The 72,089-nt window shown below is 35.0% G+C and overlaps 4 protein-coding genes and 1 long non-coding RNA gene across 5 annotated transcripts; 2 read left to right on the forward strand and 3 right to left on the reverse strand.

The window, feature by feature from the left end:
* Positions 1–14,611: 14,611 nt before the first annotated feature.
* Positions 14,612–18,209, forward strand: LOC114311437 (lysine histidine transporter 1). Its single transcript, XM_082867889.1, has 7 exons — positions 14,612–15,098; positions 15,872–16,255; positions 16,577–16,970; positions 17,081–17,186; positions 17,490–17,581; positions 17,694–17,762; positions 17,848–18,209. Exons 1-7 carry the CDS (start codon positions 14,935–14,937, stop codon positions 17,944–17,946), a joined length of 1,308 nt encoding a protein of 435 aa, XP_082724015.1. The 5' UTR covers positions 14,612–14,934; the 3' UTR covers positions 17,947–18,209.
* Positions 18,210–18,798: 589 nt separating this feature from the next.
* Positions 18,799–24,311, reverse strand: LOC114311440 (3-oxoacyl-[acyl-carrier-protein] reductase 4). The gene is made up of 11 exons (XM_028257576.2): positions 23,813–24,311; positions 22,722–22,864; positions 22,052–22,105; positions 21,134–21,214; positions 21,004–21,049; positions 20,832–20,926; positions 20,722–20,754; positions 20,176–20,310; positions 19,972–20,065; positions 19,326–19,408; positions 18,799–19,091 (listed from the first exon to the last, which is right to left on the reverse strand). Exons 1-11 carry the CDS (start codon positions 24,000–24,002, stop codon positions 19,059–19,061), a joined length of 987 nt encoding a protein of 328 aa, XP_028113377.1. The 5' UTR covers positions 24,003–24,311; the 3' UTR covers positions 18,799–19,058.
* Positions 24,312–25,407: 1,096 nt separating this feature from the next.
* LOC114311441 (Lojap-related protein) lies at positions 25,408–29,927 on the reverse strand. The gene is made up of 4 exons (XM_028257577.2): positions 29,498–29,927; positions 28,921–29,008; positions 25,840–25,937; positions 25,408–25,646 (listed from the first exon to the last, which is right to left on the reverse strand). The coding sequence occupies exons 1-4, from the start codon at positions 29,810–29,812 to the stop codon at positions 25,575–25,577; spliced, it is 573 nt and encodes a 190-aa protein (XP_028113378.1). The 5' UTR covers positions 29,813–29,927; the 3' UTR covers positions 25,408–25,574.
* Positions 29,928–31,541: 1,614 nt separating this feature from the next.
* Positions 31,542–46,185, forward strand: LOC145790024 (uncharacterized). The gene is made up of 2 exons (XR_014328606.1): positions 31,542–32,238; positions 44,076–46,185. It is a non-coding gene; the product is annotated as an uncharacterized LOC145790024 (long non-coding RNA).
* A 22,273-nt stretch (positions 46,186–68,458) lies between these two features.
* LOC114285052 (uncharacterized) lies at positions 68,459–70,818 on the reverse strand. The gene is made up of 5 exons (XM_082872570.1): positions 70,570–70,818; positions 70,291–70,422; positions 69,757–70,147; positions 68,754–69,419; positions 68,459–68,649 (listed from the first exon to the last, which is right to left on the reverse strand). The coding sequence occupies exons 1-5, from the start codon at positions 70,816–70,818 to the stop codon at positions 68,459–68,461; spliced, it is 1,629 nt and encodes a 542-aa protein (XP_082728696.1).
* Positions 70,819–72,089: the final 1,271 nt, after the last annotated feature.

The following is a 72,089-nucleotide window of genomic DNA, read 5'->3' on the forward strand; positions in this document are numbered from 1 at the left end:
TTGTGTTGATTTTTGATCAAGGGGAGCCTGAGAGCTACCAAGAAGCAATTGAGCATGCAAAGAAAGATGATTGGAAAAAGGCAATGAAAGAGGAGATGAATTCCTTGCTTGAAAACCAGACTTATGATTTAGTGAAGTTGCCTAAAGGGAAGGAAATTCTGAAAAATAAGTGGGTTTTCAAATTGAAGAATGATAGGAAGAATTTGAGGTACAAAGCACGTCTTGTTGTGAAAGGCTTTGGGCAAAAGAAAGGCATTGACTTTGATGAGATTTTCTCGCCGGTTGTGAAGATGTCTTCTATTCGAGTTGTACTTGGCATGGCTGCAAGTATGAACCTTGAAGTTGAGCAACTTGATGTGAAGACCACATTTCTTCACGGTGATCTTGAAAAAAAAATTTACATGGAGCAACCAGAAGGTTTTGTGGAGAAAGGGAAAGAGAATTTGTTTGCGAATTGAAGAAAAGTTTGTATGGCCTCAAGTAAGCCCCGCAGCAATGGTACAAAAAATTTGACTCTTTCATGATGAATAATGGTTTTTCTAAAACCACTTCGGACCATTGTGTATTTGTGAAAAATTTTCCGGATGGTAAATTTATTGTTCTTTTGCTTTATGTTGATGACATGTTAATTGTGGGTCAAGATTCTACCATGATTAACAAGTTGAAGTTAGAGTTGAGTAAATCTTTTGCTATGAAAGATTTGGGACCGACAAAGCAAATACTTGGTATGAAAATTGTTCGTGATCGCGAAGAGGGGTTGATTTGGTTGTCTCAAGAAAGCTATATTGAAAAAGTTCTTGAGAGGTTCAACATGGATAAAGCAAAGTCGGTTGGTTGTCCACTTGCGGGTCACTTCAGGCTTAGTTCGAATCAATGTCCTACAAGTGAGAAAGACAAGGAAGAGATGCAGAAAATTTCTTATGCTTCAGCAGTTGGTTCTTTGATATACGCCATGGTTTGTACAAGACCGGATATTGCTCACGCCGTTGGTATGGTGAGTCGGTTTCTCTCTAATCCGGGTAAAGAACATTAGGCAGCGGTAAAATGGATTCTAAGATGTCTTCGAGGGACTTTGAAGGTGGGTTTGTGTTTTGGGGATGGTAAGCCGATACTTGATGGGTTCACAGATTCTGACATGGCTGGTGATGTTGATTATAGGAAATCTACTTCGGGGTATTTGATGACTTTTGCAAGAAGAGCTGTGGCATGGCACTCTAAATTACAAAAATGTGTTGCTCTCTCAACTACCGAAGCTGAATTTATTGCCATTACAGAAGTTTGCAAAGAAGAGTTATGGTTAAAGAAATTTTTGCACGAGTTGGGTTTGAAGCAAGAAAAGTATGTTCTTTATTGTGATAATCAAAGTGCTATTCACTTGAGTAAAAATTCTACTTTTCATTTGATATCAAAACACAATGATGTGAGATACCACTGGATTTGTGATGTGTTAGATTCGAAGTTGTTGCAACTCGAAAAGGTTCACATAGATGATAATATTTCAGATATGTTGACAAAAACTTTGTCGAGGGACAAACATTTGAAGTGTCGAACTTTGGCAGGTATGGTTGATATCTCCACCTAAGTCGATAGGGGGAGAATTGTTGGGTATACTTCCTTATTGGAGTCTGGGACCCAATTTGTTTATTAAAAGAGTTTAATTTGGTTTAGTATTAGTTATAATATATTTTTTATATATTATATCTAATTTTGTGGAGACCCGATCAATTTGGAAAACAACTAAGGTTTTGATAAAAAGAAAACCCTAGATTTAAATATATTATTGATATTGTTTCTCCCAAGAAAAATAGGAGCACCCGTTTTTTTGCTTGGGAAGCAGCAGCACTTTTTGATCAATTGATTGGTGAGATAGTGCTTAGGTGAAATTTTGGTGGAATCAGTTTCTGATTTTCGACTATTGTTCGTGTGAATATTCGGCTGCTTTGTGTGGGTTGATTTGGAGTATTATTTTTGGTCTTCTACAACTCTGTTTTTTGAAGACTTTGGTTCATCTATTTGGTGAGGTCTTTCCTCTTTGTTTATTTGTGATTATTTGGAATTTACCTAAGGGTAGTTTTGTGAGACCATTCCTGTCTCGTTTGTAATCGTTTGGAAACTTATTTGGTTGATAGTGGAATCGGATTTCGATCACGTGGACGTACCTCACATTGAGGGAACCACGTAAAATTCTTGTGTTGCTTTTGATTTAATTTTTCCGCATTAGTTTTTATTCCCATTGATGATTTACTTGTGGGGATTCATCGATTTTCCCTAACATTAAGTCCCATTGCTATGACAATGTCATTGCAAAAAATTGTGAAACATGCAATTATCACTCGTAAACATGGATTTGTTGAGTTTTTTTGGTATTGTTCAAATTGAAATCATAAAATTATCTGATTCAATAATATTATATTAAGTTATTCATGCATTTGTTATTGTTCTTCAAATTATTTTTATTACTGCAATGAGTTTATTTTGTTGTCAAATTAGAGTTGCTTTTAAAGAATCATTTTGTTAATTTCTCATATGTATTTTGATGCTATTTCTCATAACTATTGGTTTTTTAAACCAAATTTAAGCGAGTGATTTTGTTGCAGGTGGCTGATCTGTATTAGAAACGTTGGGTTATGTTGATTCTGTTTATGTGTGTAGTTGGTTGGCTCTCATTCTAAACTGAATGATTAATTATTATTTTTTTTAGTTAGATAGGATGATTATTCTTTTGTACCAAAATATTCATTCACCTTTTCTTGAAGGTATTGAAATTTGTTAAAGTGAAAAGGTTACCAGTTATGATACTAATTCAGTAACATCCTTTTATTGAAGGTTTGCTATACATGTGTCATTTTGACGTGGATTGAATTCTAAAATTTGCTGTTTGGACTTAAATTTTAACAAATATTTTTAGATTTCATTCTTTGCTTATGCTACACTGTAATATAAAATTCATTATTTGGACTTTAATTTTGAAGTTTGTTATTTGAAATTTATGAATGTTTTTGCCAATTTACTGTGTAGAAACAATTTCAACTTCTTATTTGTGAAGTATTAAACTGGAGTGATATATCATTTTAAATTGATTTATTACAATTGAATTATGTAGCACGTGTAATACTAAAAACATTATTGACCGTACCTTTAGGCACGGGTTATCCCTAGTAATAGAATATAAATGGGATAATGAACCCCCACATCAGAGTTCTTCAGTGACTTGAGTTGGCTATTTTAATAAAAAGTTTGGAAATTTGTAAAAAATACAATACAATACAATACAATTGTTTGTTCGAAACTGCTACGTAGCTCGAATTGTCGAGCTCGAAATTGGCTCGAATCCAATTTCAGAAGCAGAGAAGGAGAAGAGAAGGAAGGAGGAGGAGGAGGAGGACTGGAAGGGGCATAATCACAGGGGGAGAAGAGAAGGAAGGAGGAGGAGGAGGAGGAAGGAGGAAGAGGAGGGGCTCAGCCAACGGCAGTGGTGCTGCGACGAATGGGAGGGGCTCGGCGGGGCCGGAGGCGACGGCGGTGGTGCTGCGACGATCGCTAGTGCTGCGACGAAGCGAAGGGGCCCTCTCTTTTCTCCATTCCCTCTTCCCCTCCTCTTTCTCTTCTCCTCTCTTCTGTCACGACCCAAACCCGGCCCCATGGGTTTAGCACCGTAACCGGCCAGTAATCCGAGATTACCGAAGGCCTGCAGAACAGTAATACAGTAAAACAGAGTACAGGGCCTGGCGGAAGCCAATACAGTAATTAAACAATGTCCAATGAGCTGTGACAGTCTGTATGCAAAAGATTTTCCATGCATTCATACATAAACAGTACAGAACAGTATGCACAATATTCACATCCATTCAACTAGGGACTCAACCCTACAGAACAGTACAGGAAACGTTCCGTCTGTACAAAACAGTACGGTCTAAACAAAACAGTAAAACAGTACAGAAGGGGGAAAAAACAGACAAAACACCCCCAAGCCATAGCATGGCAACTCGGAACCTCGCAGTGAGGCACAAAGGCTAGCTTGACAAAACTGGAGTAACCCTGGCGCCTCTAGCTGCGGTCTGGTGCCTGTACACCTACATATATATATGAGCAGTGAGCTAAAGCCCAGTGAATAACATAAAGCGTAAAGAGGTTTAGAATGAATGTCCTTACAGTAATGAAAACAGTTCAATTCAATCAGTATTTCAGTCGTTCAGTACAGTAAACAGTCATATGTGGTACATCCATTAGCATAACAGTAACAGTAGGTCTTGAAAGACCGAACAGTAATGATGGCCATCAGTCAGTAAACAGTAGTGGCTCCACGAGGGAACCGACAGAGAATTCTGTCGCAGTAACAGTAACAGTAAACAGTAGGTACTAAGGATGCCACAGTACAGTTCAGAAATAAAGGACATACATTCATTCAGTAAATAATACCAGTTCAGTAAACAGTTCAGTTCAGTATTCAAAAGATAGTCAGTTGAACATATCTTTACACAATTGTTACTCACAGAGTTCTGGGCTACAGTATGCTAGAGCGTGTCTCCCCAGTTGCCAACCCTACACAGTTCATAGGTTGAACACACACTAAGCTATACAGTTGGGAAATATTATAACTTAATCCCTAATTCCTCGGTGTGTTCTATAACGATATCCTCATCAAGATGTCTTAAACTAGGCCTAAGAATGCCTAGGATGGGATGAGGATGCAAAAATGCACATTTAAAAGCGTTTTCAGAAAAACAGAGTCCCGCTCGAGCGCATGTTTCCCCGCTCGAGCGGACATGCAACAAAGGTACACGCTCGAGCGTAAACTTTTCCGCTCGAGCGTACTGTAAAAGTACTGGATGGGTGAAATCTCCGCTCGACGCCCGCTCGAGCTTGAGACATGACTCCGCTCGAGCGCCCTATCCTCCGCTCGAGCGGACTGTAAAACAGTGCAGAGAGATGCTGGTTGCTCGGATTCCACGCTCGAGCGTAACTTTCCCCGCTCGAGCGGAAGTGCGAAATCTGGAAAACCCAGATTGCACCTCCAAGCTCAAACTCAAGTTTAAATGCATCAAAACCGATCCTCTTGGGCTCATTTTCTGGAAAACTCTTATAAACACATGGAATAACATGATTCAAAGCTCAATTTGAGAAATCAAGCCCAAGGGTGTTTAATTCAAACCCAATTTCAAATCATTTTCCAAGAACAATCTTCAAACATGACATGCATGAGTTTTAAACCAAATTAAAGCTCCAAAGCTTGATCAAATGAGCTCATTTCTTTTCAAACCAGTTGGAAACATGGTCTATAACAACAATATGAGCATGCATGCACTAATGTCCATGTAATCAACCTCAAAATGCAACAATACCAACATGCATGCAAGAAATGATCTTCAATCCATCATTAATGAACCACATCATGACTTAGCTCTTCAAATTAACATGAATCATGCAAGAACTAGCTCAAACACCTCAATAAAGGTTGAGTTCTCTTACCTAGAGCCTCAATTACAAGTGTAGGACCACAAAGCAACAATCAACCTTCAATTCTCTAAGTTGCTTAAACCAAATCTCAAGAACTACACCAACTCTCACTCTCTCTCTCTAAATTCGGCTACAACAAGAAGAAATGGCTGAGCAAATGTGTTTTGATTCAAGTATAAGGCTCAAGTGTGTGTTTTTGAGATAGTGGCCCACTCAAGGGCATAACGGTAAATAAGTCCAACTCTTTAATTAGCTTATTTAATCTAATTTAATCATACCTAATCAATTTTCAGATAATTGTACAATAAAATCACATAAATTACGAGGGTCACAGAACACTAATCGGTTTCAGATTCGGCCGCCGATAAGGCCTTCAATTAGCAGTTTAAACACTAAAATACGAACAGATCAAATAAACAATCAACAGATAGAATGCAGTTCAAACAGATGTATTCATTCAATTCAGTTTCAATTTCGGTCAGTCAGTTCAGTACTTTAGTCAGTTCAATTATCAGTCATTATCAGTTCCATTTCGCAGTAATCAATGATTAACGGTAATCATTCGGTCATTAATCAGTAAACAGTATGAGGGTTGTTACAATCTCCCCTCCTTATAAAGAGTTTAGTCCTCTAAACTCGAGTTACCTTCATTCTGGAAGAAAACAGGATTCAGTGGAAACAGTTCAGGATATCGTTTGGCCATGTCCTCTTCCCTTTCCCAAGTGGCATACACGCCACCGTGGTTTTGCCAGTCAACTTTCACTAACGGGATCTCTTTGTTCCTCAGTTTCTTGATCCGTCTGTTAACAATCTGTATAGGCCGTTCCTCGTAAGTGTAGTCATCGCTCAGCATTACACGAGTAGGCTCTATTACATGGAAAGGATCCCGAAAGTAGTCTCTCAACATAGAGATGTGGAAGACGTTATGCATATGCTCCATTTCAGGAGGGAGCGCAACTTGATATGCCACCGGATTGATTTTCTCAATGATCTCATATGGTCCGACGTATCTCGGTGCTAACTTGCCTTTGACTCCAAAACGAGTCTGGCCTTTCATTGGTGTCACTTTCACAAAAACGTGATCACCCACTTCATACTCTCTGTCCCGTCTTCTGACATCTGCATAACTTTTCTGTCTACTCTGTGCAGTTTTCAGTCTTTGCTGTATCAGTTTCACTTTTTCAGTTGTTTCATACACAATCTCGGACCCAAGCAACGGCCCATCTCCAACTTCTGCCCAGCAAATCAGAGATCTACATTTTCTGCCATACAATGCCTCGAAAGGCGCCATACCAATACTCGAATGGTAGCTATTGTTGTAGGCGAATTCAACTAATGGCAGATGACTTTCCCAGTCTCCCTGAAAATCAAGGACACACATTCTCAGTAAATCCTCCAGAGTCTGGATAGTCCTTTCTGACTGTCCATCTGTCTGAGGATGATAGGCACTACTCAGTCTCAGTTCAGTACCCAGTGCCGTCTGTAGGCTTTGCCAAAACCTTGATGTAAACTTCGAATCCCTGTCAGAAACAATAGACACAGGCACTCCATGCAGTCTAACAATTTCATCAATATAGATGACAGCCAACTTGTCCGCATTATAAATCGTCTTGACAGGTAAGAAGTGAGCAGATTTGGTTAGTCTATCAACAATAACCCAAATGGAATCCATACCTTTTCTGGAGCGAGGTAATCCAACAATAAAATCCATCGTGATATGCTCCCATTTCCACTCTGGTATGGGTAGAGGTTGCAATAGTCCGGCAGGTCGTTGATGTTCAGCTTTGACCTGTTGGCAATGAAGACATTTGGATACAAAATCAGCAATTTCTTTCTTCATTCCCGGCCACCAGAAATTCTGTTTCAGATCTTGGTACATTTTCGTATTCCCCGGATGGATAGACAATTTCGAATTGTGGCCTTCTTGCAGAACTCTTCTTTTCAGTTCAGTATCATTTGGTACACACAGTCTTTCTTGAAATTTCAGTACATTATTCTCAAATTTGAATCCTGGTCTCGGTTTGGATTCTCTTTCCTCGATGATCTTCTTCAAGAAATCATCCAGTTGCTGTTTCTCTTTAATCTCTTCAATCAGTGTCGATTGAGCAGAAATAGCAGCTAAGGTTCCACCTTGTTCTCGTAAAACAATTTCAATTTCAGATTTTTCAAGGTCACAAAGCAACTCTTTCTGTCCGGTGAACAAACATGCTAGATTTCCAATCGATTTCCGGCTCAATGCATCGGCAACGGTATTGGCTTTTCCCGGATGGTACAGTATATGTAGGTCATAATCTTTAATCAGTTCGAGCCATCTCCGTTGTCTCATGTTCAGTTCTTTCTGTGTGAAGAAATACTTTAAGCTCTTGTGGTCGGTGTATACTTCACATGTCACCCCGTAGAGATAGTGACGCCAGATTTTCAGTGCAAATACTACTGCAGCAAGTTCCAGATCATGGGTCGGGTAGTTCTTTTCATGTGGTCTCAGTTGTCGGGAAGCATAAGCAATAACCTTCCCATTCTGCATTAAAACACATCCCAAACCCTTATGAGAAGCATCACTAAATACAGTATAACCATCCGTACCTGATGGTAAAGTTAAAACTGGTGCAGTCACAAGTCGAGTTTTCAACTCCTGGAACGCAGATTCTCTTTGGTCAGTCCAGTCAAATGATGTCCCCTTCTGAGTTAACTGAGTCAATGGTAGAGCAATTTTGGAGAAATCTTTGACAAATCTTCTGTAATATCCAGCCAATCCCAAAAAGCTTCGGACTTCAGTCACATTTGTTGGTCTAGGCCAGTTCACCACAGCTTCAATTTTCTGCGGATCAACAGAAATCCCGTCTTTGCTAACAACATGCCCCAAAAACATAACATGGTCAAGCCAGAATTCACATTTAGACAGTTTAGCATACAGTTTCTGTTCTCTTAAGGTTTGCAGGGCAAGTCTCAGATGATGTTCATGTTGTTCTACACTTTCGGAGTAAATCAATATGTCATCGATAAATACAACAATAAAGTCATCAAGGTATGGTTTAAAAATTCTGTTCATGAGGTCCATAAAAGCAGCTGGTGCATTCATGACTCCAAAAGGCATAACTAAAAATTCATAATGTCCATACCTCGTTCTAAAAGCAGTTTTATCAATGTCTTCCGGTTTAACCTTCAGTTGATGATACCCCGATCTGAGATCAATCTTAGAAAACACTTGTGCACCCTGTAACTGATCAAATAAGTCATCAATACGCGGTAATGGGTATTTATTCTTTACAGTTACCTTATTCAGTTCACGATAGTCAATGCACAGTCTCAGTGAGCCATCTTTCTTTTTGACAAACAAAACAGGAGCACCCCATGGCGAAGTGCTGGGTCTGATGAACTTTTTGTCTAACAGTTCTTGCAGTTGCACTTTCAACTCCTTCAGTTCAGTTGGAGCCATTCGGTAAGGAGCTTTCGAAACTGGCTGTGTTCCGGGAATCACATCCACGGTGAATTCAATCTCCCTGTCAATCAAATCCCCTGGCAAATTCTCTGGAAAAACGTCTGGGAATTCTCTGACTATAGGAATACAGCTTATATTAACATTAACATCAGTAGATACGGTTAATACAGAACACAGATATCCTTTACATCCCTTTCTAATCAGTTTAACAGCTTTCACAGACGAAATCAGATACGGAGGAGGTACTACTCCACTCCCATTAAACACAAATTCAGGCAAACCGGGTGGACAAAAAACAACTTGTTTGGTCACACAGTCAATAGTGGCATGATATTTTTGTAACCAATCCATCCCCAATATTACGTCAAAATGATCAATGTTCAATGGCAGTAAATCAATAAACAGATGCATATCCCCAACAATGATTTCACATGCAGGGTACATATAAGCACATGTCATGGATCCCCCTACGGGTGATGATACAGCTAGCAGATAGTTCATAGGTTCTAAGGGTCTATTCAATTTCCGTGAAAAAGCATGCGACACGTATGAATGCGTAGACCCCGAATCCATCAGTACATATGCATTTTGAGTACAGATAGAGAGAATACCTGACACAACGGTCTCGGTATTCTGCACATCTCCCGGTACTAGTGCGAACACTCGGCCTTGCCTCACAGGCTCTTTCCCGGTAGCTTTAGGGTTAGGCTTTGGTGGAGCATTTGATACTGCTGCGCTTGGTGCAGCTTTACCACTGGCTTGTGGAGCAGAGGGGCAGTCTTTAACCATGTGGCCCACCTTGCCACACCGGTAACAAGCTCCAGATATTCTGTAGCAGACCCCCTTGTGCTTCTTGCCACACTCAGGACAGGGTGGTATAAATCCACTCCCCTGACTGGGGCTAGTTGTCAACCCCGTATTCTGTTTCTTGTTGGCTGGGTTGTGCTTGCCTTTCTTGAATTTGAAACCCTGCCTTTTACCATGCCATTCAGTTGTTGGTGTTTCAGATTGCTTCACCGCTGCAATGTTCGACTCGGCCATCAATGCTCGGTCGAGAACACCCACAAAAGTCGGTAATTTCAAAACATTTATCCGGTCAAGTATTGCCACATTAAGGCCACCTTCAAATTTTCTGGCCTTCTTATACTCAGTATCCACCATATGCGGTGCATATCGGGCAAGTTCAGTAAATTTGGTTTCATATTCTGCAACGGACATTGTGCCCTGCTTCAACTGTTCAAATTCAGTCACTTTCCTATCCCTAACACACTGAGGGAAATACTTTTCAAAGAAGGACTCCTTGAACTGAGCCCAAGTCATAACAGTATTTGTATCACGGATCAACATCCACCACCTTCTAGCTTCTTCTTGAAGAGTGAAGGTAGCTAACAATACCTTGTTCGCTTCCGAGCACGGAAACACTTCAAATAATTTCTCTGTTTCCAGAACCCAAGCTTCAGCTTTTAGCGGTTCAAGGCCTCCCTGAAAGGATGGCGGTTTCATTTTGCTGAACTTCTGGGTAAGAGCAATTATATCCCCATCATTCACATTCACATTAGGTTCCGGCTGAACCGGAGGAGGAGGAGGTGGGGGCGGTTGGTTCTGTTGTTGTTCAAGTCTAGCAGTTATCAGTTCGATCATTCTTTCCATTCTTTCCATTCTTGCCTCAGTAGATGAGGACTCAGGTTCATTTGCATTGTCCATTTCACTATAAGCAGTTATAACAGTTTTAAACATAAGCAGTCATTTGTTTAACAGTTTAACACATTAGCAGATATTCAGTCATAACATAACCACACACTTTTCAAGTTCATGAGATGCCCTAATAACTTTTCTAGGACACCCTATAGCTCATTTGGACACGTGTGTGCGGTATAACTCGTGGTAAGTATCGCTCTGATACCACTCTGTCACGACCCAAACCCGGCCCCATGGGTTTAGCACCGTAACCGGCCAGTAATCCGAGATTACCGAAGGCCTGCAGAACAGTAATACAGTAAAACAGAGTACAGGGCCTGGCGGAAGCCAATACAGTAATTAAACAATGTCCAATGAGCTGTGACAGTCTGTATGCAAAAGATTTTCCATGCATTCATACATAAACAGTACAGAACAGTATGCACAATATTCACATCCATTCAACTAGGGACTCAACCCTACAGAACAGTACAGGAAACGTTCCGTCTGTACAAAACAGTACGGTCTAAACAAAACAGTAAAACAGTACAGAAGGGGGAAAAAACAGACAAAACACCCCCAAGCCATAGCATGGCAACTCGGAACCTCGCAGTGAGGCACAAAGGCTGGCTTGACAAAACTGGAGTAACCCTGGCGCCTCTAGCTGCGGTCTGGTGCCTGTACACCTACATATATATATGAGCAGTGAGCTAAAGCCCAGTGAATAACATAAAGCGTAAAGAGGTTTAGAATGAATGTCCTTACAGTAATGAAAACAGTTCAATTCAATCAGTATTTCAGTCGTTCAGTACAGTAAACAGTCATATGTGGTACATCCATTAGCATAACAGTAACAGTAGGTCTTGAAAGACCGAACAGTAATGATGGCCATCAGTCAGTAAACAGTAGTGGCTCCACGAGGGAACCGACAGAGAATTCTGTCGCAGTAACAGTAACAGTAAACAGTAGGTACTAAGGATGCCACAGTACAGTTCAGAAATAAAGGACATACATTCATTCAGTAAATAATACCAGTTCAGTAAACAGTTCAGTTCAGTATTCAAAAGATAGTCAGTTGAACATATCTTTACACAATTGTTACTCACAGAGTTCTGGGCTACAGTATGCTAGAGCGTGTCTCCCCAGTTGCCAACCCTACACAGTTCACAGGTTGAACACACACTAAGCTATACAGTTGGGAAATATTATAACTTAATCCCTAATTCCTCGGTGTGTTCTATAACGATATCCTCATCAAGATGTCTTAAACTAGGCCTAAGAATGCCTAGGATGGGATGAGGATGCAAAAATGCACATTTAAAAACGTTTTCAGAAAAACAGAGTCCCGCTCGAGCGCATGTTTCCCCGCTCGAGCGGACATGCAACAAAGGTACACGCTCGAGCGTAAACTTTTCCGCTCGAGCGTACTGTAAAAGTACTGGATGGGTGAAATCTCCACTCGACGCCCGCTCGAGCTTGAGACATGACTCCGCTCGAGTGCCCTATCCTCCGCTCGAGCGGACTGTAAAACAGTGCAGAGAGATGCTGGTTGCTCGGATTCCACGCTCGAGCGTAACTTTCCCCGCTCGAGCGGAAGTGCGAAATCTGGAAAACCCAGATTGCACCTCCAAGCTCAAACTCAAGTTTAAATGCATCAAAACCGATCCTCTTGGGCTCATTTTCTGGAAAACTCTTATAAACACATGGAATAACATGATTCAAAGCTCAATTTGAGAAATCAAGCCCAAGGGTGTTTAATTCAAACCCAATTTCAAATCATTTTCCAAGAACAATCTTCAAACATGACATGCATGAGTTTTAAACCAAATTAAAGCTCCAAAGCTTGATCAAATGAGCTCATTTCTTTTCAAACCAGTTGGAAACATGGTCTATAACAACAATATGAGCATGCATGCACTAATGTCCATGTAATCAACCTCAAAATGCAACAATACCAACATGCATGCAAGAAATGATCTTCAATCCATCATTAATGAACCACATCATGACTTAGCTCTTCAAATTAACATGAATCATGCAAGAACTAGCTCAAACACCTCAATAAAGGTTGAGTTCTCTTACCTAGAGCCTCAATTACAAGTGTAGGACCACAAAGCAACAATCAACCTTCAATTCTCTAAGTTGCTTAAACCAAATCTCAAGAACTACACCAACTCTCACTCTCTCTCTCTCTAAATTCGGCTAGAACAAGAAGAAATGGCTGAGCAAATGTGTTTTGATTCAAGTATAAGGCTCAAGTGTGTGTTTTTGAGATAGTGGCCCACTCAAGGGCATAACGGTAAATAAGTCCAACTCTTTAATTAGCTTATTTAATCTAATTTAATCATACCTAATCAATTTTTAGATAATTGTACAATAAAATCACATAAATTACGAGGGTCACAGAACACTAATCGGTTTCAGATTCGGCCGCCGATAAGGCCTTCAATTAGCAGTTTAAACACTAAAATACGAACAGATCAAATAAACAATCAACAGATAGAATGCAGTTCAAACAGATGTATTCATTCAATTCAGTTTCAATTTCGGTCAGTCAGTTCAGTACTTTAGTCAGTTCAATTATCAGTCATTATCAGTTCCATTTCGCAGTAATCAATGATTAACGGTAATCATTCGGTCATTAATCAGTAAACAGTATGAGGGTTGTTACATCTTCTTACTCTCTTCTCTCCCTCTTTCCTCTCTGTTTCAAACCACCCAAAATGCCCAAAACGACATTCGAGCCAATTTCGAGCCAAGGTTTTCGAGCTACGGCTCATTTTCCTTGTTTGTTGATGCTACTTAAACAAAAATTTTGAATCTCCGTAAATGCCTGTTTAACAAAATTATTAGAAAATAAAATTATGTAACGCATTCAAACTTAATATGATAGATCATACCTCAAATGAATATGGTTCACATACTTACAGTGGGATTTGACAAATTTTTTTTAAAAAAAAAATTTAGAATATGATTACTAAAATTGTTATTTTTTTGATCTTCCGAAACTTGCTTTCTTTACTTTTCTTTTTTTATAAAAATTACAATACTATTACAGAATTATGGAGCCCTTATAAGGTGACGGTTGAATTTTTGAAAGTATTAAGGCCCCGTTTATTTTGGGTTATAGCAAGGGGATTAGGATTACTAGTACCTTGGGATTAGTATATGGGGTGTTTGTTTTGAGAGATAGCCTTGGGACTATTAATACCTTGGGACTAACTAATACCTTGGTATTACTAATACCTTGTTTGTTTTGAGAGATAGGGAGGGTATTACTAATACCTTGGTATTACTAATACCCTTGGGGAGGGGATTCATAGTGAGGAGGTAGAGATGGTATTAGAAAAATAGTGAGGGGATTAGAAATTTTTTTATTTTTTTTATTTTTTATATATTGGAAATTTTTTTTAAAATATAATTTTTAATTTTTTATATTTTTTTATTTGTTTTATTATTTTATATAAAAATAATTTAACAATTCCTCACTACTAATCCACTCACTATCAATCCCCTCACTACTAATCCCCTCACTATCAATCCCCTCACTAACAATCCCCTCATTATTAATCCCCTCACTATCAATCCCCTCCATTCTATCTCTGAAAACAAACGACCCTCACTAACAATCCCCTCACTATTAATCCCCTCACTATCAATCCCCTCCATTCCATCTCTGGAAACAAACGGGGCCTAAGAGTAAAATCATCTAACAACAAATTTGCTTTAAAAAGCTAATTATTTTGATTTAGCCTTTTCCAAACAAACTTTTGACACTCAAAAATAAACTACTTATTTAGGAGATTCGAAGAAAATACTTTCTATAGAAATTTCTATGCAACTCTTGAAGTCTAAAAGGAATAATAGTTGTGAGATGTTATCAACTTTATTATACCAAAATAAACTTCCTTGTGCGTGAATCTTCTTGTAATAGATTCAAATAACCTAGTTGAAAATTACCAAAGAAACACCCTTTTGAGACTTTGACCAACAATGCAATTGGCACAAGATGGGCATTTTCGTAACTTCAACATTAAGTTTTTTTTTTTTTTGCTAGGAACATTAAGTGATTTAAATGTTAAAAACGGATGAAGTATTTAAATTGTATTGGGATATACATTGAGAATACTTGAGCAGTTAGAATTCTACCCAAGATAGATTTCCATTGTAAATCTTATTATTGGATCCTTAATATATAGCTTGCAAATCCAAATCCAACCCAAAATGAAATTTTGTTTTTCAAAAATTCACATAAACCCAAAACTAACAACCTATATATATAACACACTAACCCAACAACAAGAACAGAATTTTGTTTTCAAAAGCAATATTTTGTTTTCAAAGAAGAAGAAGTAGAAGAGATGGCGGATGGGAATAATGAAGAGGCGAAGAAGAAGATAGAAGAATGGTTACCGATAACGTCGTCGAGGAATGCAAAGTGGTGGTACTCTGCTTTTCACAATGTCACTGCCATGGTTGGTGCTGGTGTTCTTAGCCTCCCTTATGCCATGTCTGAGTTTGGATGGTACATTACTTCCTCTATTCTTTTTACCTTTTTTTAAAAAAAATTCAAATTATTGCCCAAATTAAAATATTTTGATTCAGAGTTACAGTTGATGTTTAAGAATGATTCTGTTTGTGGGAGATATATTATAAATCTATGAGAATTATATACAACCCTACTTAGAATCTTTTCTAGGGTTTAAAAAAAAAAACCTACAAAAAAAAAAAAAAAAATTGGCACATTTATTCTAAAATTTTAATTACATAAAAAAGTTTAACAGGATACAACAAATACTAGAAAAATTCCGGGAAAAAAATAATCTATACATATATGAAAATATTCGAATAATAGATTTGCCTTGTTGTTTGTACGTTCACCTAGATATTATTTCAAATTTTTGTCTATGACTATGATTTAAAACAATATTTGAGATGCTTTGTTTTTTTTTGTGTGTGTACTATTTTTTCTTCAATTTTTTTCTTTTTTTTTTTTTTTTTGGGAGGGGTGTTTATTTTAATGTGGTTGTTTTTAAAATTGTTTCATTGATATATAGAGTTGTCAAGTGAGTTTGTACAAGTAATTTATTTGGAATTAGTTTTTTTGAGGAAATATAAACTATATTTATAAACAAACTAATCAAAGAGTTAAAACATAGGAGTTAACAAACAAAATTAGAAGAGCATAGGATAAAAAATAAAATGAAATAAGCACACTGATGACACCAGCTACCTAAAACTAAAAAATTAATATATGTTCTTAAATTTTCAAACTGTTTTTGCTTTTGATCTGCACAGGGGTCCTGGAGTCACAGTACTAGTCCTGTCATGGGTCATCACTCTCTACACACTCTGGCAAATGGTTCAAATGCACGAAATGGTTCCTGGAAAGCGGTTCGACCGGTACCATGAGCTCGGCCAACACGCCTTCGGTGAAAAGCTCGGGCTCTACATTGTTGTCCCTCAGCAACTTATTGTCGAAATCAGCACTTGCATCGTTTACATGGTCACCGGAGGAAAATCACTCAAGAAAGTCCACGAATCACTTTGTATTGATTGCAAATCGATCAAGACTACCTATTGGATCATGGTTTTTGCATCGGTTCACTTCTTTCTCTCTCATCTGCCGAATTTCAACTCCATCTCCAGCATCTCCCTGATCGCTGCCATCATGTCCTTGACGTAAGTGCTCGTTGTTTTCTTCATCTGTTTGAACCTACTGGCCGAAAAATGCACAAAATGCAGTGCTTACTCATTCTGTATACTTTTCTATAAGAACAAGCAATTTGAGCTCAACCCATAAAATTTTTAAGGCTTATACGATCTAAACACAAGATTAGACTAGTTTGAGTTGGGTTGGGCTAAATGCCTTGGACCCAAAAGATAGGTCTAGACATGTCTTAAGCTCTATTTGCCCGACTTGCACCCCTATTTAAGCTCTATATACTGCTTAAATTCCGCGGCATCAAACCGCTAAGTCAATTATTTTTCTTTCATGTGCAGTTACTCCACCATTGCTTGGGTGGCATCCCTCAAGAAGGGAATCCACCACCAAGTGGACTACAGTCCGAGAGGGAAAACCACCACAGGCAACGTCTTCAACTTCTTCAGCGCTCTCGGAGACGTAGCATTTGCTTACGCCGGACACAACGTAGTGTTGGAAATTCAGGCAACGATCCCTTCGACTCCTGAGAAACCTTCCAAAGGACCCATGTGGAAAGGAGTGTTGGTTGCTTATGCTGTCGTTGCCCTTTGCTATTTCCCAGTAGCTCTTGTTGGGTTCTACGTGTTTGGTAACAGTATTGATGATAACATTCTCATTTCATTAGATAAACCCAACTGGCTTATTGCTGCTGCAAACCTGTTTGTTGTCATCCATGTCATTGGAGGCTACCAGGTTCATCTATTTTTTGAAATTCTAGCTCAAATTTTTTATTTTTTATTTTTTATTTTTCTATTTTATTGATCAATTGTTTTTCCCAATTTGTTGAAAAAAACAAAGTGCAGATATATGCAATGCCGGTATTTGACATGATGGAAACTTATCTGGTGAAGAAGAGGAAGTTCTCGCCTTCTTCTATGCTTCGCTTCACTGTTCGCACATTATACGTTGGTAAGTGGTTCTCACCTATCTCTTAAAAGTTTTTACCTTTTGTCATACGAGATATAAATATGATACGACATGAATGGTGTCTTGTCATTCTTTATGAATTAAGAAAATTATGGATACATTTAGAAAGCATCGAATACATATTTATGAGTATTTCAACAGTATCGGTATCCGATAAGAGATTCTGATTCAAGTCCTATACTGAAACTGTCCTTTGTTTTTAACATCACTCTGTAAAATCAATCCGTGGCTATGTTTTTTTTTTTTTTTCCACGATATTTATATTTCTACCTTGATTGGTTGCAGGGGTGACAATGTTCATCGGACTCTCTATCCCTTTCTTTGGTGGCCTAGTTGGATTTTTTGGTGGATTTGCTTTGGCCCCAACCTCATATTATGTATGTGAAAATTTTATCTCCCAGCTTTCACACTACTTGGAATTTGGCTATTCACAACAATTTATATGCATTGGAAACAAATAACTAAGATTTTTATTTTCACTTTCCTCAGCTCCCCTGCATCATTTGGCTTAAACTCTACAAGCCTAGAAAGTTCAGCTTCTCGTGGTGGTCAAATTGGGTATGCTAAGTCAGCATTTTGACATTGCATCAAATTGTTCGATTTTGTTTCTTTGACTTATTATGTTTTGATTCATGTATTTCAGATCTGCATAATCATTGGTATTCTTTTGACGGTCTTATCACCCATTGGGGCGCTAAGGAACATCATCCTCCAAGCCAAGAGCTACCATTTCTACTCGTAAATCCAATATCTTGACAGCAATCGGCGTGGTTTCAAGTTCAAAATCAGAAGGTGAAGATGAAGATGATGACGACGACGACGACGAAAGATGTTGATTGTGGCCTTGGATGAACTGGTTTGACAGGGGTTTATATTATTGTTGTTTTTTAAGGAGTTGATGTATATAGTTTATCCGCAAAAACGGCATCTGACAATGGAGACAAAGGACAAAATGGTTTTATTTTAAGAATTTTATTATTTTATGGGAAAATTTGTGAGCACAAATTTTGGATACATAGGTTTATGCCATTTTTTTAGAATCAAGGAATTTTAGAAAAAGTCTTGAAATGTCTCAAATTATTTCGAAAACCTCCAAAAATGATTGTGGCTATTTGTTTGTTGACATGAGCTTGGGTCAAATGTATAAGCAACCGACCCAACTTTTAGACAGAGTTGTCACCAGATTGAACGATCTGATCCACTTGGACAACAATCTTTTTGAGACAGATTCACCCTAGCACAGTAATATACAACAGTGTAGGGCACTAGAAGCACAACTACAAGGGTATTTCAGACATAAAAGGTGTCTTAGCTATGAAATCTTTGGAGTGAGGACCCTATATTCACATATATTGAGAGACCTTTGGCTGAAGCTCCTTAATTAAATTAATTAGACGTACCCTATCTTAGAACCTACCAACAATTCCCTGCACTGAAAATTCCACATAATATGACAAATTTAGGTAAAAATAATGTTTCGACTAATTTAAACAATCCGATGAGTGTAGCTCGTCTGAGAGAGAGTATTAGCAAGAGATCTAACGAGCCCAAATTCGCTATATCATCGATGATCAAGTCAATATTATCAACATGGTTGCAGCAAGTTTAGATTCGGTCTTTCATTCAAGAAACTATGTTTACAACACTTGTTTGGTCTCGTTAACATGCTCAATAAAATTCTATCAAAAACTTCCTCAGCATTCCTTTATCTTGTTTTTTCTATCACTTTATTAAAGAAAAACTGCTTGCATAAGCTCAATTGTTTTTCGGCATAAACAAGAAGAGCAGTGATTCTATTCATCTGAGCTGGAAAGGTAAGTTTTGCAGTTATTGGGCAGCAAATTTGATGACCTCCTACATCACCATTCCTCCATCAATAGTGAACACCTGCACAGCCACAATTATCATCAAGAAGCTCCCAAGTACATGTTAATAGAAGAGAAAATGGCAAAGCAACCGCTCAAATTTAGCTTTTCATTGAAGAGTAATGAGCTCCTGGAAGGCAGCCGGGTGTTGGGTTAAAATCTTTCAAATAAAAGTATAGAGCTCCGTGTGCGATAATGTTTCAAAGCAAAGCTCATTGCCACAAAAAGGAAGACATGATGAATAGTATTCAAAAACCTGTCCAGTAATGTAACTGGCTGCAGGATTGAGAGCCAAGAATTCCACAAGCCCAGCAACTTCTTCTGGCTGGCCATACCTTCCTGAATTGACAATAGCAAAAAATAATCGAAATTATCCAAACCCTTTTGCATCATGCTCGTTTCAAAAGTCTTATAAGAGTTGACAAAATCACAAATCAGATAAACAAGAAGTGAAAGTGAAACTAATGACCATCATATCATCAATGATATGACTGAAATTTGTTCACTGAAATTACACGTGGAGCATTTGACGAAAGACAATATCAAAAGCAAAGACATGGATTATCAAAGCATGATTTGTATAAATAATTCTGATAAATGGCAGGAACAACATGTCTTAGGTTGATTGCAATGAGATAGACACTTTATTGGTAAGATAAGATAGTGAACAGCACAAATCAAATGCACTAGTAAAAACTAAAGGGAAGTGTTCAAATTCATGCTGAAAATACAAGATACAAACATGATAAAAATTTTAAAAAAAAAGATTCATGTACTTATCAGAAAATGGAATTGAAAAATTAAAATTAAAAAGTGATGTGGATTAAGGTAGACAGAAAAAGATACAATACAAGGCTATATAACAGAGTGAGATAGAATGTGCATCTTTCCATCCTGCTTACCTAAGGGAATGGTTTCCAATATTTTCTTCTCAATGTCTCCCCCAAGCTTAGCAGTCATATCAGAAGCAATGAACCCTGGGGCAACAGCATTAACCTGTTGAATGAAAATACTTCAAAACTAATTTTTATTTACTAGTTCGGCTGCATCTTGGCTTGTGTCTATCTAGTTAAAAGAACAGAATAAAATGATGCTGGAAAACTCACATTAATACTCCTGCTTGAATATTCCTTTGCCACAGTTTTTGTCAGGCCAATTACCCCGGCTTTTGCAGCACTATAATTGGCTTGCCCAACATTACCGACAAGACCAACAACTGATGCTATGTTGATTATCCTCCCCTGCAACATCAGCAGTTGAAATAAATGTGAGATCCAAAAGCAAAAAAGACATCACACAGAGCCAGAATTGAAATTTTTTTGTCTTCTCATAAATCTAAAATTTCTTTGTCAACAGTACTTTATATCTTATTTTGGTTTTTTCTCAATTTCAGGTGCAAGTCATTAGCTTAGCAGCAGAGCTTGATAACACACTGCAATGTTTATCCGGTGCTGACAAACTTAGCAACTTGTAACACATTAGGAAAGAAGAGGATATTTGCTGTGTACATGTGTTATGTCAACAGTGATTACTTTCAAGTTGAAAAGCGTCAAAACTACACTAAAACTAAAAGCCTTTTCACCAATGATCAGCATAAAATCTGGCAAATAAGGTTAATATACATTAAACCGAAGCCAGAGAGAAAGGAATACCTTTTTCTTTTTCATCATAATTTTGGCTGCAGCCTGTGAAGGATACACAACATTAGATCCAACTAGGAGGGAAAATGTCTGGCAATACTCAGAGCTTAAAACCTACATACCTGTGTGCATAGGTATACACCAGTGAGATTCAGATCAATAACCTCCTGCCACTGAGGTGTCTTCATTCTCATCAATAAACCATCTCTAGTAATACCTGAAACCATTGTGGGTCAGTTAGTGGACTAATCTGAAACTGATATATGATGAAAGCAGAGAAGAACTTTCAAGAACCTGCATTGTTTATCAATACATCAACAGTTCCCCATGCGTCAACCACCTGTAGATGTGGCAATTATAAAGCATACAAAATATTAGCAACATATTTAAAACTAAAACAATTGCTAAAGGTTGTTTCACTCACAGTTTTGATCATTGATTCCACATCTGATTCTTTAGAAACATCGCCGCCAAACGTAAGAGACTGACCACCACATGTCTCAATCTGCAAGAAATAATAGCACAGACTATCATCAATCATTTTCCATTCCAAAGTACGGCCAAGCAACAACATCACTGTCTAAAGAATATGAGAGATGATACTGACAGATACAAAAGCAAGTACAATAGCCCAAGGATGTGATTCAAGGGCATGGTTCAACAGAAGAATCTCTTATCTATGTTGTTTGATTGTTGTAGCGATTAACAATCATGATTTGAAATAAATATAACTTACGACAGGGCAAAGTATCGTCCATACCATGTGTATCAAGAAGAACAGAAAATAAATATATATATATATATATATCAATAAAATACATGAACCACCAGAAATAAGAGTAATTGGTCCTGTAGTTGAATAAAATATCATTGCAGTTTACTATGTAACAGTTCCTGTTGAGACATAATAAATCAATTTGAGTTCGCAAATACGATGCTGTATATAGGGCAAGTGGTCGACTGGCTGGTTTCCAAGCGGCAGAGGCAAGAAAAACTCATTACGGAATAGCATCCATTATTGACTAATTTATACCAAGAAACCAACCTGCAAGTGCTGAATTGTTAATTAAATTAGATATAACACAAAAAATATGCATCAGGCTTATAACAGATTTACCATGAACCTAAGCAGAATTTCTAATAGAGATGATGTATGAAAATTCTAGACATTCATCTAGGAGAACATAAATGATAAACATCACCAAGAGATAAACAGCACTAACACCCATATCCTGAAGTAGAAAATTGAGAAACATTTATAAAAAAAATTATTGCTCATATCACCCCTCAAAAAGAGTTCCACTAAATATTTTCATATATTTTATATGGATAACTGACTAACCTCTTTACAAACTTCTTCTGCCTCATTGGATGACCTAGCATAATTAACCAGGACCTGTCATAGAAACCATAATCAATATTTGGGAGGAAGGGATGGTGAATGAAAAAGCACTCTACTACTCATGACATCACTTATCAGTTATTACTCTAAGATAATCAAAAGCAAGTAATTGCAGCATGTAGACTCCATTCCACAGAGTCATGTAGACTCCATTCAGAAAGCTAGAAGTACTGAAATCACAAAATTATTGTGGTCAGTTGTCATGGGTAATAAAGTTTGCAGTCCTTGAAATGCAAATGAGTTGGCATTAAAAAATGTGACGGCTGAAATTATAAAATTGCATCAGGTTGAGATCCCTTCAGATTCAAATGGATTGTAATAACTGAGAATGCAAACAACTAAACAACCATTGGACCGCCAAAAACCCACAAAGAAGAATGTTTGACAGGTGAAGGTTCTAGGATTTATAGCTTAATTTGCCGAGAATCACTGCATTATTTGCCACTCTTCTTTTAAGAATCACACATTATTAATCTTAAACTTTATATTCTGCTTTTGGAGATTAGCCTTCTTTCTTATTAGTGTGAAGAGTGGTGCACAACAATACCCCCAAGATACCAGGTTCTAGGAGGTGACACCTTAAATACTTAATACAGAGGGATCCACTGACCTTACAACCTGCTTTCCCCATAGCCAGTGCAATTGCTCTGCCAATACCTCTAGAGGCTCCAGTAACCACAACAACAGGAGCTGCCACACTTTGAGTAGCTTCAATACTTGCTTGTTCAACAGTGGCAACCTGTGCTTTTACACCTGCTTGTATGATTAAACCCATTACAATCAATGAGATCCACATTTTAGGACATCAGATAGTATTTATGGGGTACGTGTCACCATAAATGAGAGGAAAGAAAAGTCCATTATTTTAGCAAAAGAAAATGTTTAATTGAGGTACAAAACCATGTAAGAAAAATTTCTCCGCATATATTTCATCACAACTCACAAGTCAATGCAATGATAAGATTTCCTTATATAGTTGTTCTTACATGAAACTCAAATTAAGTCCAATGTCTTCTTATAACATATAAATAAATGTATTTGTTTTACAATTTCTTTCGTTTAATTCTAAATTCCTCACAACTTTACTCCAGTGAGTTTCTGTGCATGTGTGTAAAACATTAATGGCAACAATATTTTTGATCAAATGAAACTCCAGTTTCTACATTGACAAATAACTTCCAAATCTGCTTCTATATTTACTAAACTATCTCAAAATTTAATAGAGTTACAAGAAATACTATTGTCCATGTGCATTTGAAATCATACAATTCAATCTTGGTTTTCTTCAAATAGCTCACATTATTTTCTCATTACTATCTCCTAAATTTTGAATTGAATTCAAAAGTCGTGTTTTTGTCAGAGAAACCGCACATCCACCACGTAAACTCACCAAGTTTCAAACTTCATGAACAAAATTCTCGAATAAAAAACCAACATTTCGAATGAATAATAATTCAAAATCGTATCCTCAAAATTCATTTTTCAAATTTCTCAAACAATTTCTTGAGATATTCAATCAGACTCCCAAAAAAAAAAAAATACCAAATTGATCCAAATGCGTAATAATTCCAACACAAAATCGGACCTTTTACTTTAATACCACCAAATTATATTAAACCTAAGAAATTAGGAGTGCCTATGCAATTAACTGATTCAATTCATTCAGTGATATCATTAAACAGAGCATAGAGTGATGATTACCAGACGAAGCAAAGGAGCTTCGCGATCCGCAATGCGTGTTAAGGCTATGTCGGAGCTGAATAGATCCGACTCGGCTTGAAATCGGACAGCAATGTTGGAAATTAGCGAGTTTCAAATTGCCAGAATGAGCAAAAATTCCGGTGGATTTGAAGGCGACGAAGGCCGATCCGGCGGCGGAATAAGAAGCCATAGAAACTCCGGCTATTGAAGAGAGAGAGAGAGAGAAATGAAGAAGAGGGCTAGAGAGAGAATTGATATATATACATATATATATATATCTATGAACCAGAGGAAGAGAGGAATGTGATCATTGATTTGCTTTGGAAGCTCCGAAGAGTGTGATGAGAATGGCGATGCATACAAACAAAGAAAAGAGCTTCCACTGTGTGGACTTTTAAGGAAAATGCGTGAGAGGTGGAATGGTCTGAATAGTATGAAAAATATTTTGTTTTTTTGGTAAGAGAGTAAAAGAAATGAGTAATGATTCATCCTCCTTTTCTCCCATCCCTTTGACCCCTTCTCTCTTTTATTGGTTATTTTTTTTTTTTTTTTTTTTTCCTGCTCCACCAATCACCTCCTGCCACGTGACAAAAGGGGGTGAGGGGTGACCCCAAAAGGGTCCCAAGCATTAATCTTAAAACGATATCATTTTGATATTTCGGGCCATTGATATTTCGGGTTTGTTATTTGGGGTTTGATTTTGGTTTATTTACCATGCAGCCACTGAGTTCAGTTCGCAAACATCGTAGATATATTGGGGGTTGTCTTGAGTGAATGGCACAATGGTGATAATGGGGTGGTTAGAAAAATGCTTGGGAGTACTAATTAGTGCTCCCACTAATTAGGTGGCAGTGAATCCCGCCATTAATAATGTGATGTTTTGGTCTTGAAATTGTTTTTTTTTTTTTTTTTTTACTTTTTTAATGCATTAGTGCTATTAGTGGTGATATTTTTAGTGGGATGAATCATTGTTGGGGGTGGTTATTGGGTACTTTTCTGGGACTTTGGAAATAAATGGGAGGACAGTAGGTTGGTCCGTCCAGCTAAACCCCACCCAATTTTCAGTCGATTGATACTAAAAATTGTGTCATTTATTTAAATGAGTTAGTATTTGTTACTTTTTGTCATAATTCCCACTCTAAGTTATGTGATAAAAGTAAGTTATGTGATAAAAGTAATTGAGTGAAACAACGATACCAGGTTACGTTGGTGGGCTGATATAACAAATCAACCACAACCCATCACGGAAGTGAATTCTACCCCACTATATGTATATGTCATTTATGGGATGAGTATGATAATTGGGAAGAAATTTAAATATAAAAAAAAAAATGCATAAAATTAAATAAAATATAAATATATTTTATTCACATTTCAATTATCTTTTATCATTTTCCTTTTCAAATCTCTTCTCAAATCCTCTAAGCAAACACACCATTAGATGATAGGGTTCACTTTCCTATGTGGTGTTTTATTAATAGATAATGTCAACTAAAGAGGAAAAAACTATTATCTGAATTTTGCATTTTTGTTAGGCATATCTGATATAAGTACACTTATTTAAGTCACATCACCGCTGTACTTTTTTGCATATCTTTTTATAAAAAATCAAAAAATATACTTATTTAAATCATTTCAAATACTTTGAAACAAAGTTACATAAGAATCTCCAACCTAAATTTAAACAAGCATGGTGTTTTTAACATTGTGCAACAACTTTAGAATGAAGGGCAATGGTTTCAGATCTTCAAAGATGAAGATGCTAAGTGCTTCTCTGCGTTGGTTTTTTAGAGTTGTTCTTGGGTCGCACCTTCAAGAAAGCTTTCTCCAAATCCTGCATAAAATAAAAAAATACAAATAAAAAAGTTTCTAAGAAACCAAACACAGCAAAAATTTTGGATCCATGTCATGTTCTGAAAAGAAAGCATTATAACGCATGCCACATTTTCCCTTGAGCATACAATTTGAACCAATTAATCAGGTTACAAAATCTTCACAAGAGATCTACATACAAGTAAACTTCATACCTGCGTGTGTTCTTTACTTGATGTCTCAGTTGTCCAAAGCCTCTCTAGATTGTAATAAGCTCTGGCTTTCTCATCAAGAGCATGAATTATAATTGTACCTAGAGAAAAGATAGTCACCAAAACCAATTTGATCAATAAGCAATTAAAGGACAATGGCCCTATTTGGTAGAGCCGTGGGAAATTGATTATAAATTATAACTTAACAGATTATAATTTATAACTGTGAACATAAGCTGTTAACCTGTTTGGTACAGCTGTAAGATAATGGATTTAAATAGTGATCAGCTCATATGAGCATTAGCTCGTTAGCAATTATTACTTCTTAGTGGGCTATAAAGCAAAAAGAATTGATGCATCTAGAATTCAGAGTTCATAATATGTTAAACACAAGTGCAAGCTCTCAAGCATGAATTTTGTTGCATCCAAGACAATTATCAGATATTGGGTATGAAACAATTGTTAGATATCTTTACTATTCATCTCACATTCTCGATGATTTCAGATATTCTTATCCATTATAACATCATGAATTTACAAACTTCAAGCTGCTATTATAATGAAGCATAGAAGTTGCAGTCCATAATCCCACTCTATGTGCTAGTAGGTCATTTGTGATATGGGTATATGACACGCCTGATTACCGTGACTCAGGATCATAACATCCCTCTTATTTTGTAAAAAGTAAATAAATAAATAAAAATGGGTATTATACTACAGCCATGCAGTAGATCAGAGCTCCTATTCAAATGCCCCTCTTCTTGCACATACAAACTAGTTTGACTATGTAATGTGGAAAGGCTTCAATTCAATTAAGTTGCTCAATTCTTTAATTCAACCTCCCAGCCTTAGGAAGATTAAATTTAAAACCTACAAAAATTCCAAGAATAACCAAATCAATTGGGTCCAATGTTTTTAAAGGCTCAAGGAGCACTAAGGCGCTGAAGGTCTCTCGGCTCTCGGGCCTAGGCGCAAGGCGAGACGCAGGCTTTATTAAAGTAAGGCGCGCACAGTCTTAGTAAAAAATAAAAAAATAAACATAGGCTAATCATTCATAATACTAAGACAATTTTTTTAAAAATAAACAGTATTCAAGATTCAAGACAAATTATAGAATAATTTTCAAAGCCGTGAAAGTGCATATTACATAGCATTTCAATTTTCAAAGATAAAATAATCCACATTCAATAAAATAAAAATAAAGATAAAAAACATAAACACTAACATTCAAAACATAAATATCCAATAAATACTAATAAATGTCTTAACACTTCAAAACATCAATATCATAAGAAAGTGTAGGTTAGGTCAGTCAGTCAATCATCATCCTCAATGGCAAGCAAACTATCATCTTCTTCTCCATCAGTTAATTTAATTAATTATTTGTATTTTTTTTTTCAGTGTATTTTTTTTTAGTTAATCAATCAGTAATATAAGTCTTATTTTGTACTTGTACTTTTCTAACAGAGACTCAAAGGCATAATTGGAAAGAAAAAAAAAAAACAAAGCAAGTCGACAGAGACAAACAAAGCAGCCCAAATGAGAGAGCAAAGAAGAAGAAGACGAAGGGGAGAGAGAGAGAATCAAAGTCGAAGAAGCCCACAAACAAAAAAAAAACAGAGAGAGGCAACCGAAGCAGCGAAGAAGAAGAGGGGGGGAGGGAACAGAGCAAGTTGAGAGACAAAGCAGCCCAAAAGAGAGAGCGAAAAAGAAGAAGGAGAAGGAGAGAGAGAGAGAGTCGAAGTCAAAGAAGCCCAAAAAACAAATAAAAACAGACCAACGAAGCAACGAAGAAGAGGGGGGAGGGGGATGCAACCAGCGAAGAAGAAGAAGAAATCGAATCACTGACCTGAAATGTCGAAGTCGAAGTCCAGCAGCCTAGTCGAGGTCAAGAGAGGAAGAGGCGACGCGGATTAGGAATTTCATTTGAATCGTATTTGGGTTGTATTGTATTATATATGAGTTGTAATCCTATGTGGTTGGAGCCATTCGAACACACACCACAGCCGTTAGATCAGAATAAGGAATTAAACAATAAAGCCCGCCTAGGCGCGAGCCTTGCGCCTCTCTCGCCCGGTTTAAGTCGCGTCCAAGCCGCGCGACTTCATCAATGCGCCTAGCCTGGGTCCTATTCAGGCACACATCTTGCGCCTCGCTGAGCCTTGCACCTAGGCGCGCTTTTCACAACACTGATTGGGTCCCTACAAAGTATACAGAGCATGATAGGCATATGTAAGAGTGCAGTTAGGTCATCAATCCTTTTGCTAACGCTGATAAGAGCCTGGTGCACAAAGGGCAGGTAAAAGAAGAAGAAATTTCTATTGCTTTGGGACAAAGGACAGTATATTAGCCTATTACAGTCCTAAAAGAAATAGGATTCTCTGCAATAAAGTGTTTTCAGCTTAAACCATCTACATAAACCACCATTGATTGTGTTTTGGGCTTAAACCGCCTATCTAAACCACCATTGCAAGAGTGATATATTGTAGAGAATCCTAGTCGGTCCTGAAATTTCTTCTTTTCTCCATGCAGACATATGAAACCCAACTATACCCTTAAAAAGCTAACCAGTGAATGTCAACAGACCCTAGCCCAAAACCTTCAAGAAGCCAATTCCCTTCCAGCAACCCGTGATAAACATGTCTATTATTTGCCAATGGAAGTTTTCACCTTCAGCTCTGTTTGTTTCTAGGATTTGTCGAGGGCAAAGAAACTGAAAGGGAAAATGAAAGAGAAAAGCTTGATCCTTTGCTCTTGTTTGGTTGTCTTAAAAACTCACCCAGGAAAAATATATATATATATGAATTGGCACTTCCCCAAAAAAAAATTATCCTTTTTTTATAGTTACCCTTCACGCAGATTTATTTTCCTCAAAAAATTCTAGATCCAAACTTAGCATTAAAGTGGCTAGGGTGGGAAATAGGGAATACAACCAAATCATGCTCATGCCCAATAAAATGAATAACTAGCTAAGGCATGTTGCATGTTTTAAAAATTCCCATGTGAATATGTATAAGTACTGCATAAAGACACACTTCAAAACAACCGAGAGAAGAAAAACCCTGAAGCAAGGCATCAACATACCAGAATCAACAACAATCCACTTCCCTTCCTTTTCTCCTTCCACGCTGGGGAGTAACATTCTCTGAGCACCCCTTTGCTTTTGCTTAACCTGTTCGTCCACGCCAGAAAAGAATAACTCAATTTAAAACTCTTTGTTATTGTGTTTTCTCACTGTCATGTTTGGATGGGTAAGAAAGCAAAGCATGTAAGAGAGATACGGGTGAGATTTCTTTTTTCTTTCTTTATTTTAATAAAAAATCTTAGTATTATGACAATCATATAACCAAGCAGTTTCTTTCTCACCAAATCTCAGCTCTATATTTGTCGAAATAAAATTGACAAAATAAAAGAGTTATCTTTCTCTCCATTTCTCATTATTTCTCACCAATTTATAAACCAAACATTTGAGAGTTCTCTGTCTCTTTATTTCTATCATTTCTCACCAAATCCCCAATCCAAACAGAATGAGAAAACTAATCAACAATCGGTACCAATTCTAGGGTTTCAGTTTTTCAATCATCAACAAATACATCGAACAAATACCGAAACAATGCATTGCAACTGTCACAAATTACAAAACATTGTGTTACGAACTTGCCTTGTAAATTAGGGCTTGAGCGATGTTGCGAACGTGCCAAGCAGATCGACCGGTGACGAAGACCATGAAATCAGTCCAATCGCAGTGGTTTCGAACGGGAACGACCTTGACGTTGTCTGCTTTGACATCGGTGAGAACTTTCTGGACTTCCTCCAAGTTCAGTAAGCCCTTTTTGGTGTCGCTCTCAGCGACGAGGGAGGAGCACAAAGTGCGATTGAAGTTGTTAAACCCTAACTTCCATTGATGAGTAACAGAATAGATAGAATACGATGAAGAGGAGAGAAGAAGAGCACGAGATCGTAGAGCCGCCCACATCAGATCACACCCACAATAGTGTGGCTCGCTCGCCCAGTTGCTGTCTAAGCATCAAAATTTTGTTGCTGTCGTGGCTAAGGGGATGTTTGGAAATTTGCTAGTGGAGTAATGTTAGAGGCTTTTCTCAATATAAGCCATTTTTCCATTGTATTTTCAAAACTAGGTCAACTTCTGACGGAATTCCAAAACTAAGTTAAAGCGTCATTACTATTCGCGCTTTTACTGTTAGGATCGCAAAAGTAAATGAACAGGAAAATCGCTATTACAAATAGCGACTTTGATTAAGAAGTCGCTGTTACAAATAGCGCTTCTAGCATTAGTTTTTGTCCGGATAAAAACGCTTTTCTTAACAGCGTTTTTTACAAAATTTTCCCAAAAAACGCTATTTCTAATAGCGATTTTAACAAAAAAAATTTCCCAGAAAAAACGCTATCTCTAATAGCGATTTCAGTTCAAATTTTGTTGCCAAAAAAACGCTATTGCTAATAGCGATTTCAGTTAAATGAAAACGCTTTTTCGATCAGCGTTTTTAAAGTCCTCATATATACGAACGAACCCCCCCTCATTTGCATACGTTTTTCAGATTTTCAGACTTAGGTTTTTCGCTCTCGCTCTCTGCTCTCTGCCTCGCTCGCTCTCTGCTCTCGCTCCTCCATCTCAGCTCGCTCTCGCTCTCTGTCTCTGCTCTCTCTCTCTCTCTCCGTGGTATGACATTAACCCTAATTTTATGTATTTAGTTTTTGTGTTTGTAAATGTGTTGTATTTTTCTGTCAATGTTAGGGTTTTACATGTGAATTATTAAATGTGTTAGGGTTTTTATCATTGTGGTTATGAAATTAGGGTTTGGAATTTTTTGGCATACGGGTTAGGATTTTTCTGTCAATGTTAGGGTTTTTAAATGTATTTGAATTTTTTGGAATCAGGGTTAGTTTTTGAATTTTTTGGAATTATTAAATGTATTTTTCTGTCAATGTTAGGGTTTTTATCATTGTGGTTATGAAATTGAATATGGTTATGAATGTTTATGCTTTGTCCGTGTGGTTGTGGTGATGAAATTAGGGTTCGATATCAGATTGTTCACATTATTAGGATTGTTCAAATTAGGATGTCATTTTAGGGTTCACATTATTAAGTGTTGTAATGCATTTGAATTTTTATGCTTTTGAATCATAAATCGGGTTTGGAATTTTTTTAATTTTTTGAATTTGTTAAATAAATCATAAATATGAGAATTGAGAATTGAAATTTGGAATGATGAAATTCGTAAATCATCAATTCATATCATTGATAATTGTTAATGTGATATTATGAAATTCATATAATTGAGAATTGAGAATTGAGAATTGAGAATTGAGAATTGAAATGACGAAATGTTTATATTTTTAAATTTGAAATCAGGAATTAGAATTTTGAAATTATGATTGTGAATCAAAATGTCTATATTTTGAATATTGAATAAACCAACGTACATTTGTTGAATTGGAAATTGTTTTTTTTTGCTTATGAAGAGGAATTAAAAGGAAATTAGGGTTTTAAAAGTAATTTTTTTTAATTAAGAATTGCGATTAAAAAATCCGAAATTCATATAATTGATAATTTGTAATGTCATATTATGAAATTCATGTATTTGAGAATTGTTGATTTGAAATTATGAAATGTCTATATTTTGAAATTTGAAATTAGAAATCAGAAAATTGAATTTTGAAATGATGCTTGTGAGTTTTTTTTTTTTTTTTGCTTGTTAACAGGAATTAAAAGGAAATTAGGGTTTCAAATTATGGTTTTAAAAGTAATTTTGTTTAATTAAGAATAAAAATAGTAAAAATTGTAATTCATTTAATTCGTAATTGTTAATGTCATATTACGAAATTCATGTAATTGAGAATTGTTGAATTGGAATTATGAAATGTCTATATGTTGAAATTTGAAATCAGAAATTGGAATTTTGAAATTATGCTTGTGAATCAAAATGTCTACATTTTTTGAATCAAATTATGGTTCAGAAATTGTTAATGTCTAATTTCTACAAAATATAATTATTAAACAAAAAAATATTTAATTTTGAATGTATTTGATTAAAAAAATATTTAATTTTCTCTCCATGAAAAGATCATGTTCTCTCAAATAAAAGATCATGTTCTCTGAAATATTTAATTTTGACTCTATTTGATTAAAAAGAAATATTTTTATTGGTTTCTCAAAATATTTAATTTTGACTCTATTTTATTAAAAAGAAATATTTTTATTGGTTTATCAAAATATTTAATTTTGACTCTATTTTATTGAAAAGAAATATTTTTATTGGTTTCTGAAAATATTTAAATTTGACTGTATTTGATTTTAAAAAAAAAAATTGGTTTAATTTCGTTTGGTTTATTTCACTATATTTGGGGTCAGGCAGCCAAAATATGATTAAAACATTTAATGTGCTGAATTTGTAATACATATAATAGTATTCTAGTACAAATTAAAATTTTATGAGAAAACTGAAGAAAATTTGAAAAAGTTTTTGAAATGGGTATTGAACGAACTGACTTATCGTCTTTTTCACTTTGTGATTGTCCACTACCATTGAAAAGGAAAATCTACTTTGTAATAAATTTAGAGTAGTTACAATATATGCATGAAAATAGTAATAAATTATTTTAATTAATAGTCCATAGCAATTTCGTACGTAAGAAGGGAAAAAAAAAATTGGCACTTTGATGGGTAAGTATGTGTTTTGTAATACCAAATAATTGGTACGGATGGCCCGATAGATTCACATGGATAACTATCCAAAATGTAGTCCATACATTTAACCACCAACTTCAATTTAATTATCTGTAATTTTTGGCCATTATAAATTATTTCTGTAATTATTTTTTTGTTTTTGTATGTGTAAGAAAAAAAAGGAGTAAATAAATTTAATTTTTTTCTTACTTTTCAGAACGATCCAAAATGATCCAAAATCAAGTTTTCTTACTTTTCAGAACGATCCAAAATGATCCAACATGGAAACACTTCAAATAATTTTTCAGTTTCTAGTATCCAGGTTTCAACTTTCAGTGGCTCAATAACACCTAGAAAAGTCAGAGGTTTCATCTTGTTAAATTTCTGAGTCAACCCGATAATGCCATTAATTATCAGTTCCACTTGCACTGAAGAAGGCGAAAGAGGTAGTTGTTGTCTCTGTTGTTATCTCATGGACTCGGTTAAAGCTTCTAACATTCTTTCCATTCTGGCATCAAAGGATTCAATCACATCATCACTTCTTGTTCTCTCCATTTGCTATAGGTAAATAGAGCACTAATAAACATAGGCAAATAGCTCGTTTATAGTTTTGACAATGCTCAATTTCATTTCATGTCTAATTGTTTCAGACATGTCGTATAATTTCACATACACTAACACATGCTGATGTAATGCCCCTAATTCTTTCTAGGACATCTTGTAGCTTATATGGACTCATGTGTACGGTATAACTCGTGCTCTGATACCACTCTATCACGACCCAAACCCGCTACTATAGGTATGACCGGCCAGTAATCCTAAGATTACCGAAGGCCACTTAAATAGATTTACAAAATTAGGGGTTGGCGGAAGCAAATATCATAATTATTCTGTCCATAGAGGTGTGCAGACATATATGCATGAAAAGAGTAATAAATTATTTTAATTAATAGTCCATAGCAATTTCGTACGTAAGAAGGGAAAAAAAAAATTGGCACTTTGATGGGTAAGCATGTGTTTTGTAATACCAAATAATTGGTACGGATGGCCCGATAGATTCACATGGATAACTATCCAAAATGTAGTCCATACATTTAACCACCAACTTCAATTTAATTATCTCTAATTATTGGCCATTATAAATTATCTCTGTAATTATTTTTTTGTTTTTGTATGTGTAAGAAAAAAAAGGAGTAAATAAATTTAATTTTTTTTCTTACTTTTCAGAACAATCCAAAATGATCCAAAATCAGTTTGTTGTTTTAATTTTATAAGAAAGCCTCTATGCCCTCTACAAAATGGACGAGGGTTACTAGTTCACATAGGAAATAACTTTGTCATTAAGGTCCGTAATGGCACAAGTTGGAGCAAATCAAATTAACTTATATTTTCCATAAATCTGAACAATTACATCACTAGGTTAAAAAAATCTCTCTCAATGTTTGCACCCTGTATTTTATATTGTCCAAATCAATCGCGTCACCCTCTACTAAATATCTCTCAACCTATTTTATTTTTCGCCACTAATTCGAAAGAATTAAGACAACAAGTATACTTCTTGTTATGTGTTTTTTAGATTAAGACAATAGAGCAATGACAACAAAGAACATTCACGTTGAAAAGATAAGAGTCTTCACATAGGAAATAAATGAGACACAATATATAACTCCACGTATAGATGAAATCTCGGCTGTTCTGTTATACGAATAAAAATAAGTGAAAAAAAATGAGAAAATAAACAGTAATAATCAAGTTGAGACACAAATATATAGTTGACAAAATACAAATTGAATTAATGTTTCATCTCTACAATTCCTTCAACCCTGGAAAATATAAATTGATAAAAAATTAGAGGGTTGCTTTTATTTGTGGCTTCTGCAAATTTTAATGTTTATTTTACAAGTACAATTCGATATATGTATATTGTTGATATTTTAATATTTATTGTTTCATTGAAGCAAGTATATGGCAACTGTTCCAATTATCTTTTACTGGGGGGGAAACATAATTCGGGATCCCGATGAAGGTGTGTCATATGATGCTGAGCCGAAAGGGATATATATGGTGCAACTTGGCACCACACTTGGCAATTTGGAGGAGATGTTTATGTCCAAGGTCGCAAGTTACGGGGAAACAGTCTGATTGATCTTCAAATGTAGATATCCTTATCGCCAGTGGCAAGCAACCAGCAAATACAAAATATTACCGATAAATGACGATGAGGCGTTGAACACCGTTTTAAGTATCGGTGGAAATTTCGAACCACCAAATTGTTTGGAAGTGTACATTCAGAAAGAGGTTGTACAGAATCTTCCGAATGTAACACAGATGGATTCGCATCCGTTCACTACATTGCTGACACATGGGGTTGACACGACGGCATTTCAGTCTCCTATGTATGAATCAAATGAATGTTATGCAGTTGGCTACGCACAACAGACATTTCATGGCCATGGTGGAGAATCAAGTTCACATGGTGGATACGAGACTGAATTTCACAATAACACCCAAGATGTGCCCACCTATAGCCATCATACGACTCCAGTTGAAGTTGCTGGTAATATGGCTGAAACGGTTAATTTTGTGCAGTTTGCTGACAGTGACATGTACAGTCCTGATGTCGCCCTAGACAATGATGAGAATGAAATGTGTGATGAAGAAAATTTATTGGGCGGATCAGATGATGATGATGATGAAGAAGATGATGTCGACGCTCCCGTTGATATTCAGAATGCCCCCATTCCACCTAGACCTGAAATCCCTTTCTTTGAAAACATTCACATGGGTGGTGATTTTGACATTAGTAACCGCGATGTCGTTCCCCGTAACCGAATCTGGAATGCTGAAAATCCAGAGTTGGACAAAGGGATGGTTTTCGTTGATAAGAAGCAACTCGTACATGCTGTGAAATTGTACCATGCAACAAATAATCGAGAGTACAAAGTCGTAACCTCCAAGCGAGACGTTTGGGTGTGTGCTTGCAAGCACGACTGTAGATGGTGGTTGCGTGCATCTCTTAGTAAGAGACATGGGCTTTTTGAAATAAAGCAGTATAGGGGTCCTCACCATTGTTTATACCCACGAACGAACAGGGACCACACAAATATTAGCTCCAGTTACATTGTTTCTCATCTTTTGGGACAAGTTGCGGTGAGTATACAAAATAAATGTTTACATTTATATACACATTGTTTATTTAAAGTGTTCACACCAAAATTGTGTCTTTAAAGTGTTCACACCAAAATAATCTGACTCATAGGTATTGTTGTATGCAGAACGAACCTGATATGCCCATTAAGAATGTCATCGAAGACATAAAAAAATCCATGAACTATACTATACATTACAAGAAGGCGTGGCATGCAAGGGCAAAGGCAATTCGAATGGTATTCGGAGATTGGGATGAATCATATATGATGTTGCCTAAATTCATGTATGCATTACAAACATCTAATCCTGGCACCATCGTGCAATGGAAGCATAGATATACCGGAAATACAACCATTATGCCCGTCTTCCACTTTGTTTTTTGGTCTTTCAAACCCGTCATCGATGGATTCAGACATTGTAAGCCTGTTATAACCATAGATGGTACATTCTTATACGGGAAATACACTGGTGTGTTGCTTGTAGCAACGATTGTCACCGCTAATGGCAAAGTACTACCGCTTGCATTTGCTGTTGTCGACAAGGAGAGTTTGGAGTCTTGGTCGTTCTTCATTTCAAATATCAAGGAACATATTGTCATGGACCGACAGGGAGTGACTTTGATATCCGATCGAGCTGAGAGTATTTTAGCTGCTGTGAGGCGGCATTGGTTGAATCCATCTCTCCAATTTGTTGGATATCATCGGCACTGCCTTCGACATGTTTGTAGTAACTTTAACACTACGTTCAGAAATAAGGAGCTGAAACAACTTCTATGGAAAGCAGGAAGTGCTCATCAACGACGAAAGTGTAATGGTTACTTACAACAAATACAGGCTATTGACCAAGAAGCCATCACTTGGGTTTACAAGATGAATCCTGAGGAGTGGGCCCTTTCGTATGACGGTGGACATCGCTGGGGGGTATTGACTAGCAATGATGCAGAGTGCTTCAATAGCGTCTTGAAAGGTGCAAGGAACTTACCTATCTCAGCTATGGTTGAATTTACATTTCGGCGGCTTATAAAATATTTTGACGAGATGGGAGCCCAAGCTGAACTAGATGTACGAAATGAGTTCCAATACCCTAGACAGATGCAAAAAACTATTGAGGATGGCATCGCAAGGGCAAATACTTTCAAGTTGATATCATATGACAGGTTAGTTTGTAATATAAATTAAATTATTGTTATTATGTTGTCAATTTAACTACACCTAAAAACATGAACTTCATTAGTTTCTATTATAATTTTTTTATAGGCCACGCCGCGTGTTTGAGGTGCAAACATCTTTTCGCCATGGACGAGGTCGCAATACACAAATCGTACGGATGAATCAACCCACGTGCAGTTGTGGGAAATATGAGATACGACACTATCCATGTTCCCATATGCTCGCTGTAATGTCTGAATGCGGTGACAATCCATTCGAGTACGTTGATCCAGTATATAGGCTTCCTGTATACATGAGGGTTTGGGAAACTAAATTCAATCCAATACCGCATCAAGATTATTGGGCTGATCCGCAGTGGACTTTAATGCCTAATGTACTGCGTCTGCGACAAGTGAAACGGGGTCGTGCATCTATGTCTCGTATTCCGAATGAGATGGACATATCAGATAGGCGTTTGACCGCTCGTTGCAGTGAGTGCCAGCAGACAGGTCATGACAGGCGAACATGTCCGGCGCGACTTGGTCGATGAAGACTATGTAATACTTACATATTGTAATAGATCTTTTTGTAATTCTTTATTTGTAATAGATCATTTTCTTTTCTTTTGTAATTCATTATTTGTAAACGGGGTCATACATGTAATAGAACATTTTTTATTTGTAATAGATCATTTCTGTTGTTTAATTCTTTATATATTGTAATTGTTTTATTTGCTTGACAAAATTTACAACTATCATAGTTTTTATTCTCTACTTCATTCAAAATGTTTATTACAGAATTTTATTTAAAATCACATAGTTCTTCTTTCATTTTAAGATTTTAATATTTCGACTGATTCAAGCATTTTGTACATTTAGAATTTATGAATTACATGTACGTAATTTACAAATTTTTTACTTTATTGCAAAACAAAAATTACAAAATCAATAATGAAGTTGTCGAATATGCCATAAATGTAACGAATTTTGTCAAATATGTCAAAATCAATAATGACGTTATGTCAAATATGCCAAAATCAATAATGAAGTTTTGAAAAAAAAAATGATCATTCCATTTTGTTTGTAAATATTGACATACAAAAACTATCCACATGTTATTGGTCATTATTAAGCTTATGTAACTGAGATCGTAAAATGACTTTGTAAAAGATTTTTATATTAGTCCGAAGCATAGATAACGATAGGTTATGTTGAATTGCTTATCATATTTAATGGCACATAATATGCAAAATTTTGATTTTAGTTAATTGCTTCCATGTTAATGGCACACAAATTTATACTTTTAAAATAATCGACCACATTTATTTTCCAAGTCGTCATGTACATAATAATTTCAGCTTAATTGATATAGTTAAATTACATGCTCACCAATACAGTTTTTCAAAATGTATTTGTTTTTCAACTGTACAGGGTTCATGGCACATCTACCTGATGAGGTCCCCCTTTTGAGTCATCCACATCAGGCTGACAGTGTATGGGAGGACCCGGTATGCAATAACGTTTGTTGGACTTTACGCGTACAATGAAAATACACTGCATTTTGTTTTTCATTTCCTTGATAATGCTATAATTTAAAATACTCATTCTGTTATGCAGGACCAGTCACGCACCGTGGTGGCATGCCGACGGGGAGATTCCGGCCTGTGGGATCGTCCATTGGACCATAGAGTCTTGCAGTGTCTACTACGCGCGGGATTCTATGGTGTATATCGTATAGGCCATATCAGACTGGACCACCCACTCATTACTGCTCTCGTCGAGAGATGGCGCACAGAGACTCATACATTTTATTTCCCGACCGGTGAGGCCACCGTCACATTGCAGGACGTATCTGTCCTATACGGTCTACGGATTGATGGGTGAGCAGTTACTGGACTTGACCCATCATTGATGACGGAGCAGTGGATAGCGCTATGTGCTGAGCTATTGGGAGTAGCACCTACACCTGCAGACTTACAGGCAGGTAGAGTGAGGGTGAGGTGGCTGTCGGAGCATTTTCAGGGCGATTTTCCAGATGATGCTGCAGATGAGTTAGTACAGCAGCATGTGCGAGCATATATTATGTGGCTTATTGGGGGGGTATTTCTCCCTGATAAGTCACAGAACCTGCTCAAGCTGATGTATTTGCCACTGTTGAGAGACATTGACGTCATCGGCCAGTACAGCTGGGGCGCCGCGGCTTTGGCATGCTTGTATAGGATGTTATGTCGAGCCACTCAGGTGGGTGTGACTCAGATCGGAGGACCCCTTGTCTTGCTACAGGTTAGTAAGAATTTTATTACATGTCAATTCATATTGTATGGCATATATCATTATTGTAATTGCGTTCAAACTATTGCAGATTTGGGCGTGGGAGAGATTGATTCGCATTGCTCCGTCTAGGCGGCAACTAGTTGCTCCTGGTGAGGTTCCCATCGGGCAGGGAGACATACAGATGCCGGCCGGACCTCAAGGTAGCCGATGGAGGGTTGACATGAGCCACGAGGTCGTATCGACCCACGTAGTGGTCGTGTATAGAGACCAGCTTGACCGGATGATAGACGGCGAGGTATCAAATTTAAATACCTAAATTTTAATTGTCATATGGACTGTATATGTTTATGAGCGATTTTTAATAGACTTGTCGTTATTGTAGTTTATCTGGCAGCCTTATGCTGATGTCCTCCACACGCTCCCAGACTACTGCCGCCTAGGTGAGGATATATGGATGGCGAGAGTACCACTCATTTGTTTTGACGTAGTTGAGTGGCATCTCCCTGATCGTGTCCTCCGACAGTTTGGTCGGGTCCAGGCCGTGCCGGATCGGTGTGACACCGAGTGGCGGTTGCATGCGACGGATAGACGTGGCCGAGCCAGCACTGACTGGAGTCAGCATCATATGCGATACATACAGTTGTGGAATGCCCGTCGCGACACTATTGTACAGGCTGACTGGAGCGATGGGGTCCTCCCCTCTCCCGACCCTTACATGTTGTGGTATCGGCGACATACACACCTACTTGTCGGTAATCCGAGCCACCTGTCCGAGGCCGGATATCAGGGAGTTGGGCCTTCTCTCGAGTCATTGGTGAGTAGCGTACTATATCTCCGATAATTGTTAATATCATAATTGATTATTTTCAGTCAACTATAGCCTAATATATCTATTTTTTTTACAGGTGGTTCGAGCTGGGAGGTCATATCACTTGGCTGAGGACGCCATTTTCAGACGTGACGGACAGCTTGGTCTGCAGGCCCTTGTAGAGATCAGAGAGTTATTGTACGAGGGGATCCAGCATGCCCATCGGGTAGATCGTCTGCATTTTGGAGACTACGGTGTACACACTGCAGCAGCTGCTCCAGACACATCAGTCCCGTCCACGTCAGTGCCTTCCAGTTCAGCGCCAGCCACAGCAGGTCCTTCGACTTCAGTCACCCCACCACATGATACCCCATACATTTCTCCATATTCCCCATACGTACATCTTACCCAGCATGCTGACCCTGACCCTGATTGGTCACCGCCCCGCTTCATACATGATGTTATTACCCCACCCACCCAGTTACATCCTACTTTTCTGGGGAGTACTTCGACCGCGCCCCGGTTCATGCATGATGTTGCTACCCCACCCACCCAGTTACCACCTGCTTTTATGGGGAGTACTTCGACCACACCCAGGAGTACACATGATGCAGTTCTCACTGACATCTCACACATTGATGATGAGGGCCATATTGAGCCCCCCCCAGAGCGCGAGGGAGAGGTTATGGTCGTGGGGGACGTCGCGGCCGAGGTCGGGGTGCGGGCAGAGGCAGAGGTCGTGGTCCAGCTGCAGATCGTGATACAGTTGCACCAGACGAGGGAGTGGGAGTTTCACAGCTCACAGCAGTATCTGATCTACAGGCACAGGTAGGATCAGGGGCATCAGATGCAGGAGAGGGGGGGTCACATTCACACTCACAGGCTCCACAGACAGTCAGTGGAGGGCAGCATGCAGGGGAGAGAGTGCTAGATATTCAGAGAGTCTACCGTAGGAGACCGAGGAGGGAGATCCACGGTCGGGGTTGTGGGACTGGGGGCAGGTTAGGGCATTAGCGGTTGCGATATGGACTATATAGGTTTTTTTTTTCTTTTTTTTGTTTGTATCTGTCAAACTTGTACAGCTGATGTAAGTGTCATACTTATTTATTTGCAATTATCATTTCACAATTTTTTATTCTTATTTATATTGATGAATCACACAAATCTGTTTCACATCTCTACCCCTCTCTCATTATCCGTAATTTAGGAGAACATAAATTACAAACGCGTTTGGTTTGAACAAAACGTGTAAAGAAGCTATAAAAAATGTGTTTGTTCAAGGCTAAAAATAATTGAAATATCTCGCTTCATTAATAAGTCATGGATAAGCATTACAAATTGCATGCATTACAGAAATGCCCTGGGCGTTCATCCAAACAATTTCATTCATTATCACCATCATCTGACATCTCAATATCAGATTCATACATAACATCCATGCTCCAAGCGTAGTACTGGTGTGCATCATCCATTAACCCATCTTCGGCACGCTCATTTGCAGTCTTCATTAGTTCGGACCTCTGCAAACGTTGGGTCATGCGATTAACCTCGTCGCGGATACGATGCAATGCCCTTTGCAACAACTGTGGAGTGTCAGTTGGCATACGCATGGCTAACCGGCGAGGAAATTTAAGATTTACTTCACGGCATAGCTCAACGAGAACGTTTGCTCGAGTTTTGCAAAATTCCCACTCAGCTCTCATGGTATTGACGGTGGCACGTGAGTAACGCAAATTTGGATTTAATGGGTATTGAAATTCATCTCCATCTGCAACCCAATAGCGACCCATTGCTGAATATAGATCAACCAGCGTATATGTCATGATCATATCGGTAGAAATAGCTGTAAAACTTTTGTTGTGGTATGCTACGATATTTATACCATATATACACATGGTAGCTGTATGTATGCAATTTCCTGTTCGATCACATGCATGCCACTGACCTTATCCAGTGCATACGGCTGTCAGGACTCGACTTTGTGCAGTCATGAACGAATCAACGGCCTGTAGCATCGGCTATTGTGCCGCAGATGCAGCGATGCCTATGACTTTGTGCATAATTGCAATGGGCACAGTACGTAGGAGGTATGTGACTTTGTGCAGCGATGCAGGGATGCATCTGACTTTGTGCAGTGATACAGTGATGCGTGTGACTTTGTGCATCACTGCATCACTGCATGTGACTTTGTGCAGTGATGCAATGCTGCATGTCACTTTATGCAGTGATGCAGTAATGCATGTGACTTTCTTACTTTGCCATGCTTGTATACGTTGTGACTTTTTTCTTGACATTACGTGATGCATGTGACTTCTACAGTGCAACTTACATGCTTTGTTTTTTCCGCACATTTCAGAATTCATCTAAGTCACATTATTACGACTGTGAAAAGAAGCAGAAAATGCTATTATGTTGGTAAAAAAATATGATGGACGATTGTGTAATGACAATAAAAATCGGATGACTGTGAAGTTCATTAACTGAAAATAAGATAAAATATAGGCACCAAAGTTGCAATCGTGTTTACCTAGCAGGTGACCATTTTATTATGTTGGTGAGAAAAACAATGATAGTTTATGAACAATATTACTTTAATACAAAGAAAATTTCATTTTTCGATTTCATTTATAATTTCTCGAAAACACTTATACGTACTGAAATCGTCAATTCCAAGTGAGTACTTATTGTATTACAAAAGTAAGCATGACAAAATAGTTTCATGTGCCGATGTGACAACTCACTGCATTTTGTTTTATTTGACAACGCACTGCTCGAATATGAAGGGATTGCATTGTGATTCTATGGCCTACAATTATTATTTTATCTTACAACCACGTCTGTGACTACATCACAGGTACACAAAGTCACGGGTAATCAAAATTACATGAAATGAATAACATCAAATAATATCACGTGTATCACTTATTCCATAGTGCCCTACCACCACTATGATGTGTATAAATACCCCAGTATGATGTTTGTTGAAGTCATAACAATAGTAATAGATATACAATTACTATTATTATTATTTTTTTTAATTTTATTAACAATGTCTTCAAGAGGTGCAGGAAGTTCACGCCGGCAAAGAAATCCGAAAGTGTGGCTGCTACCTCCATTTATGTATGACTACAAGAGCGAAAAGTACTCAAGTCCGAAGGATTATTATGCAGGTATCCGAGCAGAATGGGCGTTCAGGGTAACGGAGCAAGAAGGATTGTATAATGATCTACGTAACTTTGGGGCACCGGTACCTCATCGTCGTTCATTGACCATGGCTAGACGAAATGTGAGTGACTATGAAAAAGCAGTTAGCAGAATTAAGAAGGAGAACAACAGGATGTTGATGCGGAGATGTCGACATTTCATGCTTCAGCTAGCCACTGAAATGGCAGAAGCAAGCAACAGAGATTTGACAATGGTTGAGCGAAATAATGTCTTCAACAATGAAAAATATCTCTCTGACTACTACATGTCAGATGACGAATAAGAAATCAAACACCGTTATCTTTCATATGTTCGTTCGTGGAGTGTAAGACAATGTTGTTGTTGGTGTAACGTACGGATGTATTTCAAGTATTTTTGTTATGAACCTGAAGTTTATGAAATAACTACATTTATAAGTACACATTTATGAGTTCATGACTTTCTTTATTGAATTGCAATTTGTTAATGAATGTTCTGGATTAATGAATGGATTAATGTATGTTCAATTATGTGAATACTTAAAACACATAAAATAAATCAGGCAACTCGGAGAAAAGGTTCCCTTAACTGGGGCTGCTGAAATAGGGATGAAATTACAACGAATTTCAATCTCCATCAGGAAAGAAGAAAGAGTCACCTTCCAATTCTTGAAAGTTCAGTAAAAATTATGACTCCGGTAATGAATGAGGGGTTGACAAAAAACTAAACTCGGTGAATCGAACTACCGCCTTCAACAACACATAAAACATAACAGGTAGGTCGGTGAATAGCTTCCCAAATGACAAGAACAATTCAAATAGTCATACTTTTCAATGAAATATAAATAGCGGGTCGTAAGCTTCATAAGCTTCATTTTTTCACACATTGAGTAGTCAAATCGTGGAGAGACTTGTCAGTATATGCAGATAGATTGTGAAGTCATGTGACCTAGTGCACAGTCTTCGGTTTTATTGATTTGTTTATTACAGTGACAACTCATCTCTTATTTACATATGTGGGATTCTCAACTCAGAAAGTCACATGGCAACAGTGAATTCACTGATTTACTTTACTGTCAGCATGCCTTTATTTTGTCTGTATATGCAGATGGATTGTGAAGTCATGTGACTTGGTGCAGAGGCTTTGGTTTTCTCGATTTTTTGCTCGATTTTTTTTTATTACAGTGACAACTCATCTGTTATTGATATATGTGGGATTCTCAACTTAGAAAGTCACATGGCAACAGTGAATTCACTGATTTACCTTACAGTCAGCATGCCTTTATTTTGTCCTTATATGCAGATGGATTGTCAAGTCATGTGACTTGGTGCACATGCTTTGGTTTTCTCGATTTTTTGCTCGATTTTTTGTATTACAATGATGACTCATCTGTTATTGATATATGTGGGATTCTCAACTCAGAAAGTCACATGGCAACAGTGAATTCACTGATTTACCTTACAAACAGCATGCCTTTATTTTGTCCTTATATGCAGATGGATGGTCAAGTCATGTGAATTGGTGCACAGGCTTTGGTTTCCTCGATTTGTTGCTCGATTTTTTTTATTACAGTGACAACTCATCTGTTATTGATATATGTGGGATTCTCAACTTAGAAAGTCACATGGCAACAGTGAATTCACTGAATTACCTTACAGTCAGCATGCCCTTATTTTGTTCGTATATGCAGATGGATTGTGAAGTCATGTGACTTGGTGCACATACTTTGGTTTTCTCCATTTTTTGCTCGACTTTTTTGTTACAGTGACAACTCATCTCGTATTGATATATGTGGGATTCTCAATTCAGAAAGTCACATGGCAACAGTGAATCTACTGATTTACCTTACAGTCAGCATGCATTTACCTTACAGTCAGCATGCATATATGTGGGATTCTCATTTATCCGTTCATAATCAACTATATAAACGAGTAAAGGTGAAGACACAACCTTACAACTCAAGGTGAAGACACAACCATACAACTCATTTCGCCCTACGAAATTATTATTCATTTGTTTTAAAAAATTAGCATGGCTACATGGTTCATAGGAGGGAGTGGGGGTCGCAGAGGTGGTAGGAACTTGCAAAGGGGTGAAAGTTCACGACGAGGAGGGGGAAGGGGAAGTGGCGATGCTGAAGATGAAACACCATTTCCTTTCTTGGATGCCTCTTGTGCTTATCATGATAGGTTTGGGAAGCGACATTTTGTCATGCCCAAGTACTATCGAGATCCATGTGGTTTGGTGGAGGATCCATCAGAAAATCAAACAGGATATGGTTATGCAAAGGCTAGACTTCTTAAGTGGCCCGCACTATTTATAGAGCGAGTGCAAAACGAAAGATTATGTCGGGAAAGAGGACTGAAGGTGCCAAAAGCACGTTCTGTTGAGATCCAAAAGGAAGATCCTGATAATGTTGATCGACTATGTCAAACACTAGAACGTGAGATTTCTCAAATGGGTCGTAGATTGGCCCGCGATATGCAGCTACTCATACTTAAGAAGGATGCCCAGAAGAACAAAACAGAACCAAATGTTGCGGCTATCAAGGCTATCATGGAGGATCCTGAACTTGTCTCTGACGCTGAGCTTTCGGATTGTTCAGACTCTGAGCCACCTGCCGATTTAAGCGCGAATTAGGTGTTAATGTCTACACTTCGGCAATATAACAACTTGCATTAATATGTAATGTCTGTGTTAGAGTAAGTATAACTGTTATGTTATGTTTATGTTTATGTTTAAGTTTATGTTTATGTATTGTGTCTGTCAAATGTTACGGCTATTAATATGCAATATTAGGTCATGAATTAGGTGTTTGTCTATCTAACTGTTATGTTTATGTATTGTGTGTTCAGTTAAGAGTGTCCAGGATGTATGTAATGTGTGTTCAGTTCATGGTGTCCATAATGTATTTTTGTGGGAGAATTATGTCTATACTAGCTACGTAACTGAAAACTATTACATTTGCAACTTCAGTTATGTTGTTTTCATACCCGTATGAGTATTTTGTAAAGTACTGACTTCGTATATTATGTATTAAGTATTATTACAAAAATGTTGAGAAAATTTATTTTAAGAGCTCTCGCTGTGGCCTTTGTCTTCTTGGCCTACTCCGCGGTGGTCTTCGCGTCTCACCCTTCGTCGTTGCTCGTCGAGTTGCACAGTGTGTGGGTGTGCTTCGAACTGTACAGCATGCATATCACATTCTAACCCATAACAAAGACGATACAAAAAAATAAATTTTATAAATGAAAACGGGTACAAAACGGTTTTACTAAACTGGTTTACTAAACTGATTTTCTGAATTACATTCTCACCTTCTAACCCAAAACAAAAGAATAAATATATATTTATGTTTAAATGAAAACGGCTTTCGTAAAGCCAAAATAATTTTCTAGATAACACCTTCCAACCCAAAACAAAGACAAAAGAAAAAAAAATTACATGAAAACGACTTTAGTAAAGCGAAAAAAAAAATAATTAATTACACAAAACAATAAGCAAAAAAAATATTTACATGAAAACAACTTTAGTGAAGACGAAAAAAAAATTTTAATTACATTTTCTAAATCAAAACAAAGACAAAAGAAAAAATGAAAACTGTAACATGACAACAGCTTCAGTAAAGCCAAATAAATGAACATGATTGGCTTAATAATATCTACATGAATATGATTTTGAAATTATATATATGAAAAATAGTATGTAATATTATGTAAAATTTATGAATTACACATTCTAAACAAAAACAAAAGAAAAAAAAAACATATTTTAACATGATAATTGCTTTAGTAAAGCCAAGTACTAAAATATACAGTGTAAATATATTTTTTAAAATATGTTTTATGTTTTTTTCTTTTGTTTTATCTTGAAAATAGCGTTTTATTCCAACAAAGTTTATGTTAAAAACGCTGGGCGAAAAAAAAAAATTCTGCTAAAATCGCTATTAGCAATAGCGTTTTTTTGGCAACAAAATTTGAACTGAAATCGCTATTAGAGATAGCGTTTTTTCTGGGAAATTTTTTTTGTTAAAATCGCTATTAGAAATAGCGTTTTTTGGGAAAATTTTGTAAAAAGCGCTGTTAAGAAAAGCGTTTTTATCCGGACAAAAATTAACGCTAGAAGCGCTATTTGTAACAGCGACTTCTTAATCAAAGTCGCTATTTGTAATAGCGATTTTCCTGTTCATTTACTTTTGCGCTCCTAACAGTAAAAGCGCGAATAGTAATGGCGCTTTAACTTAGTTTTGGAATTCCGTCAGAAGTTGGCCTAGTTTTGGAAATACAATGGAAAAAGGGCTTATATTGGGAAAAGACCCGTAATGTTAGGTTGCCAAATATTTTATATGGGTATAGGATAAGGTCCATATGTAGATTCTATGCGAGCCATTTGATAAAAATGTTATAAAATATTTGAGAATCCTAAGGTTATGTTTGGAAGGATTTTGGAATCATAGTTTTATCCCTACATTCTAGTATCTTGGTTTGAGTTTTGGAAAACTAATTTTACCTTTCTTTTTGAAAACTCGTTTCAAGCGGATTTTTAAATTTTGAAATTTGGCTTACCGGTCATCTCCCCGGACGTTCGGTAGATTGACCTGAATAGTACGATTTTTTTTTTTTTTGCACTTGTTTGTTATATATATATTTTAAATAAAACAATATTTTTTGAATTTTTTAAAAAAAATTATGAGCTTTTAATTGATTTTTGAGTTGTGTTTTTAGTTATGAATTGTAAGTTTTTGTATCAGATATCATATATCACATCAAAAATTTCTCACTCAATTCAAAACTCATTCACCAAACAAATTTTCTACACTCAAATCATAATTCCAAAACTCACAAACTCAAATACAACTCATATTCTCAAATCATATTTAGAAAACTCTACCAAAAGCTACTTAAAATTTTTCTTGCTAGTGTTCTTTCTCAAAAATGAAAATAGTCAGTGTGTTTGATTTGAGTATTTTGAATTAAATTTTTTGAAAATTGAGTTTTTTGGTTTTCGTGTTTTTTTGTTTTTAGTGAATATTTTTAAAATTTTAAACATTTTTTTATTTTTTTAGATGCACCTTACTTAGATGTATCTAAAAAGTAAAAAATTTGTGAAAAAATATTTTTAAAAATTAATAAATACATAAAAATACAAAAAATGTACTGAATTCTCGTATTTTTTTGTATTTTTGGTATTTGGTGAATTTTTAAAAGGTTTTTTTCAATTTTTTTTACTTTTTAGGTATATTTATGTTAGGTATGTCTAAAAATTAAAAAAATTGCTCAAAATATTAAAAAAATTCGGTAAAAACAAAAAAAAACACGGAAAATAAGAAAGTAGAATTTTCTGAAAAGTGTTTTTGAAAAATGGTAACCAAGCATAGTAACATTATTTTAGATTTTCTATTTTTTAATTTATTTTTATTACAATAATAATCTCAAATGAAATTACTTAAAATATCAATCATTTTAGAACCCATATCTCACAATTAAGCTTCAACCCATTAAGTCATAAGATATGATTTATGACAGCACCTACTTCCATCACTACTCATCTATATCGTTTCCAAATCCCACCATTAAAACCTTTAGTGTCCTCTGGTAGTGATATTCCGATAGCAACAATGATAACTACTCAATTATACATGCTTCTCCAATAATGACAACGAATATAAGTTTTCATATCCAATTATCACATGAGTATTTTTTTCTCTGCGTAGTTATAGTGCTCGTTGCAAACTATATTGAGTCTTCTACTTCGACTAGGACAATGTGCTATTGTAAATGGGTGGGCACGGGTCAGTTGCGATTACGGAATCTCTAGTTCACGATCCGTCTGTCAGATTGGCGGATTGGATAAAATCAACCTGCATTCGTTCGCCAATTCGGCGGATGTGAATTAAACGGATTGATGGATGGATGCGAATCAGTTTGGCAGTTTAAAATTTTATAAATTTTCAACATAATTCAACTTGTGCACTTCATCAAGAAAAAAAAAAGAAAAAAAGGAAAAAAAAATATTACAGTCAGTGACTTAAAAATATATTACAATTACTGCATGTCTCATCCAAATAAATAAAGTTTAAAACTTTAGAATATTATAATCACTGCATGCATCATCCACACATTACAATCACAACATACTTCATCCACATAAAGTATTACAATATGTGATTCTTAAAATATAAAAATAATTCAAACCACCAAAATCATGAACAGAGCAGTGATAGATATTATATGCCTCTGTATTGTTACATCTACATTTGTTTTTGAAAACAAAAACCAACCAGTATATGTCATATTTTTTTATTTTTTATTTTTAGAGTTAGATTTAAAAACCCAAAAATATAGATAAATAATACATTTATTTTTTTTCAATTCAAAAAATATATTCAAGTTGAAAACTCATTTTTAACAGAATATTTAATTTTTTTTTCAATTGAAAACATAAACAGAATATCTAAACAAATTGAAAACACAAAATCTTACAAATTACTAGGAATGTTTGTGGTTTGGCAGTGCGGTTGCGGCCAAATGAGCCTTAAATTCGCCATCCGTCCAAAACTAGGCAAATTAAAAAAAATTAATCTGTAACCGTCCGCTCGTCATCATGCATTGGCTGAAAATGCGGCGGCTCGGTTCGGTTCGGTCGTCTTGGGCAAATCGGTATATCCACTGCTCCTAATTTGTAAACACTTTATTTGCACATGAACAATTTTTAGAAACCGAAACAAGACTAGATCGACCGATTGGGCCGGCTGGACCAGTGGCTGGATTTTGTTCCGATTCGAAAAGCCCTCTAAATCCGGACATAGCTCAAAACCAGTGTAAAATGAAATAACCGGAAGAACCGCCAGCTCAACTGTCAAACCGATGACCCGAATTGGGTTTTAAGGGCTAGCCAATTTTGTGAGAGAGACCACCAACACAACACAGTCCCCCCCAACTCAAAACACTTGACAACCACTCAATTCCATACATACTGCTGAATTTGAGATTGTGTGTGTGTGTGTGTGTGTGAGGTATTTTTGGGAAAGCCATGGAAGAAGAAGTAGAATATGTGGCCTTTTTCTACGTCGCTATTCTCTACTCCCCGACTTTGATTCTTCGCCTTCCACCACCAATCTCCTTCCAAAGCTTCATGATTCGCGCTTCATATGCGTCGTTGTTTCCTCCCTCTTCCCTTTCATCTTATACGCTCTCATCCTTCCCGCAATCTCTCTCTCTCTCTCTCTCTCTCTCTCTCTCTATCTCTTCACTGCTCAATGTCTGTCTCTTGCATCGTTTTTAGCTGCTATGTTTCTTAAGCTGCTTAATGCTTATTTTTACAATGATTATCATGTCCAAAACAAAATAAAAAAACATTGAGGCAAAGAAAAATCAATAATGGAATAGTAATATCACTAAATATTTGTAAAAAATCATAAATATTTTTATAATAAATTTATGATTTCATAGCTTAGTTAATAGTTTGGTGAATTAATTTTTTTATTATCTATTCTAACACTCATCTTACAAAAATAAATATATGTAAACTTATCTTGCAAATATTTTAAAAATTCTATTATTTTGTTGAATCTATTTTTTGTTTTCATTTTTAAACTTATATTTATTTTTATATATTTTAAATATATTTATAATATAATTATGACGTCACGGTTCGACCGCTCCGACCCGACGGTTCAGCCGGTGACCCATTCACTCGATCTATTTTTTTGATTCATTCACCAGTCCGATTTTCAAAACATTGCACAGGAGTATGACAAAAAATGAAGTGGCCACATGATTTACAACGATTTCTTTGAAATCGTGGGAGCTTGTGGTTAGAAAATGAAACTTTGATCGCAATTGATTCATTTCAGTAACATTTTTCTTCTACCGTCGATAATATGTTTTGAAAAGTTTTTGTTAAGGTTTTGGGAGATAAAATTTCAAGGGCGTAGGGGGCGTACATTTTAATGAGTGGTAATTTCATAAGGATAATTTTAATATTATTTGAGGGAGGAAATTTTTTTTAAGAATTTTAAAATTTATAAGTAAGGGTCCAAAGAAATGGGAACCCCAAAATGACAAATAAGGTGTTAATAGTAACATCTTTTCAAAAATGCTATGAACCTATCCTTATCAATCCATAATTTATTCTGAATGTGTTTGTATAGTGAAAATTAAATTGATCAAATGATTCATGAGTAAAATGAATATGAATACTGATTCCTTTTTTGGGTAAATTTTTAATTCACAAGTCTAGGTTTGTAGTGTTGTTAGTTTTTTTTGTTTTTCTTTTCGAAAAAAGATATATAGAAAAATAATGAGAATAATTTAACAATTTGTAGTCATATTTTGACTTTTTAATTATTTTAGTCTCTCCTCAAATAGGCCCTTAGTGGTAGTCATTAGCTCCAAAGGTCTATGGGCCAGGCCCACTCGGCCCGTTATGGACAAGTTGGGGTAACTTAAAGGAGGCTTGGGATAGTGTTCGTGTTGGGCTTAGGTGGTAAAACTTGGCCCATCTTAATACCTTAATGTGTTTAGTTGAGAGATTTAATGAGAGATTTATAAAAGAAAATGAAAAAGGTAGGTAAAACGTGAATAAAATATACCTATATTTCACTTAGTTTCACACATTTTTTTCTCTTTTTTTTTCCTTCTAAATTCCTCTCAAAATCTCCTAACTAAACACAACGTAAGTCATTTGCCTGTGACAGGTGACCCGTTAGTCTACCTTACATGCTTGACAAAATGTAAAAAACAAAAAAAATAAAAATTAAAAAATAATAATAAAAGTTCATAAGTAAATTAAAATCACAACTCGTTAGGCTTAGCATATGGGTCCAGTCCCGCTAGCTTGCTTAGCCTAGATTTATGGGGACTTACCAATCGGTCTCATCCAAACAAATTAATACCCACCAAGTCTTGCCCTATTTCAATTTCCAATTTTACCCCTGAATGTCACACCACACGCGTGAAGCAAAGAACATATCACGAGGTCTCCCTGTGCGCGTGAAACACACGCTCCTTCTCAATTGTTCTGAATTGGAAACTATTCTGAGGCGATTTGCGATTTGGAAATCGAAACAAACGAAGAGATTTTCCCTGAATCTCCCATCGTTTCCAAAGAAATCACCTCTGTTTCGATCTATATTCTGATTCCGAACAGATCCCCAGCAAATCCTCTACCGTTTCGATCTATATTCCCTGTTTAGTTCATCTTCAACAAACATGCGAATCAAACGTGAGTCGTATTCATCTTCCGTTCTTCTTTTATAACTATAATTAAGTAATATTCAACTTCATAATAATCACATCTTTATGTTTATTTACTATACAATGATGGACTTGCTTACTTTTGCTAATTCAGTGATAAAATTTGTTATACAATAACAGATTTGCTTACTTTGCCCAATTCAGTGAGAAAAATGGCTATAAGAATGATAGGTTTGCTTAATTTTCCTAATTCAGTGATAAAATTTGTTATAATGATGGATTTGCTTCTCTTCTTATTTCATAACTATGGATTTGCTTCACTTCTTCTTTCATAACTATAATTGAGTAATAAAATTCAACTTGAAACTATTTTCATTGTGTATCATACAGTATTAATTTATGAGTGATATTTAACTTCAAAATAATCACATCTTCATGTTCATTTGCTATACAATGATGGATTTGCTTACTTTTCCTAATTCAGTGATAAAATTTGATATACAATAACAGATTTGCTTACTTTGCCCAATTCAGTGCGAAAATTTGCTACAAGAATAATAGATTTGCTTAATTTTTCTAATTGAGTGATAAAATTTGTTATAACAATAGATTTGCCTCCCTTCTTCTCTCATAACTATAATTGAGTGATACAATTCGACTTGAAGCTATTTCCAATCTGTACCATACAGTATTAATTTATGAGCAATATTCAACTTCATAATAATCACATCTTCATGTTCGTTTCCTATACAATGATAGATTTGCTTACTTTTGCTAATCCAGTGATAAAATTTGCTATACAATGTCAGATTTTCTTACTTTGCCCAAATCAGTGTAAAAATTTGCTATAAGAATGATAGATTTGCTTAATTTTCCTAATTGAGTGATAAAATTTGTTATAACGATGGATTTGCTTCCCTTCTTCTTTCATAACTATAATTGAATGATAAAATTCGACTTGAAGCTATTTTGAATATGTACCATACAGTATTAATTTATGAGTGATATTCAACGTCATAATAATCATACCTTTATGTTCATTTGCTATACAATGATGCATTTGCTTACTTTTGCTAATTCAGTGATAAAATTTGCTATAGAATTGTTTTCATCTTCATCTTCATCATGATACTTCATGTTCTTTTGCAATTTGGAATCTAAACTTTGCTATACAGTTATATATTTGCTTAATTTGCATAATAAAGTAATAAATTCTTCTTAGTTTGCCTAGTTAAGTGATAAAATTTTTCTTAATTTTCAATGTTCATGCTCAATGTTTTTGTACAGATGTTGCCAGTCATTGTAAAAGATTACGTCGTCAAGAAACAAGTTTCTTAACGAAGAAAAAGATTGAAAAAGTTGAGTTTGTTATAGAGCCAACAACACATGAAAGTGAAAATCAACTAGAAGTTAAACTTGAATCTAACATTGACAATGAGGAGCCCAAACAAGAACAACTGAAACAAGCTATAGAGCTCCACAAAGCAAGAGGGAAGAAAAAGATTGATGGAAGAAAAACTAGGACTGAACAAATACATGATAATGAAGCAAAGTATGTCTATCGTTCTAACATTCAATCTCTTATCAAATTTTTTAAGACAACAAAACTCAGAGAGGAGCATTTGACACTATTGAGAATGACACATTTTTCACTTCTGGTTGATACATTGAGTGAAAACAAGGTTAAAAGAAGAGATTCAATTAAATATGATGATGTGGTTGCAAAAAATTTGCAAACTTACCAAATGGATGGAACCACATTTGAAATTGCTGGGAAGAAGCTGAAGTTGAAAAGAAATGACTTCAAGTTAATTTTTGGGATTGCATGTGGACAGAAGAAGATGAATCTTGCATACAGAAGAAAAAATGAGGTAGCTATGGTGCAAAGAAGGAAAATAACCGAGAGTAAAATGACAAGTGCTTCAATCCAAAAGTTAATAACAAAACTTTTGAGAAGCAACAACAATGAAGATGTAGAAGATGTCGTTAGGCTTGTGTGCATTCTGATTTGTTTGCTTTTGTTGTATCCGGGTACTGGGACAACCATTGGGTGAGGGTTCATGAAATATCTCGAGAATATTGACGAAATGAAGTCTTATGATTGGTGTGGCACAGAAAAACAACATCTTACAAGATCAATAGCACGCAACATCAACCAAATTGATAGAGTGTGCGGATGTGTGATCATCTTATTGGTAAGTAAATACCTCACTTACAACTTATAAACTATAATATTTACATTTATTAAATACTAATTTATAACATTTTTTTTGTCCTCAACAGTATTGGATATGTGAGCATGCAAAGATCATCAAACCAAATGACAAGAACCCAATCCCAAGATTTGCAAAATGGAACATTACTCATCTTGGAGAACAATTGGCAAAGTCATCCTTGCAGGATCTGAAACATATTGAGGTATCTGTTGATATCCCTTGTTTTGTTCAAACAAATATTAGATTTTGTTATGTAGTGATAAATTTTAGCAAGACTGATAAATTCCTCTTAATCTTCATGGTGTAACATTTGTGGTAGAAAATTATTTAGGCATTTCATCTGTGCTAGGAAATTATTCAATAAACAAGTTTTATCAGTGTATAACCTTTATTTCTTTAATTGAGTGATGAATTTTTCTATGCAGCGATAAATATTGATATGGACTGATAATTTTTTGCTCACAGTTATAAATTTTCTTAGTTAGCTTCATTAAGTGATAAATTTTGCTTAATATTGCTAATTCACTGATAAAACTTGTTATCATGAATCAAATTACCAGTCTTATTATAAATTTGAATCACCGAATGATAAATTATTACTTAACTTTGCATCATATCATTCTTTTCAATAATTTTCATTCATGTAGGAGAGTAATTTGAAAGACACAATTGAAGAACAGAACATATACAAATAATTGCAACCGCAAACAGATGATGAGCATGAAGATGAAGAATGTAACTTTGAGAAACAAGAGGATACTGAATTATCTGAAAAGGAAGAAGAACCAATTATCAGAAAGATATTTAGTCTTAGTCCAGGAAGAAATTCACCGAATCCCAAGCATCAAACAGGTGCTCAAAAAAAGAGGAAATCAACAACACTGCAATCAAAAAAGAATGCAAGAAGAAAAGCTAACTTTCAGCATGAAACTGAAGAAGGTCCAGTTCATGTGCAAAGAAATGAGCTTTCTTTTGGCAACCTAGAAAATGATGAAGAAGAAACAATGATCAAACAGAAAGTTGGTCCAACAACTTCCCCGGGATTCAAGCATCAAACACCGACTGAAAAAAGGAAACTTGCCTATGAAACAAATATCTACCATGTCAAAATTAATGAACATACCTTTCAGAAACTAGAAGAGAATGTCCTGATAATCCAAAGGCTAGAAATGGAGAAGGCAAGAATCCAAGCAGAAAATGATGAGCTTAAGGACCAACTCATGAAGCTCAGTGAACAAATGGAAGAACAGAGCAAGAAAGCAAAGACACAAATGGAAGTGAAAGATATAGAAATAGTGTTACTTAATGAGAGAATTGCAATGTTGGTTGAATCAAATCTCTACCTGGACAGTCAAGAAGAACAAATCATAGTTGAAGTTGAAGCCACCACTCCCAAGACATCGCCTCTGGTGAGCTCAATGATAAAAAGGGTGAAAAATAGAGAAACAAGAAAAGAGCACAAAGATCCAGATTTTTGGTACATAACGAAAAGACAACCAAAGCAAAACAAGACAGTTGATGAAGTAGAACCAATGGTTGAAGAAAGTGCAAAGACCAGAAAAGAAGAGCAGACACAACATCAACATCCAACAAAATAAATTGACACTTCCTATCCAGTGTTTCACAAATTGCCAAAGAAATTAAGGATGAAACTCACTAGTCTTTGGAAAACAAAAACTAGGAAGTACGAACATGATTTGGTCCTAAAATTTCTAAATTTGGAATCTAAATTTTAGTATATAGTCATGCATTTATCAATGTATAACCTTCGTTTACTTCAATCATTGATAAATTTTGATATACAATGATAAAATTTGCTACATAATGATAAATTTTACTTAATTTGTTTGGTAGAGTGATATATTAGAGTGATATATTTTGCTAATCTTCATGGTGTCTCATCTATGGTATCAAATTATTTAGGCATTTGAGTTTATGTTTTGTACTTCATTTCATGGTTCAGATTTGATACATCAAGTAAAATTTGATGCTCAATTTGTTCCCCTAACCTTTGTTTCGTTAATTGAGCAATAAGTTTTGGTATACAGTGATAAATTTTGTTTTCACATTTGCAGTTATCCAATCGTACAAGGAAATGAAGTAGGCAACTATTTGTACTTGGATGATATTGACAAAATAGTCAAATACAAAGAACTTTCTGGAAATGTAAAATCAAATCCCTATTTGTGCATATATCAATTGTAATACCAAATAATAATTCTCTCATTAACCTTGTTTGCTTTTGTTTTTAAAACAGGCAATAAATGCATACAAGGAAATCTTAATGGCAGAAGAGCAATCGAAACCAAAATTCAGCCTCAGCTCGCAAGCAGGAACAACATATATATTTACTACATCATGCCATATAAGTAAATTACATATATATATATATATATATATATATATTTCATCACGATATCATCCATTTCCCTTGTTTAAATCAAGTGCATAAGTTCTCATTCGTCCAGTCTTGTAGTGATAAAATTACCATTAACGAATTACATTGTAATCAAAACTAATATATTTACAAAACACAGTATTTGTTCACCACAAAGGATGAGGCAGAAACAAATCAATTGTTGAACAAAATGATGTTAGAAGCTGTCAAGGAAAGATATATTTTTTTCCCAATTTTCAATGAAAAGCATTGGACATTGTTGGTACTCGATACTGAAAATGGCTCATGGAAGTTTTACAATTCAATGAGACCAAGCACAGAAACAGATAACCACTTAAATGAGGCAAACAAACTGGTAAAACACCAATTAATTATGATATCATCAATTCCCCTTGTCTATATCAAATTTTATTATGCATTTATTTGTCAAACACCAATTAATTATTAGTATATTTTGCAGAGATAGGTTATTGAAAAATACCTTCAACATTACAATCCCAAACTCATTAAAGATAACAAGTTTCATGAAGAAACAGAAATTGCAATGAATTGTCCCCAACAAGTTGATCATTCGTAAGTTTCTGAAAAGCAAAACACATTACATTGATAAAATTATCATTGATGACTACTAACTTTGTTTTTCCAATGTCATCGTAGACTTGATTGTGGTGTCATAGTTTGTTACCTCATGAGAGAATATGTCTGCAACAAAGACATCTTTCCCAACTTAACAAAAGAGGAGTGCCACCAAATCAGAGCAGATATCATAGATGCTTTGCTGACTAACCAACAGATAGACACCTAGCAAATCGTTGATGAGACAATAGAAACGGTGCTTGAAGACAAGGAGTTTTGGGACACAATACACAATGACAACAATGCTTGAATAATTTGGGACAAAGATTATAATCATTTTGGTTCTTACTTTGCTTCAATGAATATTACAATGCTTGGTTGTTACAATGTCAAATTTGCTTCTATGAAACATTCAGTCTTTTTTAACCATATTGTTACCAGATCTGGCTTTTGATATAGGTCTTGTTTTATGCAAATTTCATTCAAAAAATTGTTTATGATCTGATTATTTGTGTCAAATTTAAAGCTTAATAACAGGTTTGGAGTCACTATACTGATAAATTTATTTTTTTATAATGTTTTGTTTTCACTGATAAATTTATCCCTGTTTTAACAAATTTATCACTGTAAACACTGACAAATTTTTCACCGTTTAAATAAAAAAACCAGCACCTCTCTCTCTCATTTTTTTTTCCAAACTCAATTAAACAAAGCACTATAAAAAAAATAAAAAATTTACCTAAATTGAAAATTAAAACACAAACACTATTACACTGTTTTGATCATTTTGGTTCTTCATTTGATTCAATGAAACATTTAGTCTTTTTTATCCATATTGTTAACATATCTGGCTTTTGATATCAGTCTGATTTTATGCTAATTTCATTAAAAAAATTGATTATAATCTGATTATTTGTGTCAAATTTAAAGGTTAATAACAGGTTTGGAATCACTATACTGGTAAATTTATTTTCTTATAGTGTTTTGTTTACACTGATAAATTTATCACTGTGAACACTGACCTCATGAGTGTGAGTGTTGCCATGATATAAGTACAGTTAGCATAAATTTGTAAAAAAAAAAAAATTATTTGTAGTTACTTACAGATGAGCTCAAGAATGTTGAAAAATCATATTATAATTTTACAATGCAAAATACTAAGTTGTTTGGGATGACCTAAATAAGTACACTTTTTGTCTTTTTACGAAAAGATGTGCAGAAAAGTAGAGAGATGATGTGATGAAAAAAAGATAAAAAGATAAAAGTGTGTACTTATTTATGATAGCCAAACTTGGCTGCTCAAGAATGCTCAAGAGTGTTCTCATGTTTATAAAATGCTCAAGAATGTTCTCATGTATTATATTTCATCTGAACATGAGAACATTGAAGCATTTCCTAGACCAAAATTTTAAACAATTTAACTGAAAATGAATTGCAAAACTCAAAATATCTTGCTATTGTAGCAAGATATTTGCCACTGATAAAAAAAAAAATACTACTGTAAAATTTCTCTCTCTTTCTCTCATTCTTTTTTCCCAATTCAAGTAAACAAAACACTATAAAAATAAATAAATAATTTACCTAAATTAAAAATTAAAACACAAACAGTATTACATTGTTTTGATCATTTTGGTTCTTAATTTGCTTCAATGAAACATTCAATGTTTTGTACTTAATTACATTCAATGTTTAGAATACATTCGTAAAAAAAAAATTAAAAAAAAATTTAAAAAAATTAAAAATTAAAAATTAAAAAAAATTATTTGTACTTAATTACACATGAGCTCAAGAATATTGAAAGATCATACTATAATTTTACAATGCAAAATACTAATATTTAAGAATCAGGTTTTATTAATTTTAAGTTGATAGCTAATTTAATTTTTTTTTTAATAAGTTTTATAAATATTTTATTTCAATACCAAATGTTTATATTTCATCTGAATATGAATATGAGCAAGCTGAAGCATTTTCTAAACTGAAATGTTGAACAATTTAAATTGAAAATGAATTGCAGAACTCGAAATATCTTGCTATTGTACCAAGATATTTGCCATTGATAAATTTATCACCGACAAAAAAAAAATAAAAAAAAAAGGTACTATATATTTGCCAGACAGGGGAAACAAAAGCGTGAGTCACGCGATTGACCCTGTTTTTCTCATTTTCCACCGTTGGCGAATCCCTTCCACTCTCAGGCAAAACAACGAACACAACTCAGGCGATTCGAACAAAAACTTCGAGGAAACATGCCTGTAAAGTGTAAGCAACTGAAACCTTTATTTCTCTCCCTAGTCAAACACATTTTCAAAAACCCTAGATATGGTTTAATTACAACTTGCAAATTTCAACAATATTAGGGCATTTTCGGAAAATAAAACTTGTGAATATGTAAAATGTTCGTTGATCAAGTGATAAGGGTGTTGGTTTTCAAGTTCAAAATTATGTTCATTTTAAAATATTTTTTTTAAAAAAAAAATTGATACAAAAAAATCAGTTAACAAAAAAGGAGGGAGTTGGTTCAAGAGACTAAAGTACAAGAGATTAAAATGAGTTCTTCACATATATAATAGTAATTAGAACGGTGCACACACTACATGTGTCTAATTTTTTATAGATTAAATTTTGTGTGACTTTTGTTTAATATTTGATTGATAATAACTTGCATCCTTCTTTTGATATATTTTATTTTATTTTTTATTTGCTTATTTCACTATGTCCAATTTCTCAAAAATTACAATTTTTTTACACTTTATGGATTAATTTTTTGTCTGGTTTTTGTTTAATATTTAATCGATTATAAACTACACCTCTCTTTTGGTAACATTTTTATAATTGATTTTTTTTTCTTTTTTTTTTTTTTGGATAATGGTTGTTTGAGCAAATTTTCATACTAAAATTCCACTAAAAGAAATAGTTTAAACTGTATACAGATGTACTAACAATTGAAATACCAATTGTAAATTGAAAAAAATAACTCAATGATCTTTATCAAACTTAAATATACAAATCATGCTGTTGATGTAGCCTACAAATAGAAGCCTTGCAATACTTTTACCTTATAGTAGAAGTGCATCAAATCAAGGCATCTACCCTGATAAACCTTTTTTTTGTTGTAGGACTCAAACTAATTTATAGATTTGATAATTAAACCATACTATAGCGTGTGGTTCTATAATTGTTTGTTCCCATAAGAGAGTAATTGACATTAACTAAAATTTGATTAGTTTTTTTTTAAAATTATGTAAATGCCACATGGCAAAAGTTTCAACAAACCAATATAGCGGCTCACATAATATAATAGTATAAACAGTATAGATAATAGTAACAATAGATACATAAATAAATATACAACTAATAAGTTTATCAAACCAACTCATAAGTTTGGTTCACATACCAAACCAACTGATAAGTTTATCACTCACACATCCATCCCCATTTCTATGTAGGAATACATTTGCAAAAATTTGATGTGGGCAGAAGATGATTGACACAATAGTCAATAGACTCACCAACTTAAACAAATTTAATCTCTTTTGGGGAAGAATTTACCTCAGTCTATTTTTTTTCTTTTTCTTTTTTATTGCTGAATTTGCCTCAGGGATAAATTAGCTTAATTTTCATAATTCTTCTTATTCTTATTTGATTGTTTGAATTATTTTGTTTGCTAACTAACAAAATAAATCCAGAGGAATTATGAATATATTCAAGTTTTATCAGTGTTTCTTTGCTTAATTAAATGATAATTTTGTCGTATATCCATAAATGTTGCATGGTTTGCCTAATTCATTGATATACCTCTTTCACATAGATGTTGCGAGTTCTCGTAAGAGATTATCTAGGCCAGAAACAAGATCTTATACTGCAAAAAGACAAAAGCGAGAAAAGGAAGACAACAATGAGACAGAAAAGCAACAAAATAACAAAGAGGAAACTACAAGAACAGAAACAACAAGCAAACAACAAGAAAGGGAAAAAAGACAGAAACATGAACCTGCAAATGAAGCTCAAAAACAAGCACAAGCAAAAGAAAGAATAAGGAAACAGCAACAATGCATTAAAGGTAAAACACAATACCAACTTATATAGATGTCACACATGAATTGGTGCAATGAATTCCTTCCCAACTGTTGCCATATGCATCTGGCCCAACCCCAATTCAATAATTTGTTTTGCTGGTCATTATTAGAACTCTTCACTGTATAAGCTTTGTTTGCTTAATTACATAATAAATTTTGTCATAATTCTTCTTATTCTTCTTTGATTGTTTGAATTATTTTGTTTGCTAGCTAACAAAATCAATACAGAGGAATTATGAATATATTCAAGTTTTATCAGTGTTTCTTTGCTTAATTAAATGATAAATTTGATCATATATCCATCAATTTTGCATAGTTTGCATACTTCATTAATATCCTTCTTTTATATAGATGTTGTGAGCTCTCTCATGACATTATCTATGCCAGAAAGAAGATCTTTAACTATAAAAATCCAAAAGCAAGAAGAGAAACATAACAAAGAGACAAAAAAGCAACAAGGCAACAAACAGGAAACCACAAGAACAGAAACAACAAGCAAACAACAAGAAAGGAAGAAAAGACAGAAACATGAACCTGCAAATGAAGCTCAAAAACAAGCACAAGCAAAATAAAGAATAAGGAAACAGCAACAATGCATTAAAGGTAAAATACAATACCAACTTATATAGATGTCACACATGAATTGGTGCAATGAATTCCTTCCCAACTGTTGCCACATGCATCTGGCCCAACCCCCAATTCAGTAATTTGTTTTGCTGGTCATTATTAGAACTCTTCACTGTATAAGCTTTGTTTGCTTAATTACGTAATAAATTTTGTCATAATTCTTCTTATTTTTCTTTGATTGTTTGAATTATTTTGTTTGCTAGCTAACAAAATCAATACAGAGGAATTATGAATATATTCAAGTTTTATCAGTGTTTTTTCCTTAATTAAATGATAAATTTTATTGTATATCCATAAATTTTGCATGGTTTGCCTACTTCATTGATATTCTTCTTTTATATAGATGTTGTGAGCTCTCTGATGACATTATCTATGCCAAAAAGAAGATCTTTGACTGCAAAAAACACAAAAGCAAGAAGAGAAAGACAACAAAGAGACAAAAAAACAACAAGACAAAAAAAAAAGGAAACAACAACAAGAGAAACAACAAGCAAACAACAAGAAATGAAGAAAAGAGAGAGACAGCAGAAGGATGAACCTGCAAATGAAGCTCAAAAACAAGGAGAACAAAAAGAAAGAATAACCAAACACCAACAACAGAAACAAGCAGAAACAAGAACTAAGCCCTAACAAAACAAACAAGAACCAAAGCAGCATAAACCAAAAGGCAAGAAGAAAATAGAGGGATGAAAAACAAGAAGTGATCAAATTCATGACCGTGAAGCAAAATATGTGTACCGCTCAAACATGTTATCCCTCATCAGATTCTTCAATGCCACGAAACTTGAAAAGTAGCATTTTCAAATATTGAAAAAGACTCCCTTCTTCCTTCTAGTTGACATTTTGTCAAAGAAGAAGGTGCAAAAAGCAGATTCAATAAAATATGATGATGTGGTTGCAAAAATCTTGCAAACATACCAAATGAATGGAACCACATTTCAAATTGGAGGGAAGAAGCTGAAGTTGAAAAGAAATGATTTCAAGTTAATTTTCGGGATTGCATGTGGACAAAAGAAGATGCATCTTGTATATGGAAGAAAAGATGACATAGATTTGATAAAAAGAAGGAAAATAAGAGAGAATAGAATGACAAGTGCTTCAATCCAAAAGTTGATAACCAAACTTTTGAGAAACAAGAAGAATGAAGACAGAGAAGATGTTGTGAGGCTTGTGTACCTCTTGATTTGCTTGTTGTTGTTATATCCTGGCACTGGCACTACAATTGGTTGGGGGTTCATGAAATATCTTGAGGATATTGACAAAATGAAGTCTTATGATTGGTGCGACGCAGCAAAGCAACAGCTCACAAAATCAATAGAAAAAAACATCAACCAAATTGATAAAGTGTCCGGATGTGTGATGGTCGTATTGGTAAGTAAATATCTCACTTATAACTTATGAACTATAATATTTACGTTTACTGAATACTTGTTTATAACAATTTTTTTGTCTTCAACAGTAATGGATATGCGAACACATAAGCACCATCAAACCCAATGCCAAAAATGCAATCCCAAGATTTGTTAAATGGAACATCACATGTTTGGGACAACAATTGGCAAGGTCATCCTTGCAAGAGCTAAAAGATATTGTGGTATGCAATGCTAACCTTTGTTTTGTTTAAACAAATGATAGATTTTCTTATGCAGTGATAAATTTTTGTTCACACTGATATATTTATTTAATTTGCCTAATTGAGTAACAAATTTCCCTTAGTATACCTAATTGAGTAATAAATTCTTTTATCCAGTGAATGTTTTTCTATTTGTCTACTGTGCATGAGTTTTGTTTCATATTTACTTTGTTTATGTTACTTTATATTCGACTAGAATTAATTAGGTTTTTGTATTGATAAATTTATCCGTAAAAATGAATTGAATTAGAAATTTTGTTTTATATTTACTTTATTAGCTTACTTTTGCTAATTTAGTGATAAATTTGATATACAATGACAGGTTTGCTTATTATGCCTAGTTCAGTGATAAAATTTGCTATAACAATCATAGATTTGTTTAATTTTCCTAATTGAGTGATAAAATTTGTTATGAGAAATTTATCTCTAAAATTTATATCATATCATTCATTTTTTTAATTTTCATCTATACAGGAGAACAATTTGAAGCACACAGAAGAAGAGAAAAAAAATACCGAATGCTGCTAGGAGAAATTCAAGATGAAGATGAAGATAAAGCTGAAGATAAAGATGTTGATTTTTAGCAACAAAATCAGGCTGAAATTTTTGAAAAAGAAGAACAAACATTGACTGAAGACAAATCCAAACATGAAACATGGGAACCAATTCCACACAAAATATGCCCTGAAAAGAAAAAGAAAACAGTACCCTTTGAATCACAAAAGAGTGAAGGAAACAAAGTTGACAAAGAGCCTGAAGTGGATCCAAATCTGGTAGAAGTACTTGTTTTTTAGAGTATAGAATACGACATGCTCAAAATGGAAAAGTTACAAATGGAAAGGGACATCCTTCAAACTGCAAATGATAACCTGCAGCAGCAACTCAACAAGCTGAAAAAGGAAATGCAAGATCAACACAAAAAACAAATGCAAAGGAAAGATGAAGAAATCAAAATACTCCACGAGAGAATTGCAACATTGGCTGAGGTAAACAAGTACTCGGAAGAACAACACACACAACACCAGCCTGTAATGAAGAAATTGAAAACTTCAAACGAAATTTTCAACATCCTAACAAAAAAATCAAGGCAAAATCTCATTGCACATTGGGCGAATATAAAAAAAAAGTAACAATCTTCTCTCTTGACTCATGTAGTTCACTTTTGCCGACTGTTTATCATTAACTCATATTGAATTTATAAGTGTAAAATATTCCAAAAATATTAATAAATTTATTATTCCAACACTAATAACCTTTTTTTCAAGGATCAGCCAGTGTGGCAAGGATCTCACCATAGAACCTATGTCTACTTAAATGACATTGACAAAATATTGAAGGGTCAAGATTTGGCAGGCATTGTAAGTTGATTTTGTAACTCATTAAAATAACATTTTGGTGTTTGATTTATATTAATTCCTTGTTTTGTTTTTTGATTTATATTAATTCCTTGTTTTGTTTTTTGTTTTCAACATAGATAATAGATGCATATGCAGAACACTTGCTTGCACAAAAACAACAAACAACATCATTCATATTCATTTCAAGTTGCCATGTAAGTAACTAATTTGCTTAACTGAGGAACAACACTTGTTTTGTTTTTTATCAATGTATAACCTCTGTTTGCTTAACTGAGTAACTAGTTTCAAACATATGATAGTATCTTCTCTCTTCAATTCGCCCTGTTTTCTAATTCAAAGCTTGACATGTGAAACAAAAAGTCAAGCAAAACAAACCAGAATTTCTGACTCAGATTTTGTAATTACTATTATATATTTTGACCTTGTTATTGTGGCGCCACAGTATGAGTAAATCCCAGACTTTGATTACAAATTATGGGCACTTTTTTGGGTTTTCGAAACTACTGCATATGATATTGAGAACTTCAACAAATATTGAGATGTGTTGAAATTGAAATAGCTTGATTATATGCTATGATGTTGCAGGACATAGTTCACTTTCATTTTGTTAGTGGTGAAGCCTCATAGAGCTCTTGTTTGATGTAATTTATTAAGTAACAGACAACTTTCATTACAACTATGGAATGGAGAGAATCATGATATATATATATATATATATATATTAGTAGATGTGCACACTCACATGAGTGTACTTGAAATAAGCAGTATTGATATATAGCCTATTACAGATCATCTATGAATATTTACAGAATGAAGAGAAGCATAGTATAGATATATTAGGGGATATAAAGATCCATTTCACATGGAGGAGAAAAAAAGGCCTCCAGATACCAATAGATGTGTTCCCTTTATATGTAGTATAGATGAATTTTGCAATGCACTGATAAATTTTGATATGGATTGATAAAATTTTGATCGCAGTGACAAAAAGTTTCATACTCACCACCTATTTAATTTGAAAAAATTTAAAGTTAAATTAACGTTATTTTTTTTATTTATATTTGCTAGCACTTGTTGACTACAAAAGATGAGGAAGCAAGAAAGAGAATGCTGAACAAAATGATGCCTGAAGTCATGAAAGCAAGATACCTTCTTTTCCCAATCCACCAAAAATTTCACTAGACAATACTTGTCCTTGACATTAAAGAAGCTGCATGGAAATTCTACAATTCGATGAGACCAAGGGGAACAATGGCTAAAGATCCACACTTCAATGCTGCAAATGAAGTGGTAAAAATCTTTTCACTATCAAACTTACCATTAATCCAATACATAAATCCTGATCCATGCTTAATTATACATCAAAAATTTATATAGTAATATATTTATCATTCTTTAAATCCATGGTTTCTCATTAATTGTTTTAACTGACTTTCTAATAGAACAATTATACAAATGTATATGTTGCAGAGAGAGATTATTGGAAAATACATAAAGGATGAGAACCCAACTCTCATTCACCCTGATAAATTTCAACAGTAGACAGAGAACGTCATCAACAGCCCACAACAAGAAGACACATCGTAAGTTTATCAATAACAAAACACTGTTATTAAAAAAAAAAAATCATCGAAATCAAATTATAATATTTTGTTTTCAAAATGTTTTTGCAGGCTTGATTGTAGAATCCTTGTTTGCTATATCATGACGCAATATGTTTCCAATAACAACATAATGCCTACTTTTTCCAAGGCAGAATGCAATCAATTGAGAGCTGATATGTTAACTATCTTCTTGACTAACCAATAAGTTGCTCAACGACAAATATCTGATGAAAACATTGATGACTTGCCTCTGCAATAATCAACAGATCTGGAATAGAAGAAAACAAAAGGAAAAACTGATTCATTTGGTTGTTAGAATGTCAATACTTCATACATTTTGCTTGTTTACTTGTTACAGTATTACCTGTATTTTGATGATTTTGGTTCTTACTTTCCTCCAATGAATATTACAATGCTTCGTTGTTATAATGTCAAAGTTATGGACACTGCTTGGTTGTTACAATGTCAAAGTTATGGACAATGCTTGCTTGTTACAATCTCAAATTTGCTTCAATGAAACATTCAGTCTTTTTTAGCCATATCGTTACCAGACCTGGCTTTTCATATTAGTCTTGTTATCCAAATTTCATTCAAAATATTGATTCTAATCTGAGTATTTGTATTGAATTTAAATGTTAATAACAGGTTTGGAGTCACTATATTGATAAATTTATTTTTTATAATGTTTTGTTTACCTTGATAAATTTATCACTGTTTCGACAAATTTATCACTGTGAACACCGATAAATTTACCGCTGTTCAAACAAAAAAACCAGCGACTCTCTCTCTCTCATTCTTTTTCCCCAATACAAGTAAACAAAACACTATAAAAAATAATAATAAATTTACCTAATTGAAAATTAAAACACAAGCACTATTACATTGTCCAAATTGAAAATTAAAATACTGTTACAATTTGTAGATATTCCCAACTTTGAGAATGAATGTAAGAACATGCCATCCTTGGTGATTTTTGAATAATCAAAACCATTTGATACTTCAGTTAAACAACTCAAACATCTAAAGCTAGCTTCTGAGTGACCACAAAACAGTATGCAGACTGAGAACTTGTTGCTAAACCAGATAAACATGGTAGTTGATCTAAAATTTTTTACTTTTTAAAACAGTTAACACAGCAGATATGCAATTATATATTCTAGAGATTTGATCTAAACCTTTGTATTGTGGAAATTTTTCCTGGGAAAACTAGATAACTCCAGACAATGATAAATTTATCATTGTAGAAAAAAACATTTATGTGGATATGACAGTGATAAATTTATCAACCACTAACATAAATGTAATAAACCATCAACTCTTCCCACACAATAAATGATAAATTTATCATTCTTCAAAATAACAAAATTCAAGAACCACATTAATGGTAAATTTATCATTCTTACAAAAAAATAATCTATCAACTTGTCCAAACCAACCAGTGATAAATTTATCACTTTATAAAACACCAAAAACAGCAACTACATTTAACCCAAATCAAATAATATAAATCTGTGAAACTTAATCCTGTAAAAATATTAGCAAAAAATATAATTTCTGATCAACAAATTCCTCAATCATTAATGCGAGTACCAAAATGATACATATTTCCAAAAATACTCAATCATTCAATGCAAGTAACACCTCTCAACTCTCAAACAAAATAATTCAATTAAAATCAATACAACTAAAGCAAAGCTTCTTTACATGTCTTCCGATTATGAGTTCCCATCTTTTCACATCTACTGCATCTAATTCTCTTGATTTCGCCCTTAGAAAGTATTCTCTCCGTTCTTGGACATCCAGTTGGTCTCTTATAAAGAGGAGGTAAAACAACGTCATCATCAACAACTACATTTGGCTTCCACATACTAGGAACTGGATAGATAGAATGTGAATAAGAATCACAATAACTACTAACACGGTAGTAATCATCAAGAAAGCAATTCAGATCCTTCCCACTCCTTTTTATAGCACAAAACCATGTTTGCAAGGAAAAGAATCAATTTCCCACAATCGACAAGAACAACAACGTTTCCCAATATCAACCATAACTGAATGATCCAATTGGATTTCATAAATGTCATCGCTACATTTCTCAACTATCCATGCTTTTGTATCATTAAAAGCTTCTTCCAATTTTTTCTCTGCAAAAGGACAAACAATATAATTCCACTTATTCCCAACTTCTCTCCTTCTTGAAAATTGCTCCATTAGTTTCACCCGTATAGCATCAACAAGACTAGTTGAAAACAAATGGCGTTCATCCCTAATCCATGAATTAAAAGATTTCGCAGCATTTGTGCACATTTCACCATACCTCTTGCCTTGAAAATAAGCGTTACACCAACACTCATTAGGCAAATCCTCAAGAAACTTCTCAACACTACGACCACAATGACCCTTAAATTCTTCAAATAGCTTATTAAACAACTCAATAGTAGGAGCATATGCACATCTACTAAAAAGAGTAAGCAAATACTCTTTAGATTCACGACTCTTCACTAACAAATAAGTCTTCAAGTTTGTTTTCAAATGCATTAGACAAAAAGAATGAGAAGAAAATGGAAAGACCTCAGCTAAAGCTTTCAGCAAACCTCCATGTCGATCAGTAACAAACGCAATATCCCTCTCCGGAGTCAAAATACCTAATAACTTTGACAAGAACCAATGTCAACTGTCATAACTTTCACTATCAACAATAGCAAAACATAACGGATATAAACCTACAAACAAAATATATATACACGTTATCAATAACAAATAAAAAAATTACAAAAAGAAAATCAAAACATAAAGTATATAACATATAGGACCAGCCATAGATAAATTTATCACTGTATAAATATAAAAATTTAACAAAAGTATACAGCATAAATTTATCACTAATAGATTGACCATACTTAATAATCAGCACTCTCCAATAACAAAAATAATAGAATTATCACTGTTTCAATAATAATAACAAATAGACACAAAATATACCTTGGTTACCATCTTTTGCCGTAGCAGCCAATAAACAACCTTTGTGTCTTCCTTTCAAGAAAGTTCCATCAAGCATCAACACAGGCCTACAATACTTGAAACCATGAATACATGCCTCAAAAGTGAAAAACAAGCATTTGAAATGTCTTCCTTTACTATCAATATCAAATTCCATATCAAAAACACTCCCCGAATTACAAGCATTAGCGGCATCAACATACCAATGAAGATCGTCAAATAATGATGAATAGTCATAAAAAACAAGATCCATTGCTTTTTCAACACCCATCCAAGCTTGCTGATAAGAAACTTCTGTTCCATAATAGTCCTTGAAATCACAAACCACCTCACTAACTGATGTCAAAGCCCACCAATCATATTTGAAGTCATCCTAGCATGTTTAATTGTACGAAAAGAAGATCCACAAATATGAACATCATCAAATTGTTTAATAACAAAAGCTTTACTATAATTTTCCACTCTAGCATGTACGCCTCATAAACATCCCAAATCAGCCCTTCTCTTATAATGAACAGTGACACGATCCTTATCATTCTTAACAAAATCAAAATTAAAACCGGAATGAGTAGAATACTTTGACAACGCATCTCGAAATTCAACAACTCCTGGAGCAAACCTTTGTCCCACTCCTTTCATACAATTAACCTACCCATCGAAGAGTAAAGGTTTCCGTTGATTTGAATAAAATGAAGGCAAAAAATCAGTTTCACAAACAACACTACTACTACTACTACTACTACTAGCTTCACCATCACAAATCATATAACCTTCACCCAAAGAACAACACTTTACAAAAACATCAATACGATGAATATCACAAGAAAGTGTCAGTCCAACCATAACCTCCAAATCCTCTTCACTTTGTAAACCACAAGAAGAATGTCCAGGCATTGAATACGATATATTCAAAGAACTACCAACTAACTCACTCCACTTTGCACACAATTTATATACTAAATCCTTGAAATTAAATCCATCATTATATTTGATAACCAATGTCACACCTCTAAACTTGCACATAAGAAACAAACAATTCTCCATCATTATAAATCCTGCAGCAAACAACAATTACATTTCAGCAAACAACTCAAACACCCTAAAACAAAATCAAATACAGTGACAAAATTATCAACCAACTCAAACACATCCAAAAATCAACACTGAAAACTTTAACAGTTAACACCACCAAAAACCAAGAACAGTGAACAAGGCTTACACTTATTAGACATGGTAACTCGATTTGAATCTTACCATTGCATTATGCAAACTTTTCATGTCCTATTCCATACTCGCTCATAAATTTATCACTGTTGAAAAAGTTAATCCAATATCACCCCCAAAATACACAGTGATAAAATTATCGCTATATAAAATACAAACCAACACTTGAGTTCAATCAACACAAATTCGTAACCAAAAAAAATAAAAATGTAAAATTCAATCAACATATACATATCTCAAAACTTTCAATATCATGATCAAAACACAAATTCAATCGCAACAGAAACAACAGAGTAACAACAATATTACCACAAAATCAAAATCATCAACTCAAACTAAAAAGTACCAAAACATTGAAATTGAAATCAAAATCAAACATGTCAGTTGACCTAACTCCACAACTTCGCAAATCAGAAAATGTAACTATACACCAAACACGAAATCGCAAATAGGAAGAATCACCAAGTACGCAATCGCAAATCACAAATCACGAAGATACACCAAGCGCGAAATCAGAAATCACGAAGCTCCACAATAATACAGTAGCAAATCGTGAAGTTCCACAGAAATCCAAATCACATACACAATATGTTGATGGAAAATCCAAACAGAAACGCGCCAGAACAGGGGAGGGGTAAAACGGTACCAAAAAAAAGGCTCAGGACCTGTTGGTGCACAAGATCAAAACTCAGGACTAAGAGGGAAATAAGTGCAAAACTCAGGACTAAGAGGGAAATAAGTGCAAAATTCAGGACCGGCCAATAAAAAATACAGATTAATTGGGGTAGGTATTGGGCCAGTTAAAAAGAAAAAAATATATTAAACTTAATCCATTGCTGATTATGCGGTTTGATCCGATTTGATATTGATACTTTTCGGCAAGATGTGTTAATTCTAATTGCATCTTAATTTTCTCGTTTCATATCCCAAGTTTTCCTTGATAATTAGGGTTGGTTTGGGATGTCCTAAAAAAGTACACTTTTTGACTTATTGGTGGGTTTGGGTTGGGTTTGATGTGATGTGTTAGAGAGGTGATGTGATTTAAATAAGATGATATGACTTAAATAAGATAGTGACTTTTTGACTTTTTG

The sequence above is a fragment of the Camellia sinensis genome, chromosome 5 (assembly GCF_055761805.1).
Source record: "Camellia sinensis isolate YWXY chromosome 5, ASM5576180v1, whole genome shotgun sequence".
Taxonomy (NCBI): domain Eukaryota; kingdom Viridiplantae; phylum Streptophyta; class Magnoliopsida; order Ericales; family Theaceae; genus Camellia; species Camellia sinensis.

Bases quoted from the DNA above. Each gene is read 5' to 3' on its own strand.
- LOC114285052 (XM_082872570.1), bottom strand. From the start codon at position 70,818: ATGGAGAATTGTTTGTTTCTTATGTGCAAGTTTAGAGGTGTGACATTG. The intron at 70,423-70,569 runs GTAAAGTGTTGT...TTCGATGGGTAG, and splicing joins TTCATCGTATTGATGTTTTT to GTTAATTGTATGAAAGGAGT. The intron at 70,148-70,290 runs GTTCATTATAAG...TAAACATGCTAG, and splicing joins ATGATAAGGATCGTGTCACT to GATGACTTCAAATATGATTG.
- LOC114311437 (XM_082867889.1), top strand. From the start codon at position 14,935: ATGGCGGATGGGAATAATGAAGAGGCGAAGAAGAAGATAGAAGAATGG. The intron at 16,971-17,080 runs GTTCATCTATTT...AACAAAGTGCAG, and splicing joins ATGTCATTGGAGGCTACCAG to ATATATGCAATGCCGGTATT. The intron at 17,187-17,489 runs GTAAGTGGTTCT...GATTGGTTGCAG, and splicing joins TGTTCGCACATTATACGTTG to GGGTGACAATGTTCATCGGA.
- LOC114311441 (XM_028257577.2), bottom strand. From the start codon at position 29,812: ATGTGGGCGGCTCTACGATCTCGTGCTCTTCTTCTCTCCTCTTCATCG. The intron at 29,009-29,497 runs GCAAGTTCGTAA...GTGGACGAACAG, and splicing joins CTCAAGCCCTAATTTACAAG to GTTAAGCAAAAGCAAAGGGG. The intron at 25,647-25,839 runs GTATGAAGTTTA...TATTTTATGCAG, and splicing joins CAAGTAAAGAACACACGCAG to GATTTGGAGAAAGCTTTCTT.
- LOC114311440 (XM_028257576.2), bottom strand. From the start codon at position 24,002: ATGGCTTCTTATTCCGCCGCCGGATCGGCCTTCGTCGCCTTCAAATCC. The intron at 20,311-20,721 runs GTATTCCTTTCT...CTGATGTTGCAG, and splicing joins TTATGATGAAAAAGAAAAAG to GGGAGGATAATCAACATAGC. The intron at 20,066-20,175 runs GTGAGTTTTCCA...TTCATTCAACAG, and splicing joins ATTCAAGCAGGAGTATTAAT to GTTAATGCTGTTGCCCCAGG.